This window comes from Lethenteron reissneri, chromosome 25 (genome assembly GCF_015708825.2).
Source record: "Lethenteron reissneri isolate LAM-NWPU_2019-01 chromosome 25, ASM1570882v1, whole genome shotgun sequence".
NCBI classification, from domain to species: Eukaryota; Metazoa; Chordata; class Hyperoartia; order Petromyzontiformes; family Petromyzontidae; genus Lethenteron; species Lethenteron reissneri.
The window spans coordinates 18,419,310-18,489,304 of record NC_083803.1 but is presented as its reverse complement, the minus strand read 5'-3'; the positions used below and the strand labels follow the sequence as shown (position 1 = coordinate 18,489,304).

The 69,995-nt window shown below is 47.4% G+C and overlaps 1 protein-coding gene across 3 annotated transcripts; it reads left to right on the top strand.

The window, feature by feature from the left end:
* Positions 1-33,230: 33,230 nt before the first annotated feature.
* Positions 33,231-56,439, top strand: DYNC2LI1 (dynein cytoplasmic 2 light intermediate chain 1). Of its 3 annotated transcripts, none has more exons than XM_061559616.1 (14): positions 33,231-33,439; positions 34,200-34,340; positions 34,530-34,653; positions 40,259-40,293; positions 41,196-41,262; positions 42,649-42,737; positions 43,228-43,414; positions 43,525-43,593; positions 44,185-44,262; positions 45,901-45,980; positions 48,251-48,321; positions 49,430-49,527; positions 50,021-50,113; positions 50,587-56,439. In XM_061559616.1, the coding sequence occupies exons 3-14, from the start codon at positions 34,636-34,638 to the stop codon at positions 50,656-50,658; spliced, it is 957 nt and encodes a 318-aa protein (XP_061415600.1). In that variant the 5' UTR covers positions 33,231-33,439; positions 34,200-34,340; positions 34,530-34,635; the 3' UTR covers positions 50,659-56,439. The 3 variants fall into 3 exon arrangements, with proteins under 3 accessions (XP_061415600.1, XP_061415599.1, XP_061415598.1); XM_061559615.1 differs by having other exon boundaries at positions 34,200-34,356; XM_061559614.1 differs by lacking the exon at positions 34,200-34,340 and having other exon boundaries at positions 50,587-56,436.
* Positions 56,440-69,995: the final 13,556 nt, after the last annotated feature.

Below are 69,995 nucleotides of genomic sequence, written 5' to 3'. Positions count from 1 at the left end.
TGCAGCGCCCCGTGTGGCCACTCGTGATACAACTCCAGCGCCCCATTGTGCCACACGTGATACAACTGCAGCGCCCCCGTGTGGCCACCACGTGATACAACTGCAGCGACCCCGTGTGGCCACCACGTGATACAACTCCAGCGCCCCCATGTGGCCACCACGTGATACAACTCCAGCGCCCCCATGTGGTCACCAGGTGATACAACTGCAGCGCCCCCGTGTGGCCACCACGTGACACAACTGCAGTGCCACCGTGTGGCCACCACGTGTTACAACAGCAGCGCCCCGTGTGGCCACACGTGACAACTGTAGCGCCACCGTGTGGCCACCACGTGATACAACTGCAGCGCCCCGTGTGGCCACCACGTGATACAACTGCAGCGCCCCCGTGTCCACCACGTGATACAACTGCAGCGCCACCGTGTGGCCACCACGTGATACAACTGCAGCGCCACGTGTGGCCACACGTGATACAACTGCAGCGCCAGTGTGGCCACCACGTGATACAGCAGCGCCCCCGTGTGGCCACCACGTGATACAACTGCAGCGCCCCGTGTGGCCACTACGTGATACAACTGCAGCGCCACGTGTGGCCACCACGTGATACAACTGCAGCGCCACCGTGTGGCCACCACGTGATACAACTCAGCGCCCCCGTGTGGCCACCACGTGATACAACTGCAGCGCCCCGTGTGGCCACCACGTGATACAACTGCAGCGCCCCGTGTGGCCACCACGTGATACAACTGCAGCGCCACCGTGTGGCCACCACGTGATACAACTGCAGCGCCCCCGTGTGGCCACCACGTGATAACTCAGCGCCCGTGTGGCCACCACGTGATACAACTGCAGCGCCCCCGTGTGGCCACCACGTGATACAACTCAGCGCCACCGTGTGGCCACCACGTGATACAACTGCAGCGCCCCCGTGTGGCCACCACGTGATACAACCAGCGCCCGTGTGGCCAACGTGATACAACTGCAGCGCCGTGTGGCCACCACGTGATACAACTGCAGCGCCCGTGTGGCCACCACGTGATACAACTGCAGCGCCCCGTGTGGCCACCACGTGATACAACTGCAGCGCCACCGTGTGGCCACCACGTGACACAACTGCAGCGCCACCGTGTGGCCACCACGTGATACAACTGCAGCGCCACCGTGTGGCCACCACGTGATACAACTGCAGCGCCCCGTGTGGCCACCACGTGATACAACTCCAGCGCCCCGTGTGGCCACCACGTGATACAACTGCAGCGCCCCGTGTGGCCACCACGTGATACAACCAGCGCCCCGTGTGGCCACCACGTGATACAACTGCAGCGCCACCGTGTGGCCACCACGTGATACAACTGCAGCGCCCCGTGTGGCCACTACATGATACAACTCCAGCGCCCCCGTGTGGCCACCACGTGATACAATTGCAGCGCCCCCGTGTGGCCACCACGTGACACAACTGCGCCACCGTGTGGCCACCACGTGATACAACCAGCGCCCCCGTGTGGCCACCACATGATACAACTGCAGCGCCCCGTGTGGCCACCACGTGATACAACTGCAGCGCCCCCGTGTGGCCACACGTGATACAACTGCAGCGCCACCGTGTGGCCACCACGTGATACAACTGCAGCGCCCCGTGTGGCCACCATGATACAACTGCAGCGCCCCCGTGTGGCCACCACGTGATACAACTGCAGCGCCCCCGTGTGGCCACCACGTGATACAACTGCAGCGCCCCCGTGTGGCGCTCACGTGATACAACTCCAGCGCCACCGTGTGGCCACCACGTGATACAACTGCAGCGCCCGTGTGGCCACCACGTGATACAACTGCAGCGCCCCGTGTGGCCACCACGTGATACAACTCAGCGCCCCGTGTGGCCACCACGTGATACAACTGCAGCGCCCCGTGTGGCCACCACGTGATACAACTGCAGCGCCACGTGTGGCCACCACGTGATACAACTGCAGCCCACCGTGTGGCCACCACGTGATACAACTGCAGCGCCCCCGTGTGGCCACCACGTGATACAACTGCAGCGCCACCGTGTGGCCACACGTGATACAACTCAGCGCCCGTGTGGCCACCACGTGATACAACTAGCGCCCCGTGTGGCCACCACGTGATACAACTGCAGCGCCCCGTGTGGCCACCACGTGATACAACTGCAGCCCCCGTGTGGCCACCACGTGATACAACTGCAGCGCCCGTGTGGCCACCACGTGATACAACTGCAGCGCCCCGTGTGGCCACCACGTGATACAACTGCAGCGCCACCGTGTGGCCACACGTGATACAACTCAGCGCCCCGTGTGCCACCACGTGATACAACTGCAGCGCCCGTGTGGCCACCACGTGATACAACTGCAGCGCCACCGTGTGGCCACCACGTGATACAACTGCAGCCCCCGTGTGGCCACCACGTGATACAACTGCAGCGCCCCCGTGTGGCCACCACGTGATACAACTGCAGCGCCCCGTGTGGCCACCACGTGATACAACTGCAGCGCCCCGTGTGGCACCACGTGATACAACTGCAGCGCCCCGTGTGGCCACCACGTGATACAACTGCAGCGCCCCGTGTGGCCACCACGTGATACAACTCAGCGCCCCGTGTGGCCACCACGTGATACAACTGCAGCGCCCCGTGTGGCCACCACGTGATACAACTGCAGCGCCCCGTGTGGCCAACGTGATACAACTGCAGCGCCCCGTGTGGCCACCACGTGATACAACTGCAGCGCCCCCGTGTGGCCACCACGTGATACAACTGCAGCGCCCCGTGTGGCCACCACGTGATACAACTGCAGCGCCCCGTGTGGCCACCACGTGATACAACTGCAGCGCCCCGTGTGGCCACCACGTGATACAACTGCAGCGCCACCGTGTGGCCACCACGTGATACAACTGCAGCCCCCGTGTGGCCACACGTGATACAACTGCAGCGCCACCGTGTGGCCACACGTGATACAACTGCAGCGCCACGTGTGGCCACCACGTGATACAACTGCAGCGCCCGTGTGGCCACCACGTGATACAACTGCAGCGCCCCGTGTGGCCACCACGTGATACAACTGCAGCGCCACGTGTGGCCCACCACGTGATACAACTGCAGCGCCACCGTGTGGCCACCACGTGATACAACTGCAGCCCCCGTGTGGCCACCACGTGATACAACTGCAGCGCCCCCGTGTGGCCACCACGTGATACAACTGCAGCGCCCCGTGTGGCCACCACGTGATACAACTGCAGCGCCCCGTGTGGCCACCACGTGATACAACTCAGCGCCACCGTGTGGCCACCACGTGATACAACTGCAGCGCCCCGTGTGGCCACCACGTGATACAACTTCAGCGCCACCGTGTGGCCACCACATACAACTGCAGCGCCCCGTGTGGCCACCACGTGATACAACTGCAGCGCCCGTGTGGCCACACGTGATACAACTGCAGCGCCCCGTGTGGCACACGTGATACAACTGCAGCGCCCGTGTGGCCACCACGTGATACAACTGCAGCGCCCCGTGTGGCCACCACGTGATACAACTGCAGCGCCACCGTGTGGCCACCACGTGATACAACTGCAGCGCCCCGTGTGGCCACCACGTGATACTCAGCGCCCCGTGTGGCCACCACGTGATACAACTGCAGCGCCCCCGTGTGGCCACCACGTGATACAACTGCGCCCCCGTGTGGCCACCACGTGATACAACTGCAGCGCCCGTGTGGCCACCACGTGATACAACTGCAGCGCCCGTGTGGCCACACGTGATACAACTGCAGCGCCCCCGTGTGGCCACCACGTGATACAACTGCAGCCCCCGTGTGGCCACCACGTGATACAACTGCAGCGCCCCGTGTGGCCACCACGTGATACAACTGCAGCGCCCCGTGTGGCCCACGTGATACAACTGCAGCGCCACCGTGTGGCCACCACGTGATACAACTGCAGCGCCCCGTGTGGCCACCACGTGATACAACTGCAGCGCCCCGTGTGGCCACCACGTGATACAACTGCAGCGCCCCGTGTGGCCACCACGTGATACAACTGCAGCGCCCGTGTGGCCACCACGTGATACAACTGCAGCGCCACGTGTGGCCACCACGTGATACAACTGCAGCGCCCCCGTGTGGCCACCACGTGATACAACTGCAGCGCCCCGTGTGGCCACCACGTGATACAACTGCAGCGCCCGTGTGGCCACCACGTGATACAACTGCAGCGCCACCGTGTGGCCACCACGTGATACAACTGCAGCGCCCCCGTGTGGCCACCACGTGATACAACTGCAGCGCCACCGTGTGGCCACCACGTGATACAACTGCAGCGCCACCGTGTGGCCACCACGTGATACAACTGCAGCGCCCCGTGTGGCCACCACGTGATACAACTGCAGCGCCCCGTGTGGCCACCACGTGATACAACTGCAGCGCCCCCGTGTGTCCACCACGTGACACAACTGCAGCGCCCCGTGTGGCCACCACGTGATACAACTGCAGCGCCCCGTGTGGCCACCACGTGATACAACTGCAGCGCCCCGTGTGGCCACCACGTGATACAACTGCAGCGCCCCGTGTGGCCACCACGTGATACAACTGCAGCGCCACCGTGTGGCCACCAGGTGATACAACTGCAGCGCCCGTGTGGCCACCACGTGATACAACTGCAGCGCCCCCGTGTGGCCACCACGTGATACAACTGCAGCGCCACCGTGTGGCCACCACGTGATACAACTGCAGCGCCCCGTGTGGCCACCACGTGATACAACCAGCGCCCGTGTGGCCACCACGTGATACAACTGCAGCGCCCCGTGTGGCCACCACGTGATACAACTGCAGCGCCCGTGTGGCCACCACGTGATACAACTGCAGCGCCACGTGTGGCCACCACGTGATACAACTGCAGCCCCGTGTGGCCACCACGTGATACAACTGCAGCGCCACCGTGTGGCCACACGTGATACAACTGCAGCGCCACGTGTGGCCACCACGTGATACAACTGCAGCGCCCGTGTGGCCACCACGTGATACAACTGCAGCGCCCCGTGTGGCCACCACGTGATACAACTGCAGCGCCGTGTGGCCACCACGTGATACAACTGCAGCGCCCCGTGTGGCCACCACGTGATACAACTGCAGCCCCCGTGTGGCCACCACGTGATACAACTCAGCGCCCCCGTGTGGCCACCACGTGATACAACTGCAGCGCCACCGTGTGGCCACCACGTGATACAACTGCAGCGCCCCCGTGTGGCCACCACGTGATACTGCAGCGCCACCGTGTGGCCACACGTGATACAACTGCAGCGCCCCGTGTGGCCACCACGTGATACAACTGCAGCGCCCGTGTGGCCACCACGTGATACAACTGCAGCGCCCGTGTGGCCACCACGTGATACAACCAGCGCCCCGTGTGGCCACACGTGATACAACTGCAGCGCCCCGTGTGGCCACCACGTGATACAACTGCAGCGCCCCGTGTGGCCACCACGTGATACAACTGCAGCGCCCCGTGTGGCCACCACGTGATACAACTGCAGCGCCCCGTGTGGCCACCACGTGATACAACTGCAGCGCCCCGTGTGGCCACCACGTGATACAACTGCAGCGCCCGTGTGGCCACCACGTGATACAACTGCAGCGCCCCGTGTGGCCAACGTGATACAACTGCAGCGCCCCGTGTGGCCACCACGTGATACAACTCAGCGCCCCGTGTGGCCACCACGTGATACAACTGCAGCGCCCCGTGTGGCCACCACGTGATACAACTGCAGCGCCCCGTGTGGCCACCACGTGATACAACTGCAGCGCCCCGTGTGGCCACCACGTGATACAACTGCAGCGCCCCGTGTGGCCACCACGTGATACAACTGCAGCGCCCCGTGTGGCCACCACGTGATACAACTGCAGCGCCCCGTGTGGCCACCACGTGATACAACTGCAGCGCCCCGTGTGGCCACCACGTGATACAACTGCAGCGCCCGTGTGGCCACCACGTGATACAACTGCAGCGCCCCGTGTGGCCACCACGTGATACAACTGCAGCGACCGTGTGGCCACCACGTGATACAACTGCAGCGCCCCGTGTGGCCACCACGTGATACAACTGCAGCGCCCGTGTGGCCACCACGTGATACAACTTCAGCGCCCCGTGTGGCCACCACGTGATACAACTGCAGCGCCCCGTGTGGCCACCACGTGATACAACTGCAGCGCCCCCGTGTGGCCACCACGTGATACAACTGCAGCGCCACCGTGTGGCCACCACGTGATACAACTGCAGCGCCACCGTGTGGCCACCACGTGATACAACTGCAGCGCCACCGTGTGGCCACCACGTGATACAACTGCAGCGCCCCGTGTGGCCACCACGTGATACAACTCCAGCGCCCCGTGTGGCCACCACGTGATACAACTGCAGCGCCCCGTGTGGCCACCACGTGATACAACTGCAGCGCCCCGTGTGGCCACCACGTGATACAACTGCAGCGCCACCGTGTGGCCACCACGTGATACAACTGCAGCGCCCCGTGTGGCCACCACGTGATACAACTGCAGCGCCCCGTGTGGCCACCACGTGATACAACTGCAGCGCCCCGTGTGGCCACACGTGATACAACTGCAGCGCCCCCGTGTGGCCACCACGTGATACAACTGCAGCGCCCCGTGTGGCCACCACGTGATACAACTGCAGCGCCACCGTGTGGCCACCACGTGATACAACTGCAGCGCCCCCGTGTGGCCACCACGTGATACAACTGCAGCGCCACCGTGTGGCCACACGTGATACAACTGCAGCGCCCCGTGTGGCCACCACGTGATACAACTGCAGCGCCGTGTGGCCACCACGTGATACAACTGCAGCGCCCCGTGTGGCCACCACGTGATACAACTGCAGCCCCCGTGTGGCCACCAAGTGATACAACTGCAGCGCCCCGTTGTGGCCACCACGTGATACACTGCCAGCGCCCCTCGTGTGGCCACCACGTGGATACAACTGCAGCGCCACGTGTGGCCACCACGTGATACAACTGCAGCGCCCCCGTGTGGCCACCACGTGATACAACTGCAGCGCCCCCGTGTGGCCACCACGTGATACAACTGCAGCGCCCCCGTGTGGCCACCACGTGATACAACTGCAGCGCCACCGTGTGGCCACCACGTGATACAACTGCAGCGCCCCCGTGTGGCCACCACGTGATACTTCAGCGCCACCGTGGGCCCACACGTGATACAACTGCAGCGCCCCCCCCGATTCCGTGGACCACCACGTGATACAACTTCAGCGCCACCGTGTGGCCACCCACATACTAACTGCAGCGCCCCCGTGTGGCCACCACGTGATACAACTGCCAGCGCTCCTCGTGTGGCCACGAAGTGATACAACTGCAGCGCCACCGTGTGGCCACCACGTGATACAACTGCAGCGCCCCGTGTGGCCACCACGTGATACAAACTGCAGCGCCCCGTGTGGCCACCACGTGATACAACTGCAGCGCCACCGTGTGGCCACCACGTGATACAACTTCAGCGCCCCCGTGTGGCCATCACGTGATACAACTTCAGCGCCCCCGTGTGGCCACCACGTGATACAACTGCCGCGCCACTGTGTGGCCACCACGTGAATACCAACGCAGCGCCCCCGTGTGGCCACCACGTGATACAACTGTCAGCGCCCCGTGTGCCACCACGTGATACAACTGCAGAGCCCCCGTGTGGCCACCACGTGATACAACGCAGCGCCCCGTGTGGCCACCACGTGATACAACCTGCAGCGCCCACCGTGTGGCCACCACGTGATACAACTGCAGCGCCCCCGTGTGGCCACCACGTGATACAACTGCAGCGCCACCGTGTGGCCACCACGTGATACAACGCAGCGCCCCCGTGTGGCACCACGTGATACAACTGCAGGCCCCGTGTGGCCACTACGTGATACAACTGCAGCGCCCCCGTGTGGCCACCACGTGATACAACTGCCAGCGCCCCCGTGTGGCCACCACTGTGATACAACTCAGCGCCCCGTGTGGCCACCACGTGATACAACTGCCAGCGCCCCCGTGTGGCCACTCGTGATACAACTGCAGCGCCCCCGTGTGGCCACCACGTGATACAACTGCAGCGCCCCCGTGTGGCCACCACGGATACAACTGCAGCGCCCCCGTGTGGCCAACCAGGTGATACAACTGCAGCGCCACCGTGTGGCCACTACGTGATACAACTGCAGCGCCACCGTGTGGCCACCACGTGATACAACTGCAGCGCCACGTGTGGCCACCACGTGATCACAACTGCAGCGCCCCCGTGTGGCCACCAAGTGATACAACTGCAGCGCCCCCGTGTGGCCACCACGTGATACAACTGCAGCGCCACCGTGTGGCCACCACGTGATACAACTGCAGCGCCCCGTGTGGCCACCACGTGATACAACTGCAGCGCCCCCGTGTGGCCACCACGTGATACAACTGCAGCGCCACCGTGTGGCCACCACGGATACAACTGCAGCGCCACCGTGTGCCACCACGTGATACAACTGCAGCGCCCCCGTGTGGCCACCACAGTGATACAACTGCAGCGCACCCGTGTGGCCACCACGTGATACAACTTCAGCGCCCCCGTGTGGCCACCACATGTACAACTGCCAGCGCCCCCGTGTGGCCACCACGTGATACAACTGCAGCGCCCCCGTGTGGCCACCACGTGATACAACTTCAGCGCCCCCGTGTGGCCACCACGTGATACAACTTCCAGCGCTCCCGTGTGGCCACAACGTGATGACAACCGCACGCCCGTGTGGCCACCACGTGATACAACTGCAGCGCCCCCGTGTGGCCACCACGTGATACACTTCAGCGCCACTGTGTGGCCACCACGTGATACAACTGCAGCGCCACCGTGTGGCCACCACGTGATACAACTGCAGCGCCCCCGTGTGGCCACCACGTGATACAACCTCAGCGCCCCGTGTGGCCAACACGTGGATAACAACTGCTAGCGCCCACGTGTGGCCACCACGTTGATACAACTGCAGCGCCCACCGTGTGGCCACCACGTGACTACAACTGCCAGCGCCCCCGTGTGGCCACCACGTGATACAACTGCAGCGCCACCGTGTGGCCACCACGTGCATACAACTCCAGCGCCCCCCGTGTGGCCACCACGTGATACAACTGCAGCGCCACCGTGTGGCCACCACGTGATACAAACTGCAGCGCCCCCCGTGTGGCCACCACGTGATACAACTGCAGCGCCCCCGTGTGGCCACCACGTGATACAACTTCAGCGCCCCCGTGTGGCACCCACGTGATACAACTGCAGCGCCACCGTGTGGCCACCACGTGATACAACTGCAGCGCCACCGTGTGGCCACCACGTGATACAACTGCAGCGCCCACCGTGTGGCCACCACGTGATACAACTGCAGCGCCCCCGTGTGGCCACAACGTGATACAACTGCAGCGCCCACTGTGTGGCCACCACGTGATACAACTGCCAGCGCCCCCGTGTGGCCACCACGTGATACAACTGCAGCGCCCCGTGTGGCCACTACGTGATACAACTGCAGCGCCCCCGTGTGGCCACCACGTGATACAACTGCAGCGCCACCGTGTGGCCACCACGTGATACAACTGCAGCGCCCCCGTGTGGCCACCACGTGATACAACTGCAGCGCCCCCGTGTGGCCACCACGTGATACAACTGCAGCGCCACCGTGTGGCCACCACGTGATACAACTGCAGCGCCCCCGTGTGGCCACCACGTGATACAACTTCAGCGCCCCCGTGTGGCCACCACGTGATACAACTGCAGCGCCACCGTGTGGCCACCACGTGATACAACTGCAGCGGCCACGTGTGGCCACCACGTATACAACTGCAGCGCCCCCGTGTGGCCACCACGTGATACAACTGCAGCGCCACCGTGTGGCCACCACGTGATACAACTGCAGCGCCCCCGTGTGGCCACCACGTGATACAACTGCAGCGCCCCCGTGTGGCCACCACGTGATACAACTGCAGCGCCCCCGTGTGGCCACCACGTGATACAACTGCAGCGCCACCGTGTGGCCACCACGTGATACAACTGCAGCGCCACCGTGTGGCCACCACGTGATACAACTGCAGCGCCCCGTGTGGCCACCACGTGATACAACTGCAGCGCCACCGTGTGGCCACCACGTGATACAACTGCCAGCGCCACCGTGTGGCCACCACGTGATACAACTGCAGCGCCACCGTGTGGCCACCACGTGATACAACTGCAGCGCCACCGTGTGGCCACACGTGATACAACTCCAGCGCCCCCGTGTTGCCACCACGTGATACAACTGCAGCGCCCCGTGTGGCCACCACGTGATACAACTCAGCGCCCCCGTGTGGCCACCACGTGATACAACTGCAGCGCCACCGTGTGGCCACCACGTGATACACCTGCAGCGCCCCCGTGTGGCCACCACGTGATACAACTGCAGCGCCACCGTGTGGCCACCACGTGATACAACTGCAGCGCCCCGTGTGGCCACCACGTGATACAACTTCAGCGGCCACCGTGTCGGCCACTACGTGATACAACGCAGCGCCACCGTGTGGCCACACGTGATTACAACTGCCAGCGCCCCGTGTGGCCACCACGTGATACAACTGCCAGCGCCAACACGTGTTGTGGCCACCACGTGATTACAACTTGCAGCGCCCCCGTTGTGTCCACCACGTGACTACAACTGCTAGCGCCACCGTGTGGCCACCACGTGACTACAACTGCCAGCGCCCCCGTGTGGCCAACCCACGTGACTACAACGCTAGCGCCCACCCGTGTTGGCCACCACGTGATACAACTTCAGCGCCCCCGTGGTGGCCACCAACGTGATACAAACTCCGCAGCGCCCCCTGTGTTGCCACCACGTGATGATACAACTTGCTCAGCGCCAACCGTGTGGCACCACGTGATACAACTGCTATGCGCCACGTGTGTGGCCACACACGTGATAAACTGCCAGCAGCCCACCCGTGTGGCCACCACGTGATACAACTGCAGCGCCACCGTTGGCCACCAACGTGATACAACTGCCAGCGCCCCGTGTGGCCACCACGTGATACAACTGCAGCGCCACCGTGTGGCCACCACGTGATACAACTGCAGCGCCCCCGTGTGGCCACCACGTGATACAACTGCAGCGCCCCCGTGTGGCCACCTACGTGATACAACTGACAGCGCCCCCCGTGTGGCCACCACGTGATACAACTGCAGCGCCACCGTGTGGCCACCACGTGATACAACTGCAGCGCCCCCGTGTGGCCACCACGTGATACAACTCCAGCGCCCCGTGTGGCCACCCCGTGATACAACTTGCAGCGCCACCGTGGTGGCCACCACGTGATACAACTGCAGCGCCACGTGTGGCCACCACGTGATACAACTGCCAGCGCCCCCGTGTGGCCACCACGTGATACAACCTGCCAAGCGCCCCCGTGTGGCCACCACGTGATACAACTGCAGCGCCCCCGTGTGGCCACCACGTGATACAACTGCAGCGCCCACCGTGTGGCCACCACGTGATACAACTGCAGCGCCCCCGTGTGGCACCACGTTGATACAACTGCAGCGCCACCGTGTGGCCACCACAGTGATACAACTGCAGCGCCCCCTGTGTGGCCCATCCACGTGATACAACTGCAGCACCACCGTGTGGCCACCAACGTGGGATACAACTGCCAGCGCCACCTTGTGGCACTACTGAACAACTCAGCACCACCGTGTGGCTACTACGTGATCCAACTCCAGCGCCACCGTTTGTCCACCACGTGATACAACTGTAGCGCCCCGTGTGTGCAACCACGTGATACAACTGCAGCGCCAAAGTGTGGCCACAACGGATACAAACTCCAGCGCCCCCGTGTGGCCACCACGTGATACAATGCAGCGCCCACCGTTGGCACCAAGTGATACAACTGCAGCGCCACCGTGTGGGACAACTACATGATACAATGCAGCGCCCCCGTGTTGGCTCACCACGTGATACACTGCAGCGCCCCGCGTGTGTCCAGACCACGTGACACATACTGTCAGCGCTGCCCCCGTGTGGCCACCACGTGACTACAAACTGCAGACGCCCGCCCCCGCGTGCTGGCCACCACATGATACCAACTGCAGCGTCTCCCCGTGTGGGCCACCACGTGATACAACTGCAGCGACCCTGCCCAGGTGGCGACCTACGTGATACAACTCCAGCGCCCCCGTTGTGGCCACCTACGTGATACAAACTGCCCAGCGCCCACCGTGTGGCCACCACAGTGATACAAATCCAGCGCCCCCGTGTGGCCACTCGTGATACAACCTCCAGCGCCCCCGTGTGGCCACTACGTGATACAAACTGCAGCGACCCCATGTGGCCACTACCTGATACAACTGCAGCGCCCCCTGTGTGGCCACTCACGTGATACAACTCCAGCGCCTCCGTGTGGCCCACACGTGATACAACTGCAGCGCCCCCCGTGTGGCCACCACGTGATACAACTGCAGCGCCACCGTGTGACCACCACGTGATACAACTCCAGCGCCCCCGTATGGCCACTACGTGATACAACTGCAGCGCCACCGTGTGGCCACCACGTGATACAACTCCAGCGCCACTGTGTGGCCACCACGTGATACAACTGCAGCACCACTGTGTGGCCACCACGTGATACAACTGTAGCGCCCCTGTGTGGCAACCACGTGATACAATTGCAGCGCCCCCGTGTGGCCACCACGTGATACAACTGCAGCGCCCCATGTGGCCACCACGTGATACAACTGCAGCGCCCCATGTGGCCACCACGTGATACAACTGCAGCGCCACCGTGTGGCCACCACGTGATACAACTTCAGCGCCACCGTGTGGCCACCACGTGATACAACTGCAGCGCCCCCGTGTGGCCACTACGTGATACAACTCCAGCGCCCCCGTGTGGCCACCACGTGATACAACTGCAGCGCCCCCGTGTGGCCACCACGTGATACAACTGCAGCGCCACCGTGTGGCCACCACGTGATACAACTCCAGCGCCCCCGTATGGCCACTACGTGATACAACTGCAGCGCCACCGTGTGGCCACCACGTGATACAACTCCAGCGCCACCGTGTGGCCACCACGTGATACAACTCCAGCGCCACCGTGTGGCCACCACGTGATACAACTCCAGCGCCCCCGTGTGGCCACCACGTGATACAACTGCAGCGCCCCCGTGTGGCCACTACGTGATACAACTCCAGCGCCACCGTGTGGCCACCACGTGATACAACTGTAGCGCCCCTGTGTGGCAACCACGTGATACAACTGCAGCGCCCCCGTGTGGCCACCACGTGATACTTCAGCGCCACCGTGGCCACTACGTGATACAACTTCAGCGCCACCGTGTGGCCACCACGTGATACAACTTCAGCGCCCCCGTGTGGCCACCACGTGATACAATTTCAGCGCCCCTGTGTGGCCACCACGTGATACAACTGCAGCGCCCCCGTGTGGCTACTACGTGATACAACAGCAGTGCCACCACACAGGGGCAGTGCCACCTCGTGGTGGCCACCATGTGTGTGGGTGTGTTGGAGAGTACCCACAACATTGACAGCAACACACCGGTGTGCTGCACTCGTAACGAAATGCCATGTTTTGTTTAAGTGAGAAACCTTTATAATTGGCTGTCGGGTGGTGGCGGGTTCAACATTTATCTTTACGCGATATAATCCAAACATTTCTCTATTTACTGTAGTTGTGCATTTGTCCACAAGAGGGCAACACGTGACTTGTATAGCCCTGACCCTAATCTGTATTGCTCATATAACCACCTCAGCCCTATAGCTTTGATTTAATTGAATATCTGGCTTGCATGCCACAATGATTGTTATAATTCAGTTGCTATACTTTATTGAAGGGATTTTGGAATATAAATAAATCCCCCCTCGTGCTATCCTATGCTTACCTATGTTATTAGTAAAATTCTTGGATGTAGAAATTGAAAATGCTTTTGGCCACTAACTTCACGGTGGAAATATTTTTTTATCAAACCTTCCGGACAATTTGTAGCCTACAAATGGTGCAGTCAGGAAATGTAAAAACTGACGCTGTCTCTTGGTTGCAGTGTGATTGACAAGCAAAATAAAGGCTTTTTAGTAATATTTTGCTTCAGGTTTGACTTTTCCTAAGGGAAATTGTATTGACAAATTGTCAACAATGAACCTTAACAACATTTATTCTGAAATACATTTCGGGATTTTTTTTTTGGTGGGGGGGGTTAAGATTGACAATCACTGTCAGATTACACAAAATGAACAAAACGATCGTAGGGAAGTATATTTTTTTAAACCCTCGCAAAAAAATCAATATTCAACGAGCATGGACTCGCCTAAATTACGCATAGGCTGCGGATAATCACCACGCAGGCTGCAATCTAAACACGTGTTGATGCACGATGTTAAACTTCATCCCTGTTGAGGATGTGTTACAGCCTCCTCCTCGCCTCATTACAATGAAAAACAATCTGAGGATTTTGCGCTTAAAATTGCTTAAATGTTTCGCTTAAAAAAGCGACGGTCTACGAGTCTAGTTATTACTAACTATAAAAACAAGACAGGCCTCGTAACTTTGTGTTGACAAAACATTCCACCGAATGAGCTCGTAACTCACCTTGACGAGCTGGTAATCCACATGGTCGAGCTGGTAATCCACATGGTCGAGCTGGTAATCCACAACACGAGCTGGTAATCCACAACACGAGCTGGTAATCCACATGAACGAGCTGGTAATCCACGTGAACGAGCTGGTAATCCACATGGTCGAGCTGGTAATCCACATGAACGAGCTGGTAATCCACAACACGAGCTGGTAATCCACATGAACGAGCTGGTAATCCACATGAACGAGCTGGTAATCCACAACACGAGCTGGTAATTCACATGAACGAGCTGGTAATCCACGTGAACGAGCTGGTAATCCACATGGTCGAGCTGGTAATCCACATGAACGAGCTGGTAATCCACATGGTCGAGCTGGTAATCCACATGGTCGAGCTGGTAATCCACATGGTCGAGCTGGTAATCGACAACACAAGCGGGTAATCCACAACACGAGCTGGTAATCCACAACACGAGCTGGTAATCCACATGGTCGAGCTGGTAATCCTCATGAACGAGCTTGTAAATCCACATGAACGAGATGGTAATCCACATGGTCAAGCTGGTAATCCACAACACGAGCTGGTAATCCACAACACGAGCTGGCAATCCACATGAACGAGCTGGTAATCCACAACACGAGCTGGTAATCCACAACACGAGCTGGTAATCCACATGGTCGAGCTGGTAATCCACATGGTCGAGCTGGTAATCCACAACACGAGCTGGTAATCTTCATGAACGAGCTGGTAATCCACGTGAACGAGCTGGTAATCCACAACACGAGCTGGTAATCCTCATGAACGAGCTGGTAATCCACATGAACGAGCTGGTAATGGAGCGTCTATTTAAGCTGGGATGGAGGGGGGAAGAGCGCCTTTACAAAATAATTTGCATATCAAAAGGAATTTTGCATATTTATGGAAAATGCAGATATGCGATTAGTACTACTTTTGAAAAGCGTAGGGGGTTTGGCGGGGGGTTTAAAGTCATATTATGTCCGTGCATTATGCAGGATTAGCAGCATCAAAGGGAGGGAATAGGGGAATGTTAATAGTATGTAGCTGCAGTATAGTAATACAGTATGTAATTTAATGTTGGGTTTGTCTATGGCAGTATATAGTATGGGGTAGACCCGTGTGATGTAAGAGAAAAAAAGTTTGGCTGGAAGCATATTATATTTTTTGCGACATAGAATTGTAATGTATTACTTACTGTTAGTTACTGTTAGTAGCTCAGCTTATTAGAGAGTATATTTAGTATACTGATGATAGTATGTAGTTTATACTTTAGTTGTTTACGTGGTTGTTTAGTTACTGCAGCTACATACTATTAACATTCCTTCCCTTTATTAATGCTACCCCTATCCCCTCCCGTTGATGCTAATCCTGCATAATGCACGGGCATAATGACTTTAAACCCCCCGCCAAACCTCATACGCATTTCACAAGTAGTACTAAACGCATATCTGCATTTCCCATAAATATGCTAATTTCCTCTTGATATGCAAATTATTTTGTCAAGGCGCTCTTCCCCCCTCCATCCCAGCTTAAATAGACGCTCCAAGCCTGGGGTGTGTCATTCAGACTCTGTCTTCTCGACGGACCTGTTCTCCACCTGAGGACGGCTGCTTGCGTTGTGGCCGAAACGTCGTGAGAATTATTTTATTATGTTATATATTTTTTTTTACATTCTACATGACTGCAGTTACGAAAGCTTTAAATCGAAATCTTAACACCAGTTTTGTTGCCAGAAAAAAGGGGAAAACCCTATTATCATATTTTGGTACTGGCAAAGGAGATCCCATGATGATTTGTGTTATGTTTTGAATTAGATAATTGTATTTCTTCATTAAAAGCTTATATCTTTTACATCTGGAAGACTTCATTGAAAAGGACATTTCACGTGAATTTTCTCTCGTCGTTAAGTAGAAGGCCTTGCTGGGGGTTCGGTTCGATGTGATCGAGATAAGGCGACATGGAGCTGGCCGTGCGAGAAGACCGCCATCTGCATTTCATTCATCTCCATATATATAAAAGGCAAAGTTGTGATTATGTGTCTGTTCAAAATGTTTAGCGTACTTCCGGACATGCAACAAACTTGAAATTTGCCATGTGGGTACTTTCCAGACTGTACACCGTGTAAATTTATTTTAAAAATACACGTGGAAGCGTCACGCAGGGTGCCTGCTCATGTCACGCACCCTCCCTCCTACCCTCCGCGGGCACAGTGCCATACAAATGTGTTGCAGGTCTCAGGTGTTCTTCGCGCAGCATTGCTGCTTTATTATTTCAGTCGTTTACTGCCGCACGCACCCTGAACGTTGTGTGTGTCTGCAGCAAGCGCGTGTTTGTGTACCTACGGACGTGTGCTTTTGGGGGGGAGCGGTAGTGTAGTGGATAGTGCGCTGCGCTATGAACCCGGCGAACCGAGTTCGATTCCCGCTCACGGCCACCACCGATGACGATTATTTGAACCGGTCCTGGGCCTCCCCTAGGTAGACTCAGCCTCAAACGATGAACTGGTGTGGTGTGTAGTAAACATCGCCACTGGGGAGACAAAGGCGGTCGGGCGTGGTGAATCCAAGTCCCGGGTAGTAAAGCTAGTTATCTATATAACATTGTTTTCTTAGCAAACGTGTTACACGTGAATGCAGCTGCGATTATACAATATACCACTAGAAATAACAAAAATGCCGATACATGCAAATCGTGTAACGAATAACATGACTCGGTTTCTGAAACGTATTTTTCCCCGTTTGTTAAAAAAATAAATGTTAAACTACATTAAATACAAAGATGTCAGATATTGTCATCATCATAGCAATCGCACGGATAATTAATGCAGCATATTAAGGTGCAGCAATGTATTATGTCAATTAATATTTCTTTTTTGGTCTCGTCACTTATTTTCATTAAAGTACGCATCTTTGTTTTTCTCAAAAGGCAAGGCACATGATGTGGGTGCCTTTCGTTCTTTCCTTTAAATTCATTTCCCGACTACTTCGTGCAAAAAAAAAATAGCTTTTGTTAATCCATCATATAATAGTGCCATTCGCAACTAGAGCCCCAACATCTCTATATCGTACATATACTGTATATAAAATAAACTCCTTAAAAATGTTTTTTTAAACAACGCTTTTATTCACAACTTAGTTCAACTCACAGTCGAGAAGTACGCCAATGATGCGGCGCCTGCTCCCACATCAACGCTGACTTGAATTGTTTGATGACTTTATAACTGCGTCTTGAATGTCCATCTTCTGTGCTTGTGTGCAGCGATGGCGGCCCTAACTCGACCACGCGGCGCGTGTGCGGCCTGAGGCACGCGGCGCCGGCTTCTTGTGCGAGTCGATTCCACAGTTTAGGGACCGCGGCGTTTTTTGAACTACACAAATATATAATTAATAAGCCGTCCACACAAACATTGCTTGAAAGCAGGCATGCATTGTCTCCAGATCGGAGTACTTGTACAACATTTGGAATTGATTGGAGAACAGGAAGTAGACTTACTTTTGATTACAAGATTTGGCCACGACAAACACAAGTGAAGTTAAATAAACTCCTTAAAAAAAGTATAAAAAATACGGTTTTATTCACAACTTCGTTTAACTCACGCTCGAGAAGTATGTCAACGATGCGGCGCCTGCTCCCACATCAACGCTTACTTTAATAAATTGATCTTCTTGGTTCTTTCGGTAAAGCAATGTAGAAGGGAAATAATAAAATAACAAAAATAAAACATAATAAAATTAAAATTCTCACGACGAAATGTTATAAATGAATCTTCAATGTTAAACTTTTGTTTGCGTGGAGCGAGGGTGCCCGTAACTCGTTGACACGGAGCGTGCGCGCCTGAGGCACGTGGCGCCTGCTTTTTGGGCGACGCGATTCGAGAGTTTAGGGACCGCGGAGTTTTTGACCTACACAAATATATATAAATAATAAGGCGTCCATACAAAATGTAAATTGCTTTAAAGTAGCGAATTAATGTATTAATTGATGCCGATTTTGAAAGAGGCATGCATTGTCACCGGATCTGAGTCCGTGTGCAACATTTGGAATTGATTGGACAACAGGAAGTAGACTAAATGTTGAGTACAAGATGTGACCACGACACAGCAATCAAGTTAAGTGAAACCGCTGAAGACCCTCGACTGTGTACTGTAGTTGTGCATTTGTCCACACGAGGGGAAAATGTGACTTGTGTAGAACCTATAGCCCTGACCATAATCTGTAATGCTCATATAGCCACCTCAAACCCTATGGCCTTGATTGAATTGAATATCTGGCTTGCATGCCACAATGATTGTGATAATTTCAGTTGCTATACTTCAGTTATTTGAGGAAAGGGATTTTGAAAAAAAAAAAAGCCCCCCCCCCATGCTATCTGATGTTTGCCTCTGTTTTTAGTACAATTCGGGGATGTATAAATTGCAAATGCTTTTTGGGGGCTCATTTCACGATGGAAGTGTTTTTTAAATCCCTCGGGACAATTTGTAGCCGACATATTTTGAAATCAGGAAATGTTAAAACTGACTCTGTGGACCTTTAGATTGTTCAGTAGTCAATGCCCAACAATCTTTGATCTGTCAATGAAAGCCTGTGAAAGAGAATGTAATTTTGAGCACAGAGCCCCCCTTTTTGGAAAACCATTCAACTCAGTGGCTCAAATGCAACTGTTTTTGAATCGGGGGGCTTTATTGAGACAAGCGGTGACTCGGTTAACATCAGTTGCAGTATATATAGATCTTCCAGACCATGTGTAAGTATGTTTTTCGTACAATTCTGGGACGCAGAAATTGCAAATGCTTTCGAAATGTTTTTCGTCAAACCCCTGGACAATTTGTAGCCTCCATATTCTGCAAGCAGGAAATGCAACAACTGGCTCTCCATGTCTATTGGTTGCAGTGTTATTGACAAGCAAAAATAAGGGCTTTTTAGCAATGTTTTGCAACAATTAGACTTTTTCCAGTGGAAAATTGCATTGAAAAATGGTCAACCTTGCACCTTCATAACCCCTAAAGCTAAACCTACCCTAATTAAATTGGGTTCATGTGTGTCTATTTTTTTCGCTAGAAGAAATATATTTGTAAAATCACCCAAATTTAATTTTATATATAGCATAGTATGACTAATTGAAAAATTACACGTTAAAAATGTGGCTATTTTTTTGCAAAAAAACACGTAGTACTTCTAGATTTGAAGCTTTCGTGACTGCAAGGATTCATACTCTTAGAACCTAAGAACACGTAGTACGTTTAATTTTACAAGTTTTGTTTCATACATCACGTCGTAAGACTAACGTAAACAGAGGGATTCACAGTGGCAAGAATGTAACGACCTTGCCCGGTATACAGGAGGTCGTAGGTTCAGCCCCGTCCCTCACACCTGCTGTATGTTTGTAGTTCGATTGTTCTCCCCATGGTCGTGTGGCTTTTCCCCTCCACATGCGTTTAGTGCATTTGACTGCTATGTCGATTTTTCACGCGGAAAAAATATACATGTTAAATTCCCCATTTTTTATTTTATATACAGCATTGTAAGACTAAATTCAATGGAGGAATTCGCTTCTCATTGAACCCTAACCGTTAACCATAACCCTAACTAGGCTAACAGGGTATATGGATTATTTTGTAAGTCCCTATTTCATTCCCGGGAGCCCCACAACCACTTCCCTGGTATTCACATTCCCGCATGAGGAATCGGAACTCCAAGATTTGGAATTGAGACTCCTGCTTTGGACTTAGGACTTCTTAGGGTTGCAAGTGAGATGCCTCAAATATGTCTTTACACGCGTCTCAGCGAGATTAGTTGAATCGTATATGGCGTGACTCTGTCGAGTAGAGTCGACGGGCATACATCACTCGATTGTGTGACTTGTGGAACCGGGGCGGCATTTTGCATTGAAGTCGATGATGGGTGTGATTGTTGACGATTTGAAGGACACTGTTTGGGAATGCAGTGCGTTTCACTATTTCAGCACCGATGTTCACCAAATATTCAACGGTGTAAACGTATGGGATAGCTTGGGATGTCAGTGCAGTAGTTTTTAACTTGAAAATCCGTGAAGAAATAAAGAATTGCGGTGCAAATCGGCCGTAGAATTTCGTTTTTTACCGGCGCTTGACGTGTTACGTGTGCCCTCTGGTGGACAAGTGCAGTACCACAAGTGTTCAATTCGTGGTTACGTCTGCGATGTGGTGGACATGTGCAGTACAGGCCAACACAGCACTCCAGCAGTTGCCGCTGTCAGGCGTCACCCCGCGCGTTCCCGCAGTTGTGAGTCGCTGCTGCTGCTGCTGCGGCGTCCTGGCGTGAGTCCCAAGCGGATTGGCTGCGATGAAGCCGTGAAGACGCCGCACAGCGCCACTGCTGCTGTCACCGCGCCAGGCACTGCAGTGGTACCATGTGACCACACGGTGGCGATACAGCACCATGCGGGTTAAGTTGTTTAGCGAGTGTCCATGATGGTGTGTATGTTGAACTTCTTTCACACCGTACATAGCCAACCATGCTCACCGGAGGTGCGGGGGAAGGACACCAAACTAAGCACACAAAGCAGTGATAAAGAACATTTATTTTAAATCTAGGTTTTCAAAATGCGTAGCTCCAGTGACTTCCCAATATCGGAAGGAAAAACATTACAGACGGCTGCAGAAGTGTACCTGAAAGGGTGCGATGCAGCGACCGTCTTTATTCGATGACTTGCCAAAAGCTGCTGCGAGGATGACCAGAGTTTGCGTGATGGTTTATGCTCTTTGATGATACCAGCAAGGTATCGTGATTCATTTGTGGCAAGCGCTTTGTATGTGTAGTGACTGTGATTGTCACTTTGTGGTGACGGGCTTACGAAGCCACGGCGGATAATGTAATGACATTATGTGTAGCCCGCTTACTGGGCGTAGCACCAGCCCTAGCAGGGCTTGGGTGAGCGCTGATCAGCGCAGAGGTACCACGTACGGTGTGCGGTGCGGGCTCCGGCTGAGAGAGCGAGAAGGAGCATCAGCCAGCCAGGGTTACCTTGAGGCATGATACGCTGGTTGACCTGCTGTCACGTGACCGGATGATATTGGAGGGGGGGCACCGGTGGACGGGGGCCGCTGGCCAGTCACGTGGTATAGAGGAGCTCTCGGGGTCCTTCGAGAAGGAGCTCGAGAGATCTGGAAGGTGGGCGGGGCGAGGGGCGGAGCCAGCCCCATCCCAGGGGGATATAACAGGGGCCCGTGAGCAGCTCGGGGTTCTTCGTGTGCTGGTGTGAAGAATATCCACGTCGGGGAGAAGAAGCCTCTAGCCACGTGGTCCGGGACCCAGCTTGTGGTCAGAGCCAGGATAGCGAACCGTGTCTAGTTCTGACGTAGCGTGGTTAGATGGGCATTCGAGACCCGAGTGTAGATTGTGTAATATTGTGTTAAAGTTGTGTAATAAATAGTGTGGCTCCCAAGATAACGTCTGCGACTCAGTTAGACTCACTACATATGTAATGAGTACAACCATATATTGTATGAGTTCGGAAACAGGAAGCCAATGCAGTTCGGTGAGCACTGGACAGACATGGTCGGATGTTGCAGTACCTGTCATGACGCCTGCCAAATAATTTTGTACTCGCTGCAGCTTGGTAATGCTTTTGCCAGATGTGCCAGAGAGTAGTGAGTCGGAATAATCGAACCCTAACCCTAAACCCTAACCCCTAACCCCCACTCCAGCCGTGGAGCAAAACACCTGCCGTGAGGCAGAACATCTAATACATAGCATACTGAGGCTAAATACAATGGAGGAATCAACTTTTGTCGAGAAATAAAGCTGTGAAAGTTTGGCATATTTTGGCCAAAAACGGCGCAGTATTCCGATTCACTTTTTTATACTCGAAAATTTCATGGATGAAATGCCCCCATTTTTTACGTAATATATAGAATACTAAGACTAAACACAACCAAGGAATTCACTTTTTGTTGAAAAATAAAGCAAGGAAAATTGGGCCAATTTTGCCATAACACGGCATACTGTAGGTTAGTATGCCAATTTGTATAAAGGTGTCAGTTTTGGTGCCAGATAAAAGGGTAAAAACCTATTACTATATGCCAATTTGCTTTTTTTTACTTCAAAATTTCATGGTGAAATTTCCCACTTTTAATGATACTGAGGCTAAATACAATGGAGGAATCAACTTTTGTCGAGACTAACTACCCTAACCCCTTCCCCCTAACCCGTAACCCTAAACCCTAACCCATAACCCCTAAACATAACCCCTAACCGCTAATCCTAACCCTAAACCCTAACCCCTAACCTAACCACTAACCCCAAAACCCCAACCCGTAACTCTAACATCTAGCCACTAACCCTAACCCAAACCCCTAACCCCTAATTCTAACCCTAAACCCTAAATCATAATCCAAACCCTTACCCTAAACCCTAATCGTTCTGACCCTAATCATTCGAACCCTAACTCCTAACCCTAACTCCTAACCCCAACCCCTAAACCCTAACCCCTAAACTTAACCCTAATCCCTAATCCATAATCCTAACCCTAACCCAAACCATAACCCTAACCACTAAACCCTAACCCTAATCGTTCTAACCGTAATCGTTCTAACCCCTAACTCTAACCCTAAACCCTAACCCTAAATCCTAACCCAAACCCTAAACCCTAACCCTAAGCGTTCTAACCCTAATCATTCTAACCCTAACTCCTAACCCTAACTCCTAACCCCAACCCCTAAACCCTAACTCCTAAACTTAACCCTAATCCCTAACCCCTAATCCTAACCCCTAACCCTAACCCTAACCCAAACCCTAACCCCTAAACCCTAACCCTAATCGTTCTAACCCTAACTTCTAACCCTAACCCCAACCCCTACACCCTAAACCATAACCCCTAACCAATAATCCTAACCCTAACCCCTAATCCTAACCCCTAACCCCTAACCCTCACCTCTAACACTATCCCTAACCCCTAACCCTAACACCCCTAACCCTAACCCCAACCCCTACACCCTAAACCATAACCCCTAACCCCTAATCCTAACCCTAACCCCTAACCCTCACCCCTAACACTAACCCCTAACCTTAAACCCTAACCATAAACTCCTAACCGTAACCTCTCAACCCTAATCGTTTTAACCCTAACCCTAATCGCTCTAACAGTAACCAACCCCTAAACCTCAACCCTAACCCCTAACCCTCTAACCCTAACCCTAACGTGCTCATTATAACCCTAACCCCTAACCTAAACCCTAACCCAACCCTTACCCCTAACCATACCCCCTAACCATAACCCCTTAGCCCAGGGGTGTCCAAACTTTTTGCAAAGAGGACCAAATTTGATAAAGTGAAGATGCCCGGGGGCCAATAGTTCCTTCCGACATTTTTTTTACCGCAAAAGTTACGTGAAAACACACACTGTTATAAAACAATTATCATTGTCACAATTACCTTTATTTTTCAAATGACAATGTAACCAAATATAAGCCACTCAGGCAGACGTGAACAACTCTAAAAACACAATTCTGCCTTTCATTCAGTCAGATAACATTGAACAAACTGTATGGAATACCTTAAATTTCCATGAGTTAAATATATTTGCCTCATGAACATTTTAAACAGGAGTTATACGTAATGCAAAGTGGTCTGTTATCATTAAACTTTAAAACAAGTGAATTTTGCTCTTGTCTTTTACAAGATCTTTCAGAAAGCAATAGTTTGTGTCACATCTGCAGGTACATACTATCAACAGTTATAACCAAATCTTATTCAAGAGTTTAATAAAACAAGTGCCATAAGTCCAAGTGCATTAGTGTGCTTTAGGCTTTTCACTGTTAATAGTGACAGATGTTACCGTTCAAAACACTCAATTTCAGATTGATCAAGGAACAGATAACTTGCTGACACTAATGAGAAGGGTAATACTGAGATCTAGATTTCAGTAAAGAGACCAGGTCTGGCTTGAGGGCAGTGGTTGAGATGCGTAAAATGCCACGCAAGTGGGAGTCACTCATCCTTGACCTCAATCGGTTCTTGTTTAAGTTCATGACTGAGAATGTTTGCTCACACAAATATGTGGAGCCGAATAAGCTCAGTATTTTCTTAGCGAATGACCGCATTTCTGGAAACCTGCTTTTGTCCAGCTGCCATTAAAGCGGCGGCCCTCACTGTCAACTTTTTTTTGCAGTCGCCATGGCAGAAATTATTCGAGGGTTCGCGGCACAGATGCAGAGCCAGAAAGCACTAGAATGGTGCTGCCACCGTGTGGCGAAAAGAGGAATTATTTATTTATTCTGACAGAGCTAGCGAGCCATAAATAACACATAAGACCGAAGCTGCGGGCCGTATGAAATCTGACTGCGGGCCGTGATTGGCCCGCGGGCCGGATTTTCGACATGCCTGCCCTACCCCTATCTCTAACCCCTCACCCAACCCCTAACCCTCTCCATACCCCCTAACCCTAACTCAGAAACCTAACCCCTAACCCTAAACCCCGAACCGTAACCCTTAACCCTAAACTAACATAACCCTAACGGTAAAAGCTATGCTCTGCCAAGCCGTGGATACAATGCAAACCGACTGGAATCTCCATGTTCCGGGTGCCTTGGCAGCATATAGGCTGGCCACACATGCCTCCACGGGATTTTTTTCCCTTCTACCTTATGTACGGCAAGTGAACCTGAACTTCTTATATAGATTCTGCTGGGTAAGCCCCCTAGAGGGGTGTCCGTTCGGCCTGGGTCCTTGCAGGTCACGCTCGACCGATTCTACGAAGGAACCGTGCAAAATTTGCAGTTGCGCTAGCACTGTTCCTGGATGTTCCCGCAGTCTTGGGTTGTTGGGTTGGCTAACTTTGGGCATGTGCATTATTCACACGCCGGGAATACACTCCATAATAGAGAATGCACTCACACCGCACGATCACTTATTTTCACATACACAGACAAGAGGTCAGGGTTATTCATGTTATTGTTTATTGCCTAAGTCGAAGACATAAGTACATTGTTGCAGGGGCCATACCACAAGGAAAACATGAGTCGCAAACACATTATGCAATTGTGAGGTCATCACTTTTATGTGGTAGGTTTCTCCTTTGGCTTCCTTTGGTCTGTTGTGCTTGGTCATTCCATTCCCTGGTGCTAGCTGGGATGGCTTTTTAAGGGGGGGAGGGGGTGATGTAAAGACCAAAACACAACAGATGACATAGTGCATACTGTATGCCTGCAAACACGGGCAGTCAGGAAGCGAAACAAGGCCTCTGATTGGTGCCCCTAATCTGGGAGAGACCACATGGGGTAGATTACGGAGAAAGGGGAGGTACAGAGAGGCCTGGAAGGGGATTTGCTAGAGAAGGGATTGGAGGAAAGATACAAACACAAAGGGCGGGAAACGAAGGTTGACTGACAGTTTCAGTTCATTTTTTTGGTATAGCCCTGTGAGCCATTTGGCTCTTGAATCGGGTGCAACCGCAACAAACAAAAAACAAAAACATGAAACAAAAACATCTGAAAGTGACTATGTGACTAAGTGCAATCAGAAAGTCCAGGAAAAAAACGGCAACAATTCCAGAAAAAATGCACCGTACACCAACGCTGTGTGCAAAAATCCCAGCGGGATGCAAGTCAAACAACAACAACCACAAGACAACTTAGAGTAAGGCCTTCAATCTAATTCCGTACTACAACAAACAAACATGGCCAAACCAAAAAAAAATTTGAATCACCAAAATAAAGCCATAAAAGCAATGTAACAGTGTTCATAGGAACTGTGACCGAATTTTCACAATAAACAACATATACCACCAAAACCTGTAGCCATAACTGGCTGCATGAGTCACTCCACAACAGCAGAAGAATCAGTCGGAGTATCAAAAAATTTCAATGCACCTTTAAAATCAGCACACTAAATCAAAACACAGATCATACTTTGCAGCGGTCATCCGGAGCGAAACATTTTATTTTAGGCCACTGAATAGCAGTGGCAGCTAGGGGTGTACAACTCCTCTAGAACAGTTTTGAGTGAAGATTTCATAGGTAGTGATTCAGTTTGCAGTTTATTGGCAATAGCATTCCAGACCCTGGGGGCATCAATATCAAAAGCCCATCCTCCAGTATTTGTATGGCAATAGGGAATGTGAAGCTGGTAAATGAGAGAAGACCTTAGGTCAATTTTGTTAATTGAAACAGAGAGGAGATCCAGCAAGTAGTCTGCGGATTTTTTTGGTAAGTACATCGTGAATAAATAAGATCTGGTGCACAAGCCGTCGAACATTAAGATATGTTAAATTTGACCCAATGTAGAGATCACAGTGGTGAGTCCTATATGGGCAGTTCAATGCAAATATTAAGGCCGAGTGATAAATTGAGGCAAGCTTCTTCAGTACAGTACTTGGGGCTGATGTATACATGATGTCACAGTAATCAAGTAGAGGCAGTACTGGTAGCTTTTATCAATTCCAAACGGAACATTGGGGGAAAGCAGTACTTGTGTCGATACATAAAACCAATTTTTTTTGTATTTTACCAATATAATCAATGCGATCTTCAAAATTCAGTTTTCAATCCAGGATGACCCCAAGATACTTATAGATCTTGACTTGCTCTGTTTGATAATTATTTAAGGAATGTAATTGGGGAAAAATAACTTCCTGCTTTAGTCCTGGTGAGAAGCATAGCACCTTGGTTTTGGAGGTATTCAAGACTAGTTTAAGAGCAACTAGCTGATGTTGTAGTTTGTTGAAATCACCCTGGGGCTTAGCAATCACGTCATCTGGAGAGCGGCCAGCAGTAATCAGTATTGTGTCATCTGCAAAAATATTTACCCTGGAAAGTGGTTGAGTGCGTTAAAGAAGGAGGACGAGGATTGGCTTCGAGAAAGGGGGAGGGGCTGCTTGGAGAGAAAGCTGAGCTATGTTTGACGACAGTGTTCGTGTCAACAATAAAGGGTCTTATTGAATAACGTGTCGGTCGTCATTACATATGTGGTGGTGGTATTGATGCACACACACACCCCAAACCGGCCGACTTACAATACTTACCGGTGCGGGTCATTGTGTCATTCCTGGCCAGGCTTCCTGAGGGGAGGTGGCTGTGGGATGTGTGTGATCCCACAGAGCCCCGACCCTCTGGGAGAAGCGGTACAAACCTGTTCTGGGTGGTTGTGTGATGTTCGCCCAGGGCCTCCTGAGGGGAGGGGGCTGGGGGGCCCGTGGGATCCCACAGAAACCCGCCCCTCGGGGGGAAATCGTATAAAAGGCGGGATCCGGAAAGCAGAGAGGCAGTTCGACCCAGCCAAAACGAGGAACCAGTGAAGACTGAAGGCTGCTAGCTAGACCCTGGAACTCCTCGGACCCGCTGCCCTTTTGAGGGCCGGGCAGAGGAAGCCAGTGGTGCGAACCCAGAGCAACGAGGTCCGATGTCCTTCCGAGGGCCGGACTCGTGTGGCTGGTGGTCGGGACCTGTGCCGAAGCTGGGCCAGGTTAGCTAGCCTCCTCGGGAGGAAGGTCTTGAATAGGGGGAAGTAGGGAGTTAACGTGGGGCGTTAGCTGCGGAACACTTCCCCCGATAGAGTGGGTGAAGAGTCTGTTACCTCTTCGAGTATTAGGGTCACTACTCTGCTGTAATTGTGTTTATCTGTAATAAATACGTGTTGCCTCCATCAACCTTTTCCGTCGTCACATAAGCCCACTACACATATGTAGCACAATATCACCAAAGGCAAAGGAGAAATAAACTTCTCATTGAAAAAGTAAAACTGAAAATTTGTCCAAGTTTGGCGACGAACAACTTAGGTTATGTATGCAGATTTTTTCAGCGCAAAAACTACATACAGTATTTGTTAAATTCCGCAATATTGATTCTATATACATAGTGTAGTGTGATTAAAGGCAATAGAGGATGTACTTTTCATTGAAAAATCATACTATGAAAATTTGGCAACAGAATATATTTGTAATAAACCCATCCGGACAATATCGTATCTCTTTTCTTGTCTTTATTCGTTCTTCTTTTTTAAATCCTTTATATTAAGTTCACTTGCTTGCTTGCTTGCGCGCTTACGACCGTGCAAATCTTTCGGTCGTTTTTTAACCCACTTCCCGTGATCCAATCGAGCTGACATTTTGCACACAGACTCGTTGTGCGTGACAATTTATTTTCGTAAAAAATTTTTTTCCAAAATTTTACACTTTTTAGGAAAAAATACATTATATTTAATTACCAATTGCTTAATGGTGGCAGGCAATCATCTGACCCATAGGTGGCAGCCATCTCAAGCCAGAGGACGAGAGGACTCTAGCTGCTACGCATATAAAGGATTTATAGTGAAAAACTTTGTTTTTACGGGTTCATTTTAAATCCTTAATATTAAGTTAACTTGCTTGCGCGCTTACGACCGTGCAAATCTTTCGGTCGTTTTTTAACCCACTTCCCGTGATCCAATCGAGCTGACATTTTGCACACAGACTCGTTGTGCGTGAAAATTTCTTTTCGTGAAAAAAGAATTTCCAAAATTTTACACTTTTTAGGTAATTTTTTTTATATTTAATTACCAATTGCTTAATGGTGGCAGGCAATCGTCTGACCCATAGGTGGCAGCCATCTCAAGCCAGAGGACGAGATGACTTTAGCCGCCCGTTTCAAAGACCAATGTGGGCTGGGTTGTGGCCCATTGAACACGCATATAAAGGATTTATAGTGAAAAACTTTTTTTTACGGGTTAATTTTTTCACAGCTCTCTCACACCGCTGGGTTCATTTTCCCGTTACTCCCGTTATTCGAGCGTGGCGTTCGCTCGCTTTCCTCACTCCCTCACACCGCTGGCTAACAGCGTTCTGGAGACAGCCTCCGGACTGCTACGTGGCCGCTGGCGTGCTAGAGGCGCATACATGGTCTCTCCTCGAACTTCTCCACACTGACCACGAGCTGTCTCTCTCCACCCCTTATATCACCTGGCTCACGTGATGCCACGCAGCCAATCATACGCCTTACCCCTAGAAACCTTCTAGATGTTGCTATACAGCCCCAGGGCTTCGCCCCTGGCTCGACGTCCCATTGGCTGTGGGCTGAGGCCGGCAGAGCCTATCACCATCGCCCAGTTACCCCCGGGTGCATCCTCAAGTTATATTTATCATTTATGTCGATTATTTTCACGCAAGAAAGAACATATTTCTTATATTCCCCAATTTGTATTTTATATTTATCATCGTATGACTAAAACAATGGAGAAATTAACTTCTCATTGAAAAACCACACGATGGAAATTTGGCCAATTTTGGTTAAAAACGAGATTAGTTTGTCGATATTTAGCGAGTGTCCATGTTGCTTAAGTTGTTGAGCGGGCGAGGTCTCCTCCCTGGGTCCAAGTCCCATTCCTACCGCCACCACCAGATGTCGCGGGACGAGGCCACGCACCGACTCTGCCACTTGGTGCGGAAGGTCGTCCCCGAAACGTTGCCTGTGTGCGTTTTTTTTTAAAAGAGTTATGGTTAATGAAGAATGTGTGGAGTTTGTTTGATGTTGACGGTAACTGCGTTCGTGTACCGCTGCCAAAGGCAGCTTCACCCAATAATCTGCAGCCATAGATTCGTCCACGAGAGGGCGCCGCGTGTCCGTGCATTGCAGTGATATTGCAGGGCCAGGATCGAGCCAATGCGTGGAGTCCAGTGCTGAACGAGGTTCCATATCTAACAGAGTGGGTCCATGCCAATAACCAATAGCATCTGGCACTTCACCAGTGTTGATTCAAGCGAGCCTGTACAGTGCTGTGCACTGGTAACAATACTCGATTGTAGTTATAGCAAGCGAGCGTGACTGCTGACGAGACACTGAGTGTCCGAAGCCTGTCAGGGGATGTCTTGTGTTGATTCAATGCCGCTGATGAGATGCACTCTCAGAAGGTCGTGCGGCTGACGAGATGAGTCGAGACACTCACAGTGTTTATGTGGAGACTTGTTCTGCTCGGTTACGGTATTTTGTTCCTTGCAAGGCAGCCGCTTGGATCACTACCTGTGAGATCTTCGCTCAAAACTGCTCTAGAGGAGTTGTACACCCCAAGCTGCCACTGCTATTAACTGGCCTGAAATCAAATGTTTCGTTCCGGATGACCGCTGCAAAGTATGATCTTGTGTTTTGATTATAGTGTGCTGATCTTAAAGGTGCATTGAAAAATGTTGATACTCCTACTGATACTTCTGCTATTATGGAGTGACTTATGCAGCCAGCTATGGCTGCAAAGTTTGGTAGTACAAGTTGTGTATATCGTTTATTGTAAATTTATAATCACAGTTCCTATGATCACTGTTACATTGTTTTTATAGCTTTATTTTGGTGATTTCGAAAACGTTTTGGTTTAGCCATATTTGTTTGTTGTAGTACAGAGTTAGACTGATAACTTTAATCTAAATTGTCTTATGGTTGTTATTGTTTGACTTGCATCCCACTGGGATTTTTGCACAGCATTGATATACGGTGCTTTTTCTGAAAGACTTTTCTGTTTTTTCCTGGATTTTTCTGTTTGCGCGTAGTCACTTTACGATGTTTCTTGTTCATGTTTTTGTTTGTTGCGGTTGCATCCGATTCAATAGCCGAATGGCTCACAGGGCTACGCCAAATACATGAAACCGACACTGTAGCTGTATTCATAATCAACGATTTTTGGGTTTAGATCGCGTTAATTTATAAATGTGTCGTAACCCTCCACCACCCGACACGGCCAATCAGTAAAAATGTGTCACGTTGACAAAGACAAATAGTTCACCATTCTGGCGAATTGCCCGATGATGCTGGTTGCAATTACCAGCGAAACGTCGTACTCAAATTGTAAATGTTGTTGCTTCAACACACCGGTGGGCTAAAGCAGTGAACTATTTGTCTTTGTCAACGTGACACATTTTTACTGATTGGCCGTGTCGGGTGGTGGAGGGTTACGACACATTTATAAATAAACGCGATCTAAACCCAAAAATCGTTGATTATGAATAACATTGGTCGCGAAAGCCTACGTGTTAAACTGACTGTAGCTGTAGTTGTGCGTTTGTCCACAAGAGGGCATCACGTGACTTGTGTCGATCAAGAATGCGCCGATAGCGACCTCGACACGATTACAGCCCCCACCAGCTGCGTGCAACCACCAATTCCAACGGGGCTGTCGCGAGCTACGACTGTGGGCCCCCCTCCTGTCTCCGGCCTCACTTTTACAAAAATAGATTAGGATTTCTTAACCCATAAACAAAAATATGTAGGCGATAACTACATATTATTTTAGTTAAACCGTATATTGGGATTAGGGGCCGTCCATAAATGACGTCACGCACCTGGGGGGGGGGGGGTCAGACATTTGTGACGATGTGTGACGATGGGGGGGGGGGGGGGGGTTGAGAAATGTGACGTCACATGAAAATGCGCAACTTTAAATAAATATAGACAACACGTTCGACTTAATTAAATAGACTTTTTAGTACATTTTTCTCCTACAACATCAGAGAGCAGCGCCACATTAAATACACACTACAATGACAATAGTTTAAAGATATTTTAAGCATGTTTTATGTTGGGGAGGGGGGGCAGAATTTTGTGACGTCATATTTGAGGGGGGTGTGACTCTTTGTGACGCCGTGTGACGAAGGGGGAATCTAAAATCGTCCAAAATCGCGTGACGTCATTTATGGACGGCCCCTTAGAGGAAGACAGTCTCACAGTGACAGTATGAAAACGAGTTAAAGGTACAATACTCACAATTAAGTTATTATGCGTCTTCCTTTTATGCCGGCCCATCGATCTAGGATTTCCTCAAAGGGGGTGGATGGCCCAACTTGATGCTCGTTCGACACGATTGGCAGATGTTTCGAGGACGATCCTAGGAACGTCCTGGAGCTAAATTGGGTCTTGGATAAAAGTTGTAGCTACAGTACATGATTGGGTGATCGGCGCCTTTTATCCTCTTTCAAAGTTCAATAAATCATACTCTTTGGGTATTTTGGTAAAGTCACGTAGAATGAAAAATAATAAGATAATATATCAGCAGTGATTTGTTATTATTTTATTATTTTTCTATCTATGTGACTTTACCGAAAGACCCAAAGAGTATGATTTCCTGCAGTCACGAAAGCTTTAAGTCAAGATGAATACATCAGTGCACTGCACATCAAGAACATTGGAGGTAAAGAGCTCTACTCAATTATGTATTTAAGCGGAGAGATTCGACTCTAAGATGTAGAGATGCCTTATTCTTAGGGTTTTTCGGTAGTCACGTAGGTAAAGAAATTTTAATTAATAAAAGTAAAACAAAAAAATAATAATATACTTTTAATAATTTACATTTTCTACCTACGTGACTTTACCGAAAAGACCTAAGAATATGAATCCTTGCAGTCACGAAAGCTTCAGATCTAGAATGCCAGGCACCGTCTACTCCTTGGCAATGCCAAAGTGCGTGATGGCGTCACATCGTGCGTGATGGCGTCACATCGTGCGTGATGACGTAGCCACGTATTTCCCAGACTTGCACGATGACGTCCATCGCACGGGACACCCCATCGCAGAGTCCGTGCTTATCGAGACGTGCGCAGCGTGATGACGTCACGACGGTTGGCGTCATGACGTCACCGGCATGCCTGGCCGTACGTCACGAGTCCAGTTTGCGAGCGCGGGCAAGGCTTTTGGCTCGGCGCGTTTCAGAGTCATCTGTGAACACTGAAGCATTGCAGAGTCATCTGTGAACACTGAAGCATTGCAGAGTCATCTGTGGACACTGAAGCATTGCAGTCGATTCGAAGTGTCAAGTGACGCGTCCTGAACAATGTCGCGGCAACCGTGAGTGCTCGTTCGCCTTCCTTTGCTTATTAACGCAAATTAACTCGCTGCTCGACAAAGGCCGGCGTACCCATAGCAACGGCGCCTCTTGCCGACGCCAATTTTAAGTTATCGATTGTTCGATTACGGCATTGACGGGGCAGTCGTCGTTTGCTCATTGCAGGAATGATTCAGCTGATACTGGATTGGCAGTGGTGAAACAGGCACACATCACAAAAACTCATCACATTCGTAAATAACTACGCGTAAAGGAAGAAATATATTCGACGTTTCGGGCAATGACTCTTCATAATTCGCAGGGCCGAGACTGGATGGCGACAGCCGTGTACAAACAGGCGTGACAGGCGTTCAAGGCTTCTACGGAGCTAATACAGTGCAGTACAATGCTCCTGTGCTACACGCCTTCACCGGCGTGGTGAAGTATGGTCAAACGCCTTGACCGGCGTGATGAGGCCCTCAGTGAACAGTGAATAGACAAATCGGTCTGTGACGTCGATATTTGGGGTAGATAAAAGCGATGACCACGACCAGGCGAGTAAGTTAACATCTCGCCACCGTGGCGAGATTAATTGCCCCCCACCAGCTCAAGGCCGGCAACAGAGATGAGAACCAGTCACGACTACGATTATTAGGACATGTAAAGACATGCAGACCTCCGTGTGTCAGACCTGATGCTTGGTTGTGCAGAGCTAGAAAGATATGGACTGATGTGGTTCAGAAGGATGTGAAGCTGATTGGACTTGTTGATGACTGGTGCCAGGCAGGGAGTGTCAAGATCAGCGTCTGTGGAGCAGGATGGTCAAGGACGCTGATGGGGAGTTGGAGGCAGTCGCCCTCCAGTAACAGCGAAGGGCAGAGGAGCACCGCTCACAACAATGAGCAGAACGCCGGGCAGCTAAACGTACACAGTTGGCATAGTAGGGAACACAGTTGGCACATGTGCCAATCAACCCATGACCTGCCAGCGGGCCTTCAACACTCAACACTTCACGTGGCCTCAAAATGCACCGAGCATAGCAGAAACACCGTGGTGACGTCACCGCCACATAATAGTGAACGGTGGTTGTTGTTGGTTGTGCTGTCTCGCTAGGGATACAATCTGGGACATTGCCTTGGCGGAGGTGAAAACTCGAGCCGGTGGACAGGAGGGGACAGGGGCTGGGAGCGCCCAGCCCACAGAGTCCACCGTGTTCTTCATGGGCAGTCGCTCCGCCGTGAGTGCAACTGATCATTCATGCCACCTGCCAAATGGATGTGTGGAAGTTGATGATGATGCCCAATCGACCATGCTAAAGTTGAGATGTAAAGGCTCGTTTTACATGAGTTATACATAGCACACATGTACAGCCATTCATCCATTGCAAGTTGAGAGGGTTATTTGACAATACGGTAGACTCTAGATTATCCACGCTATAAATGACGGGGAGGACGGCCGTGGATAATTTAAAATTGCGGATTATCCAAAAATATATATTTTCTGCAGATCTCTATTCGAAAAATCACAAATAAGTATAAATTATAACTCACAATTTAAATGATCGGATAAATCACTCACAATTAAGCGCAACTGACGATTTAAATTGTTACTATTTCCATTTAGAACGAACACTAATGATACAACCGATCGATGCGCCTGCTCAGTGATGACATTTCCCTGCTCCCGCGCAGAGCCACGCCAATGGACATCGAACTCCGCCCACTACCATTCTGTGGAGGCGATCACGTGGATTTCGGATTAACCGGAGCACATTCATTCGGTTTAAGCACGTGACTTGTAATACACATTTCCAAGAATAACAATGTATAACAGTTTTTAGATGATTAATTTGGGCTTAAGGGAAAATCCATGTGGGATTATTTTATGTCAAATTTTCAGATGCGCTGTTAATCCGCAAATCAGATAAACCGCACGCGGATAATCGAGTATACTGTACTTCATAATGCTGGTTATTGCCGGTTTTTGAATGTGAGTAGCACTAATTGTGGAGCATAGTACTGTAAAACAATGGATTCTGCTGCACTGCCCATTAATAATATATCTCCACAGCAGCTACACACTTGTTTTGTATTTATAGTCATCCAACCAAGAGCTATCCAGTGCCGCAATGGCAAATAAATACAGTAAAACCTCAGCTAGCCAGACTAAGGGTTAGTCTCAATGAGGGCCCAAAGGCTTTTACATTACCTCGAAATGAGAATTCGAACGTCATCAGGATATATGCCTCATTTATTAATTAATTTGCCGGTTTAAATAACAGAGCCTAACAGTTCTATATTTGAAGCTTTCGTGACTGCAAGGATCCATACTCTTTGTTTTTTTCGGTAAAGTCACGTGGGTTAAAAAAGAAAACAAATAAACCCACCGGCGTGCATAACAAAAGGCGGCGTAACCCTTGCTCTCTTATCTACTTACGCCATCTACATCACAAGGCCTCGGCTGCAGCTACAGGCGCAGCCGCAGTTGCAGCACTGGTCGTCACCTCACCAGCTTACACCCCCCCCCCCCACGGCCCACCCTGGCTCCTCCCCCTCACCAGCTTACACCCCCCCCCCACGGCCCACCCTGGCTCCTCCCCCCTCCCCTTACCCAGTATATAAGGTCGTGTCTCTGAGAACGCTCTTCACTTGAGACAGTAAATTTGCTGTGACGGTTCCACCTGAAGACGGAGGCTTGCCTCCGAAACGTCGTGATTTAATTTATTTGTTTTCTTTTTTAACCTACGTGACTTTACCGAAAAAACCAAAGAGTAAAGAGCCTAACAGCTTTGGCATTCAAAATCTGCATCAGTGAGCCCCTATAGGCTGGCTGTCAGCAGTGCCTGCTCTGCCTTCCGCTCTTGCAATTGGCTAAACGCAGGCACTCACCGGATTGGTGGGGCGTAGAGCGATTCAACCTGATTGGCTGAGGGAGTTTTAAGAATGAGAGCCTCGGACATTAGGTAAATGAGGGGACTGTTTGAGGTCCGTTAGGGGCATTGAAGGCGATTAAATGAAGGATTATGAACTGTGGGAAAGTACGATCATTTTCTAGATTGGACAAAAGTGATATAAGGGTGAGGGAACCTCAGGGCGTTCGTGTACAGCTCCCTGCCAGTGCATATACATGTTCTTGGGTCTTTCTGTAAAGTCACGTAGATAGGCTCAAAGAAAATAATAAAAAATAACAGAAAACTCCGTTTCGATCGCAATGCAAGCGGTCGTCTTCAGGAAAAGGGGGGTTAGCTTCCAAGGGAAACTGTTTTATAAGGGTTTGAAATGGGCGTAGCCCAAATGTCAGCGGCCAATGATAATGTAAGTGTTTGGCAGAGAGCCCGGCGGTGGTTCATTTTCCACCAATCAAAGGGTTGCCAGGTGAAAATTAGCATGTTAAAGAGAGATTAGCAGGTTAATGGCAGATCGCAGAGCCGCAACCAAGGGTTCGGCGCGCGATGTGACTGTGAAAGCGCAAGTTTGAAATGGGCGTAAAGCACAACTAACATCGGAAGGTGGTAGGATGGGAACATCATAGCCAATTATGACTTAAACTGGTTGATAACGTCCTTCCAATGATTGCTCAGTTTGTACCCATCTTCTCGGTGGAAATTGTGTCTGCGTCTATCAGAGGTGTGGACTCGAGTCATGTGACTTGGACTCGAGTCAGACTCGAGTCATGAATTTGATGACTTCAGACTCGACTTGGACTTGCATAACAATGACTTTGTCCCACCTCTGGCATCTATATATATGGATGGCTTCATGAACAAATCTTTGTTGATAGCCAGTGGGCTTGCAAAGTAACTTCGTCTTGGCGAAATCAATTTCGTGTGAGCCCACCGCATTAAAACAGTGATCAGCCACGGCCGAGGTATTGGTCCTACCATGTTTCAGATCTGCCTTATGTTTACGAACACGGTCCGAGACATGTCGCTTAGTTTTCCAAATATAACTACTGCCGCAGACACAGCTTAGTTTATAGACGCCGAGGTATTGCATGTCAGGGATCGCATCCTTCACAGATGGGATCAGATGACGAATTTTATGTACTGTGTTAAATCGAACCTGGATCTTGTGTTTGCTCATGATTTTGGAAATCTTTTTAGTAACCCCTGCTATGTATGGCAAGGTGATGGTTTTGATTGGGTCCTCAGATGGTTCTTTCCCAACGGCTGGGGTAATAGCTTTACGGATTGTGTGGTCTGAATATCCATCTTGAGAGCTTGGTGTACGTGTTCCAGTTCACTGGCTAGTTGATGATGGTCGGAAGTACATCGAGCTCTATGGTGTAGAGTATATACATAGTTTAAGATGAAAATGAGCCCAGATTACCACAATCCCTCCCAGTCACACTCATGAAGGATTCCCAGATACACATTTTACAAAATAATGTAATGTTAACAAAAAATGTAATCAAGTAGTTTAAAATCACCAAGTAAATATTTTAATATTGAGAAACGGTCCCATTACAGACTCCCGTTCCATCTATACCTCAACGGGATTAACCACACTCTTTGGTTCTTTAGGTAAAGTCACGTAGGTATAAAATAAATCATGACGTTTCGATCGCAACACAAGCAACCGTCATCAGGTGGAACAGATATAACAGGAGAACTGCTGACATAGACGAGCTGCTGCAACAAGAGTTTATATAGGATTTTAGTGGGCTCAACCCAAGGGTAAGTGGGCGGAGCTAGAGAAGGAACTTGCACGTAAAAGTGAGAGATTAGCATATCAATGTGAGACGGTCACAGCCACCGGAGGTGGCGGGGATCCCTCCTGTGGCTGGGCCGCCTCACAGATATTTAACCTGGTGATGTACTCAGAGTCATAAATAGCAGCTGACATAGGCAGGTAGGATGGAAACATTAGGATTAACCACAGTTTTACCAGGACTAGAATTTTGGTGGTAACTTATCGACTCCACAACAGTCGTCACAGAACTTACTCGGTGCCTTACTGGAAGTCAGCTCCGCAGCATTCACTGTGGAGGGTGATACACTGCCTGCAGTCTCGACCCAGGCGATTCTGTCTTGTTCACTCTGTGGTCCCCCCAAATTAATCAGCTGGTTAGGCAGGCCGTACTATCTCCTGGGTCAGGGTCAACCACCACATGTCTCTCCGGACTGACTTTGGGCTCCTGATAGTCTTGGTCCCTTTGATATCACCCAGCCCTTAGGTCGTCCCAGGCAGACTCCAGAGTAACATTAAAGAGAGCTATTGATGCCCCCAGGGTCTGGAATGCTATTGCCAATAAACTGCAACTTGAATCACTACCTATGAGATCTTCACTCAAAACTGCTCTAGAGGAGTTGTACACCCCTAGCTGCCACTGCAATTTAGTGGCCTAAAATACAATGTTTCGCTCCGGATGATCGCTGCAAAGTATGATCTGTGTTTTGATTTAGTGTGCTGATCTTAAAGGTGCATTGAAAAATGTTGATACTCCGACTGATGCTCCTACTGTTGTGGAGTGACTCATGCAGCCATCTATGGCTGCAGAGTTTGGTAGTACATGTTGTTTACGTCGTTTATTGTGAAAATTCGGTCACAGTTCCTATGACCACTGTTTCATTGCTTTTATGGCTTTATTTTTGGTGATTTTCGATACGTTTTTTGGTTTGGCCATGTTATTTGTTGTAGTACAGAGTTAGACTGATGGCCTTAATCTAAGTTGTCTTGTGGTTGTTGTTATTTGACTTGCATCCCACTGGGATTTTTGCACATTTTTGTGTGCGGTGCTTTTTCTGCAATATTTTACTGTCTTTTCTTGGATTTTCTGTTTGCACTCAGTCACATTCACTTTAAGATGTTTTTGTTCATGTTTTTGTTTTTTGTTTGTTGCGGTTGCACCCGATTCAAGAGCCGAATGGCTCACATGGCTATACCTAATAAATGAACTTGAACTTGAACATGCCCCCAGCAACCCAGCCACTCCTGGAGTCAAAGTGGGGTCCTCCTGCCGCATCTTCCCTTGGGTGTGGTCCATGCACCCGATTCAAGAGCCGAATGGCTCACATGGCTATACCTAATAAATGAACTTGAACTTGAACATGCCCCCAGCAACCCAGCCACTCCTGGAGTCAAAGTGGGGTCCTCCTGCCGCATCTTCCCTTGGGTGTGGTCCATGCTCTTTTATAGGTGAATCATTTGGTGATGCTGCATTGGCAGTGCTATGAAGAATGGCCATTGCCCAAAACATCGCCTGTTATCTATTTTTCATTTAAAAGAGTGTTATTGAGGAATATGTTGAGTCTGTAATCGATGAATCCACTTGCAGAAGATCAGATTTAGTGTTTTCAACTATTGTCTTCTGAAAGATGATTACTGAGTGAAATATTACATGCCATCAACATTCCCACTCAGTGCTTGTTACAAGGAATATTCCCAGCCTAGGTTTCATCAATGGTGGCCCCATGCACAGGAACCTTTGTTTGAAGGGAGGGCGGTGGGGTGGTGATGTACAGGTAAATTGCCACTGAGACCACTACGAGCTAGCCCTAGTCAAGATAGTTGAGAAGTCAAGCTAGCAGATAATGCTTTGAAAATTAATGTAGCAAAAACACCTGTGTATATGTGTAAATGTGGTACATGCATAAGTGTGTGCAGTGTTTGTGTTTGGAAAAAATCAAAACATACGGTACGTATTGTGGATTGTGCACTATACTGTCATGCCTATCATCCCCCAGTCTACCACCACACCTCCCCTTCACAGATTTGTCATAAACCTGCTGGTTCTGCCATCTCACTACCCATGTGTCTCTTGATGTTGCTTTGTAGAATAATTTTATTCCATATCCGTGTATTTCATAAATGTGATCATAAATGTATGCATGTTTTTTTTAGGGAAAGACAACATTGATTCATCGGTTTCAGGATCGGTAAGGTACCTTCAAACATTCGTAATACATATATATCTGCTTTTTCCATAAATATGCTAAATTCATCTGTTGATATGGAAATTCCTTTGTCAAGGCGCTCTTCCTCCCCTAACCCAGCTTAAATATACGCTGCCAAGCTGGGTGGTGTTCATTCAGACGCTGTCTTTCCGACAGACCTGTTCTTCACCTGAGGACGGCTGCTTGCGTTGTGGCGAAACGTCGTGAGACTTGTATTATTTTATTATGTTTTATTTTTATTATTTTATTATCTCCCTTCTACGTGACTTTACCGAAAGAACCAAGGAGATTCGTAATACAGTCAGTGTCCTTTATAGTTGAGGCAAACTCGAAATGTTTGCAATGAAAATTTTCTATAAATAATAAGGGAACAAGTACTTTATATAGTACACTTTTGAATAGAGCATACAAAATACCAACATAAAAGAATATACTCTAGATGTTTTTTTTGTATTACAGTATCGTTATGAAACCGGACTTTAGCCCAATGAATATCTTTATTTGAATCTTGATTTGAAGCTTTCGTGACTCTTGAATAACTTTAACAGTTTTACAAGTGAGCTTCCAGAGTTTGTAGTGTCTTTCAATCAGACACAACCCAGAAATTAAATTCCACTCATATAATAGCTATGTACCTTGGCTGTAGCATGAGTTTGATGCATCGTTCACGAAAAATAGTTTTTCGTTTCGTCAAAGCACTGTCACTTCTGATGTAATGAACTGCGTGGGCATACAACTCATGTCATGTCTGAAGCCTGCAGCCTAGGTATGTAGCTACAATATGTGCTATTTGCTTTTTTGGTTGTGTAATAGATTATTATTATACTTTTTATAGTAATTTTGGTGGGCATAATGTCAGCTTGTGGTTTGGCTGTGTGTGGCAGGGATGATGAGCCTCCAAAGGCCACCACGGCACTGGAGTACGCCTATAGTCGCCACTCACGAGGACAGGTGAGTTATAAGGCCTTCAAATTTTACGTATGCATATGGGGGATGCGTACATATTTAAACACGTGTGTTCAGCATCTGGCTAGTTCTCGACAATTACATCTCAAATCCATTGTTTCCAAAGACTCCTATCCATTTTAGAAGCGTTTGAAAAAGACGAGTGCTCGATTCATAATTGTTAATGCCCATTATTTTGTCAATTTTTTTTTCAAAAAGGGCTGTCTCCATAATATTCGGCCAAATCGCCATAGCAATGTTTTTCAGCATTTTCATCACCATTTTTGGCCCTATAAGTCTATCAAAGTGTCAGATGCTCATTGTTCATTGTCAGCCATGAACCACTGCTTAATGAAGGCTTCCCCAAGTCGTCACCATACCTCAATGTTTTGCAATGCAACAAACCACATTGCTGTTTGATGAGAAGCAATATGCCAATGTGTCTTGAGAGAGCGTTTAAACAGTTATTATTGCCTGCTTTGACATGTATTAGAAACATGTACACTGACAAAAAAGATGGAGAAAAATCTCAGTAGTTCGCAAAGATGTGTTGGGAGATACTTTGGATTATACTGAGAGAAGGAAAACATTTATTTGACTGTTAAGAAGAGTAAGTCAGTTGGGAAGATATGTCACTTTAGGGGATGATGTTGGTACTCAGCTGTTTACAACACTGAGCCAGTGGTGTAAATTCCATTTCTGTGGTGGGGGTGAGTCTATCCATATGACAACCACTGTTCTCACTTTATTGACCCCAGAAGGATGATGAGTTGTCTGATATTTACTCATTTATCCAAGAGAGCCACACTTAGTCGTAGGACTCTTTTTTTAGGAGGGCCCTGTGTTAGGTTTCAATTTTTAGACGTTTTCAGCCAATTAACGAATGTTTACATTTGAGAGGAAACAGCAACACCCGGAGAAGACGCATGGGCACAAGGGGGCAACACCATCCCTGTACAGATGGAAATGAAGGGTGATTAATCCACTTGATGTATTGCTTCCCCTGGTGAGCCAGGGTATGGTACCTCGACACCCATGGGAAGGGAGTTTCACAACACTTATGTGATCCACCAACTTACGCTGCCTTCACAGCGCTACAGGCGTGCGTAGCCACTACTGCCCGGCTGAACTCCAACAAGGATTTGAACTTGGAGCTATCCAATTGCAAGCTTCTCACTCTATGGTTGAGCTATCAATTCACTCAAGAAACGAATTAAATATTAATTGTTATTTAAAAGTTTGAGTTTACACGCACTGCCCTGGACAGTATGGCTATTTATAAGTGTAGGTTTATATGTGAATATTACACGTAAAAAAAGTACAGTTCCTTGTTAGTCTACGACTGAATGAAGGCATCTTAATGCAGCTTTGATTATAATTTAATTGTTCCAGGTAAAGGATGTGGCTCATGTATGGGAGCTGGGAGGTGGAACGTTCCTCACTGACCTCATCAAGATCTTCATAGTCCCATCAAACCTGAGGTGCTGTGCACACCCACAACCGTCATTTGTAACACATTGCTTTACATAAACAATCCAAATTTATTGCATCGATATTAATAATCATGATTATACTAATTAACATATAACATTTGTATATACATTTAAAAAGCATTTCTACTTGCCTTATTGACTAATGGCATTACCTAAATGAGGTTTATAAACATAAGGCAGAAACTCTTTCTCCTTATGTAACTACATCTGGCCAGGACTTTCTAACAACAGAGATCCTCAAAATTAAGTACAGAACCAGATTTTACCATCAGACTCTCCACACTTGGGAACATGGTTTAATCACAACTCAGTCTATGTGAATCTATGGAAGTCATTGTTGACTGGTCTGAGACTAACTCTCTACATTTGAGAACACTGTTTAATCACATGCAGGTTGTCTGGATTCGAACCCAGGACCTCAGCGCTGCCGCCTCTGAACTACGGGGCCACCTCACTGGTGCTTCTTTATGAAATGCAGCTCGCTGTCCGTGGTGCTGGTGCTGGACCTATCGGAGCCCGGCCAGCTCTGGAGGACACTCGACGATCTGCTCAGAGCCGCCCGTACACACGCCGTGTCCGCAATCGCCGAGCTCGCGAAGACGCAGAAGCATGCGGCCGATGCCCTCCGACAACAGGCTGCTGAGCGTCTGGGCAGCGAACACTCGGTACTGGCGCACGTGCGTGCCACAGCACGTGTTTTTATTCGCATTTTATATGTTGACCCATATGCTGACATTTTAATAATACCAATCTAATTGTGTGGTTCTGTTTTTAGGATAAGGCAATGGTTGACCCATTTCCCTTACCCCTGGTAATCATTGGCATGAAATATGACATCTTCCAGGTATGACTCACTTGGTTTTTACATCTCGCCTTCCTGCTCATATTTGCCTGTAGAGACGACTTAACTTACAAATTACATACCATATTGGAACTGAAAAGTCAATACTTTACTGTCAGGCTAGTTAATGCATTTGTATAATTAAAATGATGACTAAGCATCATGCCTTGTACACGTGTGCAGAGATGTAGAGTATTCATTGAGTAAACAGACAGATGGCCAGACAAATATAATGTATTAACATATTCAACCTTTGCCAGAAAGCGTTAAAATATGAAACAAAGGGACTGCATTGTATATATGTTTAATATATTTCACACCGTACGTAGCCAACCGTGGTCATCGGAGGTGTAGGAAATCAGGTCATTCTATACATGCACACTTTTAACACAACGTTATCTTTATTTTTGTCTTATAACAGAATAAATATGCTGTTTTGAGAAATGGACATTTAATAAAGCATCTTCTCTTTAAAGGAGCCACTGACCAAAATGTTATCCCATATTATTTCGAATAAAGGCAGTTTTAATGGTGATGGTGATGAGGTGTCTTCTGTGTGTAATTTTGAACAAAATGTCAATTTATGCACAACAGAACTTTGACTCGGAAAAGCGAAAGGTGATCAGCAAGACCATGCGCTTTATAGCTCACTACAATGTGGCTACGCTGCTGGTAAGTCAGCACAGAAAACACGATCATGTAATCCTTGCTCTGAGACAAGGTAATGACAGTAATGACTGTGGATGCTGTCGAGGCCTACAACATTTTATATTTACAAGAGCTACGATGATTTGTTGATTCATTCTATTAAAAATTATAATTAGCTACTTTTTGTGGTCGATTACTTGGGCCCATTTAACTCAGCTCGTCACCCCTCTACTTCCCCCCCCCCCCCACCCGCCCATGTTTGCGTTCCCAATCCCTGGCGTCCACGAGGCGCCCTCCCCCTCGCCCCCCCCTCCGTTTCCCCCCCAACCCCCCCCCTCTTTGACTTATATAGCCTCCTGGCATCTCTCTGTGGTGTTCACACCTGATGATGATTGCTTGTGTTGCAATCGAAACGTCGTGATTTAATGTTATTTACTTTTTAAATTTTCTTTACCTACGTGACTTTACCGAAAGAACCAAGAGTATGGAGCCTTCAACACTTCACGTGGCCTCAAAATGCACCTAGCACTATCACTGTGTTGATGTCACCGCCACTTCGTGGCGAACGGCGGTTGTTGTTGTGTGTGTATGGTATGGTAGTGCAGTGGTTCGCATGCTGCGCTACGAACCTGGCGACCCGAGTTCGATGTTGAGGTTTTGTGCAAAACTAGTTACTACTGGCCAAGACTAATCAGATAATCTATTGAAATTCAGATAAATAAATAAAAATAACCGTTATAATAGCTACAGGCTTTATGCTGCTTTGAAGCATATTATCAAGTAATAAACTATTTAACTATATGCCCTATAGTGGTCACCATACGTCGATGGTGATTAACTGTGAGCAGCCAATAACAGGTATTGTGGTTTTTGCACCCAAAAACTGAAACATTTACATAAGTAATGTATATTCAAAATGTACATGCATAATATTCATGCGTGATGTACATACATTATCTATGTATATTAACTATGAATAACCAAACCAATAATATATATCTATTGTAATTTATATGAACACCCCCCCCTCCCCCCCAGTCTTCGCACCCGATTGGCTCACAAGGGACAACATCACATTTATCCCTCCTCTCTATTTAAGACCGAAACAGAAGGGGGATTTCTCCACAACTCTGGCTGTCTCCTGATAAGGCTGGTTGTAATTACTGGCGAAACGTTGTACTTGAATTGCAAATGTTATGGGTTTACTCTCCAACACACCGGTGTATTGAACGAGTAATGAATAGCATGTTTTGTTTACATAACATACCTTACTAATTGGTTGTTTCAGGTGGTAGCGGGTTTAACGTCAACGTGATGAAGCGGCCCTTCGCTGATTATGCGAGATTAATTAATTTTTGCTCATTTATTTGTAAGGCGCCTTTCAATAATGTCTCAAGGCGCCTTTATGCAATCTCGTAAGTGCTGGGTTTTTAATCTTGATTTGAAGCTTTCGTGACTGCAGGAATCCATACTCTTTGGTTCTTGGTGAGAAAGCATGGTCTGCTGCTGAGGCAATCTGCAATTTGCCTCAGCAGCACACCATGCTTTCCCACTTGATGATGGACGCTTGTGTTGCGCCCGAAACGTCGTGATGTATTTAATTTTATACCTACATGACTTTACCGAAAGAACCAAAGAGTATGCTGGGTTTTTGTATTTCAGTTTTGCAGCAACAAAATGGATGCATTAATGAATCGGGCACGGAATGTGATCAACCATCTGGCTTACCACACCTTGCTTGGGTGAGTGGTTTGACAAACAGCTGAATTTTTGTCGGTGATTCAATGATTGTCATTCACAATGTTATAATATAAAGCACACATTATCTTTTTGCCAGGGTGGTGCATGTGGCTTAAGTGGCTTAGGAGTTTCCATAAACCAGTCCCATGCCTCGTATATGATTCAGCAGTAATTGATTATTACGCGATTCCGTTTATCACGAGCATAACAATTGAAAAATCATTATACTCGGATTGTTTTTTTCTGCAAACTTTATTTTAGGATGGTTGTGAATTGCAGTGATGTCTGAATTTATGTACTTATGCAAATTGTACTTATATATTTTATTTATTTTTAGTGACTTATTCTTTGGTTCTTTCGGTAAAGTCACTTAGAAAAAAATAATAATAAAGTGAATAAAAATATCACGACGTTTCGATCGCAACACAAGCGGTCGTCATCAGGAAAAGGGGTTAGCCTCTAAAGGCAAACTGTTTATAAAGGTTTGGAGATGGGCGTAGCCCAAGTGTATCAGCAGCACCAGCAGCATGCGTGGGGTAGCAATGCCAATGCAGCAGCAATGCCAATGCAGCAAAGGGCCGCCAGGAAATCACTGCACCCGCTCCACACACCACACTGCTGACGGTGAAGGTTCATTGACAAGAAAACACAAGTCAAGTCATGACCCAAAGTGGTTGATGACATCCTTTCCAATGATTGCTGAGTCTACAACCTTCCTCTCGGTTGAAATTGTGTCTGTATATATGGATGGCTTCATGAACGAATCTTTGTTGATAGCCAGTAGGCTTGCAAAGTACCATCGTCTTAGAGAAATACATTTCGTGTGAGCCAGCCGCATTAAAATAATGATCAGCCACGGCAGAAGTATTGGTCCTTACGTATTTCAAATCTCCCTTATGTTCACGAACACGGTTATTTTAGTGCGGCTGGCTCACACGAAATTGATTTCTCAAAGACGATGGTACTTTGCAAGCCTACTGGCCATCAACAAAGATTCGTTCATGAAGCCATCCATAGACACAGACATGATTTCAACCGAGAGGAAGGTTGTAGACTCAGCAATCATTGGAAAGGATGTCATCAACCACTTTGGGTCATGACTTGACTTGTGTTGTCTTGTCAATCAACCTTCACCGTCAGCAGTGTGGTGTGTGGAGCGGGTGCAGTGATTTCCTGGCGGCCCTTTGCCGCATTGGCATTGCTGCTGCATTGGCATTGCTGCTGCATTGGCATTGCTGCTGCATTGGCATTGCTGCTGCATTGGCATTGCTACCCCACGCATGCTGCTGGTGCTGCTGATACACTTGGGCTACGCCCATCTCCAAACCTTTATAAACAGTTTTCCTTTAGAGGCTAACCCCTTTTCCTGATGACGACTGCTTGTGTTGCAATCGAAACGTCGTGATATTTTTATTCACTTTATTTTTTATTATTTTTTCTATCTCCGTGACTTTACCGAAAGAACCAAAGAATATGAATTCCTGCAGTCACGAAAGTTTGAAGTCAAAATTTTAGTGACTTCCTTACCTTTTCTTTACTTTGCACTCCGATAATTTGTTGTAGTTTGTTGTAATTTGCTGACCCACAAACACTGACATTTTTGAAAAAGAGCTTCATAGCTCATCGGATTCATCCAAGATAATTAAGATTCTTATTTGGATAAGTACACTTACTTAAAGTCAAGGTGACTAATGTTTAAATGAACATTGAGTGGTCATTAGCTTCATTGGCTAAACTAAGCCAATGGTGGGAATTATCCATTACTAGCGACCTAGTGTTTGCAAGGCTACAGAAGTGCAGCTTTGCCAGGTTAATCTCATTTTGCAGACTGTGAAGTGGCAATAATAATTGCATAGCCAAACTTTTGAACTCACCACAAGTGACCTGCCAGTTGATTCACAAATGTGATGTGCTGCTCAAATGAGCATTGAGGTGGTGCTCATCTCTCACATCCCTAAGCAGGGGGCAAGTCATAGGACAACCACTGTTCACTTGTTCACAAAGTGGTAGTATTTAATTGATCCCAGAGGGATGATAGTTTGAGATAGCCCTCCATCAAGTTTTGAACTTTCAAACTTCTGATTGTGAGCCACTCACTCTACCGCTGAGCCACCTGGCTGGATGTTGATTTCTGCAGTGTGTGTGTATATATCATCCAGTGTGCTTGGCACTACAATGCAGTGTGTGTATATATCATCCAGTGTGCTTGGCACTACAATGCAGTGTGGAGAGAGTGAGTGGCTGAGCAGGACACGTGCTCTGTTCTCTTCAGGAGAGTCAGCGTCACCGACTATGGGAAGCCACTCATGATTCAAGCAGGATCAGACTCTCTGCAGAATATCGGTACACAGACATTGTGTGTGACATACACAACATACGACGTCGATGCCTGTATCAGCCTTGGTGACATTTTGGGCAGGCGCTGAGTGAGCAAATATTAAGGTTAGCATGGCACCATGGGAACCTCATTTGCCAGTAAAAATATGATAATAGTTTTTTTACCCTTCTATCTGGCAACAAAACTGACACCTTTTTACAAGGAGTCATGTTTGCATAGATCGCAATACGCAGGGATTGCGCCTTTTGGCGTCATCTGGTCCAACCCATGTGAGACTAGGCTCTAAGGAAAGCTGTCTCGGGTGTGGACCAATCAACTTCAAGGACAGTGCACATTATCAGAGTTATGTCTTTTGTTTGTATTATGACTGCAGGTATTGCGGTCTATGCAAACATGACTCCTTGTAAAAAGGTGTCAGTTTTGTTGCCAGATAGAAGGGTAAAAAAACAATTATCACGTTATCATGGCACTTAAGAATGTAGGATTAGTACAGTGCCCATCCTAACCTACTTGCCTCCCCATTGCTGATGTTTATACAATGAAACAAGTAGTATTTTTAAGGCTGAGTTGACCTGTGTGCAGACTAATATGTACATGAGTACAGTAAGTCTTTGTTTAACGCTGTAGATGCGTGTTGAATGAAAACAATGTCGCTATAAATAATGTAATGATAAAGTTTGGCGAGATACAATATACGCACACACAGTAAGATACTGGTACAAATAACTGAGGGTATGCTGCCCTGTTACTGTATTATTCCATGTACTGTATCCTACCAGTCAGCCTCACATCTCAAGAAAATAGTTCTACATTGACTGGTCAGAAAACGGTGTGCGTTCCACGTTATAACGGGCACGTTACATGTTGCACAAAAAGTGTTTCCTCATAGAACAACCGCGTTATATGGAAAACACGTTAAGAGAGGTCTTACCGTAATGCTGGAGTGAGTAAATGGGCAAGCGACCAAATCAATTTACTGTATAGTTAATTGAGCAAGTGACTGTCAGCGTTTTAACACACCGCTAAATAAAACAAATCTTAAGTAGTAGTGATCGGGTATTGCATAACTTGGTATAGGCACACATTCAAGACACAATCTGTGCCCCCTCTTAGGTGGCCCACCCGTCTCTCAGAAGGAAATGGGTCGCATTCACGCACGCAGCCCTATGGAGCTCTGGGAGAAATCTTACAAGGCCATATTTCCACAAGAGGTGAGCTGCAATTGTTCGTGATATTTTAAACTTATCTCCTCAAAAAAAGTAGTCAAAGTGATTTTCTGTTGAAATGAGCATTGCGGCGATGCTCATCTCCAGCAAGTGGTGAAAACTCTGCATTCCTATTTAGTCTACAAGCTTATCCATAGGAGAACCAAGTGTTAATTTTCCAACAAAGTGGAACTTATTTATCGATCCCATTATATTATGCCTGAGCCAAGCCCCACCCAGAATTTGAACTTGCAACATTTTGATTGCAAGCCGCTGACCCTACTGACAAGCCACTTAGCCAGTAACACAACAATAATGTGAATGGGAAAACATTATTATGGCTTTGGAGCCACAGAAATATGTTTCAGTAATGCTACATACAGCACTTTATTATACAAATGGAAATAAAACTGGAATGCATTTTAATGTTCTGTGATTTGGTTAGATAAGGATAATGATGCTCGCTGAGCGCCGCTTGAATTCATCCTTATCCATACAGGAGGTGGATGGACGGGACAAAGACGGAGACCCAGCCAAGGACAAGCAGTACGCAGAGCTGGCCGTGGATGCCATGCGAGCCCAGAAGGACCAGGTGAACACCTCATGCTGGACTTCCTTTCTTATTGGATGTTTGATGTCCTCCATCCACCAGAGGCTCCTTGAGTCTCAAGACTCATTTTTATGGAGGTTGTGCAATGAAATGTTCTGCCAATTCCTTGTTCATGTTTTACATGCAGAAAGAAACCAGAGTACCAAGAAAAAAACCTCTGCATATGAAAGAATAATAACACTCCAGTATAAAAACCCTAGCGACCTCGACCCTGTGTTCCTAGAATTGAGACTCAGCTGGACCAGGACTCCCCACAATCAGACTACTAGCCGGGGCTTTACTGATTTTTCTGTTTTTTGTGGACTAATTGAAGGGAGACGCAGGGGTTGCTTGCAAAATAGATTAATTGACTCGTCAAAATCTGATTAAAGTAAGGCAACGTTTGAACAGATTATATGAAAGTAATAGTGCAGGAAATGATGACGATGACAACTGACATATTGTACTTTACACAGGAGCTGGAGGAGTACCGGAGGAGCGCTGGACAGCAGTGGAGAGACATCAAGCTGGGGTCCAAATCCCGGTGACACAAACACGCATGCATGTGCGTTCAGACGAATGCATGTCTCATGGAGTAGGGACCTTAAATTTTAGATTTGAAGCTTTCGTGATTGCAAGGATTCATACTCTTAGGTTTTTTCGGTAAAGTCACGTAGGTAAAAAATAACATTAAAATTAATAAAGGTAAAATAAAAATCACGACGTTTTGGAGGCAACACAAGCTTCCGTCTTCAGGTGGAACCGTCACAGCACGATTGCTGTATCAAGACGGAAGCTTGTGTTGCCTCCGAAACGTCGTGATTTTTATCTTACTTTTATTAATTTGATTTTTTAACCTACGTGACTTTACCGAAAAAACCTAAGAGTATGAATACCTTAAATGTTGTTCGTTTGGACCTGAGAGGCAGATGTAACCCAGCAAACACTTGAATATTATTTTATTATCAAAAGTATTTACCTCTAGCAATGCAGCAGTTAAAATATGCTATCAGCCTTAGTCTGACACTCTTTAAAAAAGTATCTGACAAATTTCATTCTTGAAAATGTAATTTGGATCAGCACCCTTGAAAACCCGCACATGCTCATTTTTGTAGGCCTAGGTTCAAAAACAAATACATTCAAAATATGTGCCCTTAGCTATACATACTAGAACTACATATTTACAACCCTGTATATCAAGTAATATCAAATAGTATATTAAATATCCTTGAATAACAATTAAGAGAACCCTGATCACTGCAAGGTCCTGTTCTCATCTTTGACCAGTCTATTATTCTACCTGTCCCCAATTCTCAACTGCCCATTTGTGTGGCTGGGAAGCACCCAGTCATTACTGACAAATATATCTGCAAAAGTCAAACAATTTCTGCAGCCGTGTTAACTTTGGTCTTAAGAAAACATGTCCGATGTTGCGTGGTTGCAATGTAACCAATCAAGAGTCTCAGTCTTACCATTGCATGATCTCCATGTCAGCTTGTGACTTCTCTTCAAACTGTGGTACAGATAATGAATCTATTGCTGCTGCAAATCTCACAGAACCTGATTCCAATATAAGTATGTCCTATTCCATGCTCACCATACTTAGCTCCTACCTCAGCAATGAAGTCCCCTAGTAGTAGCAGTGTGGTGGTACGTGGCCGGAACAATACATCAGGCTACTTCCACTCTTTTCTCAATGTTTGTACATGCTATTGGACTGTTTGAGGCTCATCTGCCTTTAGTAATCAACAGATTGCCCAGAGTCCGAACTAACCTATTGTGAGTGCCATTGGCCTGAGAGTCCAATGAGTGCCTCATCTTGTGTTATAACCAGATAGAAGTACATGGAGACAATAAGTATTTTTTTCATGGGAATACTTCACATCGCCATACATTGTACGATAAATGATGAATTGAGCTAAAGCAGAAAAATGAGAAAAGTATAGGCTGCATAAACACACGTGCATATATTTAATTATGCACAGGCAAATTGCGTTTTTCCGTTGGAGTATAATGAGCAGTCATTTCAGCTGTAGTTTTGTGTTTTGAGATTACTTGCTACAGTAATGTCTCTCTGGGTGGTCTGCTGTTCTGCCACTATGAATGGATAGTATTCAGGTCTGACAAAAAAATCCAGAAAACAAAAAACGACAAAAAATGGTCTCATAAAGCTTTAAATAAATGTAACTTTATCAAGCAAGCAATAACGCAACCCGAAGCGGAATATCGTGTGACGTGTCATTAGAGTAAACGCGAGCATTGTCTCCCCATGCCTGTGTGTGTGTGTGCGTGCACATGCGGAATTACCCCTCGGTGGACAACTATTTACCCTGTCCGTAATGACACTGCGGACATTAACATCATACCATTTAATTGAGAAAAAAGCAACAATTTTAAATAGGTTCGTGCATAATGTGAACGTTTTTGTTTTGCTACAATTAGACCCAAGAGAGAGAATATAACATCTTTATCTTGAGAGGAATTGTAGCTGGTGTTGTTTTGATGTTTTGTAGAAGGGGTGGCTGGCCGAGTGATTGCAGTTGGAAGCCCCTGTGGTTATTAATACTAGAGTAGCTCTGAAGTAAACTCCGGCGTATGTTCGCACATAGGTTTTTTTCAAGAGAAAGTTTTATTAGAAAAATGGTATCTATGGGATCATTTTTTGTTAGTATCAAAATGATGACTTGATGCCTTGCAATCGGTGTCTATTTGGTGTTTGAACATCTGAACACCTCCTTTGGTACCACAACTCAGGAGTGGATGTCAGTGAGGAAATTGGCAAGCCATTTTTTTAGTGCATAGTCCTAAGTTCTTCATGCATTTAGGATATATCCTACTAAGGCCTGCGATTTTACCGGATTTTATCTGGGCAATACTAGCGTCGAATTCCCAGGTTGAGAAAGGACCAGAGAATGCGGAGGTTAGAGTGGTCAAGAGTGCGGTAGAGTATTTAGTAAACTTGCTGTCTTTTGTTTTTGTCGATCAGTGCTCGTGAATTGCTGATTAGTGGTCTGGCAATGTCGTCAGGGTCGACTACGGGAGCTTGAGGGCCGACTACGGGAGTTTGTAGGCCTACGTCGCTGCTGCTGCTGCGTCTTGCAGTCTTAGGAGAGTGCCAGGCTTTTTGACTCGTTTTTGCAAACTCAAGCACCTCCACTGTTTTAAGAAAAAGATCCCATCCTGTAGCCTTAGCATACTGTTGGGGCGAGTGCTGTTAGCGACCACCTATGAAAGTCAGCACAGCACGTGAGGGAGTGGGTGGCCAGCATCACTAGTTGTGATGTTTACACATCGCATCAGGTCCTCATATGATGCTGAGTTGACCTAGGGGAGGCCAAGCATCGGTTCAGATAATAGCAGGAATCAAACTCGGGCCGTGGGATTTGAAGCATAATGCGCTAACTGCTACACTAAAGCTCCCCACATCTACATTGTTTTGTGTGCGGAGGCCCTTTGTGGTAGTTTGTGGTAGTTTTTGGTACTCTGGGGTAAAGTTTTTTTTTGGGTTAGATCGCATAAATATATACATGTGTCATTAAAACCCACCACCACCCGACACAGCCAACTAGTAAGGGTCATCACGTAAACAGAACATTCCAGTTCGTCACTAGTACAGCACTACGTGTTAAACTGACTTTGGGGTAAATTTACATTACTTTATCATTGAAGCTTTCGTGACTGCAGGAATCCATACTCTTTGGTTCTTTCGGTAAAGTCACGTAGGTAGAAAAATAAAATAAATCACGACGTTTCGATCGCAACACAAGCAATCGTCATCAGGTGGGTCAACCACAGCAAAAAAAACTGCTGAAGTAGGCGAGAGATCTGCCGTGGCACGAGGTTATATAGTAGGCCTCGGCAGTGGGGGGAAGAGAGAAGTGGGGGGGGAGGCGGGGCAGGAAGTGGACCACCGCAGCAGCACTGGAGAGATCGGCTGGAGGGGGGGAGAGAGAAGTTGTTTAGTTGGAATTCTGTTAAACAAGGTATTGCAATAGTCCAGGTGGCTCAGCGATAGAGTTTTTGTACGAATGGAAACTTAAAACTCTCCAGTGACCATACAACATATAACGATGCAATACCCGAATCACAAATACCAAGGAGACATCACAGCTATACACTCTGCTACTCCTGATGCGGTTATTGGGCTTGACCATCTGAATGTGAAATCATAGTTGCTCTGCATCTACATCAGCCAAACAAAAGAAGAAGAAGCAGTTGAACGAGTGGCTCGAAATCCTAAAGTTGCGAGTTCAAAACCTAGTTGGGGGTTGAATCAGTACATTGTCCCTCGAGGTTGATAAAATGAACACCACTGAATGGGGAAGTCAACCGTGTTTGTCCTATGGTTATATACGCCCCCACCAGAGAAATGTGTAATTTCCACGATTGGCTCAGGGCTGTAAACAGGGGATAAGCACCACCTCAATTCTAATTTGAGTTTGAAAAGGAAGAAAAAATCAAATGGTTTTGATGATTTGTCCCACTATTAGTGAGAGACCTGAAAAAACAGAAAATATCGAAATCATTAAATGCTCAAACTTGATATTCTGACTTCATCACAATCACATTATTTACTGCTGTAAATGAATTTTCAATATTGCACACGAAACTGTCATCATCAGTCATGATCAATCCAATTCTGGATAAAAGCTTCCCCAAGCCGCCGCCGCCACCTTACAATCTTGCAATGCAGTACATTTTGCTAAATCCCCAGATTGCACACTGTCTCCTCCACGCAGAGGCTTAGTAGCAAGAGCACTGACCACTAGGACACACATCTGCCTTAATTTCCTGGCAAATGATGATTTCATGTGCTCTCGCTTGTGTGTTTGCTAGATAAACACTGAGGCTAAGGCTTATGAAAGTCACTCGGGCTGCAGGTTGCAACATGTGGGCTGTTTATTATTTTCCTAAAAGCCGCTCCCAGCGTCCTCCCTGTATGCCCCCCCCCCCCCCCCCACTTTGCCCTCGTATGTCTTTCTCTGTGTGTCTGTTGTGCTGGTCACCCACCCCTTTGTGTGCTGTGCCGGCCTTCATAGGTACTTGCTAACAGCACTTGCCTCAACAGTCAGTTAAGGCTATATGGGGGATCTTTGTATGGCTTTGCCGATTTCATTCATGCTGCAGTTTGGTTTGGCAAAGTTCCAACAGCAGCCTGTCTGTTGAACACCCCACCCTACATAACCATCATGCCTCTTCCATACATATTCACACGCAAAGGTTCACCATTTACATTGAGCCTTATCGTCTCTTTATTTACATTGTTAATTTTATTCTCCACAACGACATTACCTGTTAATGATGTGTAGTGTATTATATAGCTTTGCATCACACTAGGACCCACATCTAACGTATATTTTGCCTATAAAGATCTGGCAGTTCACCAACATTGGTTCATACAAGTCTGGTTGCCAATGAGACAATAAATGTTGAAACTACTCTCGAGTTATGTTGAAGCAACAGTAGTATACAGAGAGTCCCCGACTTACGATGGGGTCATCGTAACGCATCTCCATCGTAATTCGGGGACTACCTGGAGTCTGTTGGAGCAAATGCTGTTAACGAGCACCTATTACGGGTGATAAGATCATGACATGCACGTTTTGGTTGCTTGTTCACATTTTCAGGTAGGTACCTATTTTTGTCCGAATAAACCTTGAAGATACCCAATCTGTATTCAGTTATACCACACACAACACCTCTGGCCAGTGGTGTGTGTGGTCGTGAACTAAACTAGTGTGCTAACAAAGAAAAGTGCTACCAGACAGCACCTATCAAGACCGACACCTAGGGGAGCGCCTGGAACCAGTTTTAATATCTCAACTGATGATAGTCGTGGCTGTGAATCTGTGATTGAATATCAGGTTGCTGGATTTGCAGCACGGTACACGAACCACTGCACCACAGCTCCCCACAGTGTCAGAACACAATCACAAATACACCATATACACATACACAGTGGCAGACAGCATACTATTCCCACTCGACATACACAATAAACAACATTTACATATGCAGAAACCCACATAGCCACAAAGCGAACATGCACATTGTACACATTTACAAGCATGCACACTATACACACAACTATTATCCATATAGCAAAATGTCTTGATCATATTTCTGTCTTTTCACATAAAAATAAAAGTATTTCTTCCACAACCCACGGCCTTCTGGGAGTGCATTATTTCTGCAGCATTGATTCAAGACGAGCAAACTCTGGGCCACTTTCAATATACATTGTCTCCTCAGCATTCAGGCTTGCTTGGATCAATGCTGGTGAACTAGCAATCTAAAGGTAAGAACCCTGTACGATATATGAGTGCTAATTCGATGCAAAATTATAGTGTATATACTTCAATAATCATTCGCGTGGTGGTGGAGAATTTAAACAAAATCAATAGTTTATAGTACCCCATCGTCGCTGTTAGTGTCAAGACAAGTACTTCTAGTGAACATCTGTTAAGGCTGAAACAGAACACGAGTTGGTGGTATGGCTCACACTAGTTGCAACACTGCAGAAGGTACGCATTTAAGGTTGAGTCGACCTAAGGGAAGCCTAGGATGGGCTCTGATATAATTCACCACCTATGTTAGCCATGGCCATAAATTGAGCTGAGGTCCATCGGGTTTGGAGCTCAATGCGCATCCCTCCAAAATAAAAGCAAATATCTCCCATATAACCTTGACAGACTGTTGGGGCGAGTGCTGTTAGCGAGCACCTATGAAAGTCAGCGCAGCACATGAGGGGGTGGTTGGCCAGCATCACACCTGGCTTCCTTTCTCTCTCGTTGCAAAGTTTACACATCGCACCAGGTACTCATTTGAGGCCGAGTCGACCTAGGGGAGGCCCAGGACCGGTTCAGATAATTGTCACTGGTGTTGGCCATGAGCGGGAATCGAACTCGGGTGACCAGGTTCATAGTGCAGTGTGCTAACCACTGCACTACTGCGCCCCTACACAACCACAACTGCCATTTACCATGAAGTGGTGGTGTGATGCAGAGGTCGCAAACGAGATTTGATTCCTTACCCGTACCCGACCGCACCAGGGTCGCAAACGGGTACGGGTAGCCGACTACCCGTACGCGGCCGGTTACGAGTAGCCGGGTATCGGGTAGGGTACGGGTATCGGGTACCCGATTGCGACCTCTGTGGTGATGTCACCATGGCACTTGTGCCACGCTAGGTGCCCTTTGAGGCCATGTGAAGTGACGAAAGGCTGCTGGTAGGAGGTCACGGAACAGACCCAGGTGCCATGGGTTGACTGAGGTGACTGGCAGATTCACCAACTGTCAACTCTCTGCGGTTTTACCGCCCAGCGCTCCGCTAGTACAGACATATATGTATGTTGAACTTCTTTCACACCGTGCATAGCCAACCATGCTAAATCGGAGGTGTGGGGGAAGGACATCAAACTAAACACAAAAAGCAGTTCATCCTTCTGTACCACTGCATGGGCTAGAGAAGAGAGCCTCTCTTCTCTAGCCCATGCAGTGCCCGTTTATACCCGTCCAGCCAAATAGAAATTGCTACACAAAGACAAAGACACCAACACTCAACACAGAACACACATCATATATATACACACACACACACAAAACATACATCACAATTCTCACGCACAGACGGAGCCACCTGTACAGAGACCGGATGTGTGAAAGTGGGATGCAGCAGCACAGGGGATTGTCGGGATTTAGGTAAAATGCCTGAGGCTTATCGAGCCAAACTGCGACTAGTGACAACGACCGACAGCACATTGCTGTACAATGCGTGAAGGAGACAACACTGAAATGCGTAGACACATCCTGCATAATTGTGCTGGAGGGGATGCAGGAGGGGAGGGGGGTTAGGAATCCACTGGAGTTTTAGGAAGCCGCTGAAGCTCTGTACTTTTAAATTGAAAACGAATTTCTTTAGAATTGATTTTGTGTTTAGTTTGTTGTCCTTCCCACGCACCTTCGATTAGCACAGTTGGCTTCGTACGGTGCAACAGAAGTTCACAAGCTGTGTGCCTACTACAATCTCGGAATAGCTGGGTTTATTTCCTGGCTGTAATGCACAGAATTCAGTGGCAAGTTTGTAAACGAACCTGCCCCGGGCCTCCTCTAGGTCCGCTCAACCTTAAGTCGTCCCATGTGTGAACATCAGTACTGGGGAGACAAAGGCTACTAAATGTAATGGATGGTGCTGAACATACTACCTTGTGCTCGCTAATGTGCTCACTAACATCACTAGCTCGTATGGCTGAATGAGGGGTCTTTGTATGTGTATGAAATAGCAAACACAATCAAATACAGTTCTCCATTATTGATGAATGTAGCACGAGCAGAATAAGAATATCTATAGATATACTCGTAGGTGGCATGAATAATTAAATATACAACTATTACAGAGTTCAGGATTTAATTACCCCAACCTTCGGGTAACTTATGCTGGGAATAATCAGAAAAGTGAATGAGCTATTTGCTGCAAAGTGGACATCAAAGTATGTAGGGAATAGGCAATCACGTGGGATGGAAAACTCACACATTTAAGACAACCCTGCTTCACATTGTAAAAAGTCAAGAGGTGATCTTGTCCAATTTCAGTGATGCCACCACACCTCGCTATTGCTTACTTCTGCTGGATCCCATAGCTGATGTAAATCCTACAATCTGGTCTCAACTATCGATTTCTTTTCATATTGTCGTAAATGTAGTGGAAACAGGAGCGATGTTAATCCATTTACATTGAACATTAAAATTGAAAACCATCGTTGCTTAAACATGCGATTCGACGCATGTCTCACAAGTAACATACAGCCATTTTCTCAATCCACTGTATGAAGAGGGCTTCCCTACGCCGTGAAGGTTTTGGGGGTTATTGGACCATACTTCACTAAGTTAGTCGGTGTGGGTTGGTGAGCGTGCACTGACCTGTGTGGTACAGTATGTGAAAAAAACACGGCACATGATCTTAGCACACGTGAATATGTTTTTGATTAAACCAAGGCACACACTTTAAATACAATATGGAGGGATGTGGTCAGAACCTCACCTACCCACCTATGTCTCCCCACTGCACAAGACACTTATTTAAGGCAGATCAGACATCACGGAGGCCAAGGATAGGTTCCACTCACCAATGATGTACAACACGGCACAAATCAAACCTGCATCACTGGCACCATAGTGCAGTGCACTAACCACTCTGCCACCGTTCACCCCACAAATACATGTTTTAGCTGCAGCATATAATGCTTTAACCAAAGAGTGCAGGGTGTTTTCATCAAAATACATGAGTGCTGGGATGATATGGTCTGGAGGTCCTGAATAAGAGGTCTTGAATTGAAGAGCAATTTAACACAAGTTCAGAGTGACCTCTTGCCAGTCTGTTCGCATGTGCTCTTTGGTTTAAATCCATCAGGTCACAATAACCCGTGACAATGGCTATAAACTACCTGAGCAGTTCCACATAAAACGTGACTTTTATGTTATTTTGCTCACGATATTTATTGAGTTTTAAACCGGTAGCAGCCTCAGGGGAAATCGCAGGCATCGCGTAATTATTTGGTGATGATATGCCTTGCCAGTAATGCACAAATAACACAAACTATCGCTTTTATGTTCAGTTTGTTGTCCTTTCCCCGCACCTCCGATTAGCATGGTTGGCTATGTACGGTGCGAAAGAAGTTCAACAACATGCACACATTGTCAAAAACACTATGGCCTAAAATAAGGAATATATATTCGGTGATATTTCAGCAATAGCCCTTCTTTGTAGCAGATGATAATAAACTGAATCTGTGTAATGCCAAAACATCACCAATTATATATTTTTTTCATTTTATTAATGCATTTGTAACGTTTGTGTTACTTCTGCCCTCGTTAAGTGTCACACTGTGGCTCTTTAACTCTTCCTGAACACTGGATATTGTTTCCCTGCTGTGCGGCTGTAATATGGTGAAGCCATGTGGTCACAGTGGATCACGTGGTGGATCACATAGGAGTGGAAGGCTAATGATTCAGACTAACTCACCAAAACCTTAGCGGCGAGTCCATAAACGTGAGGAATGTTGTCATGTTGTCAATCATTCGGTAACTCTAATTAAAGTGTTCCTTCTGTCATGTGAGTGCATCATGGTGATAATCCTTGTTGGTGGTCCAGAGGTAGTGCTGGACAATAGTCATACAAATTGACACTTCTAAAGTGCCTCTCACCTGGATACCAAAAGGCGCTGTACAGAACTGCATTTCAACATCCTGCACTATAATTACAGAATTACATCAAAGAAGGGGATAATTGCTAAAGAAGGAACTCATAAATTTCGATTTAAAGCTTTCGTGACTGCAGGGATTCATCTTCTTAGTTCTTTCGGTAAAGTCACGTAGAAGGGAAGTAATAAAATAATAAAAATAAAACATAATAAAATAAAATATTTAAATAATAAAAATAAAACATAATAAAATAAAATATTTTATTTTATTATGTTTTATTTTTATTATTTTATTACTTCCCTTCTACGTGACTTTACCGAAAGAACTAAGAAAAGGAACTCATAAACAAGGTTACGAAATGCAGTCAACAAAATTGCAAAAAGTAAGTAAATAAAAGACCCAAAGAATATCAATTCCTGCAGTCACGAAAGCTTTAAGTCAAGATTTAAGTAAATAAACACATGACAAAGAGTAACATTCCACATCCCTATGGCAGGATCTAGACTTTCTGTCAAAGGACAACTGTTTGAAAAAATAAGAATAGGTTTTACCCTTTCTGGCAATAAAACAGGTATTAAGATGTTCAAACACCAAATAGAAACATTTGTGCAAGGAATCAAGTTACTGCATTAACCACACGTACTTGTGGCGAACATGCAAACAAACACGCTCTGACAATAGATGGCATTGTCCTTGAAACTGATTGGCCTACGCCAGAGACAGCAGCCTTCTTGAGCGCCTCGTCTCACCAGTGTCAGACCAGAGATCGCCGAGAAGGGTCCAGTTGTGAATGTTGCCTCACCCAGACAATATGTTGGGTTTCCAAGTCATCCTTTTGAAAATTAAGAGGCTGTTCAAATCGGAATTCTGGATTTAAAACAAAAGGTATGTTATCAAGGTAAACTGATTCTTGGGCAAGGTATAATCGTAATGTACTTGTTTGATAATAAAAAAAAATGACACAAAATAATCAGCGTTGTGCAAAATAAGTAAAAACAAACAGGCAGACAATTAACCTCTTTCACATGTCTGTCCCTCCATACGGTAAGCAACGTATGATAGGATGTGTGGAGACGAATTTTCTAATTGTTCAGTTTATTTAGAAATACTAAAAGAGCAGCACAGTGTACAGCGGGGACCTTGCTTCTAGATGGAAACCCCACATGCATCCTAAGGTTCTCATACATAACCTTTACATTTTATTTGTATTCATATCTAACAGAGGGGACCATTGCCTATAAACATCTGGAAGCTCAGCGTTCGTTCCATGAAACCTGACTGCTGATGAGACACTGCATTTAATCACGTGTTCAAACTTTGTTTCGTATTGAACCAGTGACATACACTCCTGAGAATGCTGTGTCGTTGATGAGATGTGTAAACAAAACAAAACTTTTCAAAATAATGTTTTATGAAGAGGGACATGAGCAGGGTTGGCTACGTACGGTGCGAAAGAAGTTCAACGTACATACATTGCTCGCGTTATTTAACATTTTAGACTGACTAATGTCACGTCCCGTGCAAATGACCTCACTGCCTCTGTGAAACATCGAGTGGATTTCACCGTAAACAGGATGCAGTCTGCTCATCTTAACATCCTTACCCCATGTTGGGTATAATGACCCTCCAATAAATAATTATGCAAGCTAATACATATAAAAAAAATTACAGCCACAATAACATTAAGTGCTCTTCCAAGCTACGCAATATAGCCAGGCGACCGTGGAAACTGTGACACCGCTACCAGCGAGTAACTAAATCACCAGGTAGGAGGACACTGTGACACGGCTACCAGCGAGTAACTAAATCACCAGGTAGGAGGACACTGTGACACTGCTACCAGCGAGTAACTAAATCACCAGGTAGGAGGACACTGTGACACGGCTACCAGCGAGTAACTAAATCACCAGGTAGGAGGACACTGTGACACTGCTACCAGCGAGTAACTAAATCACCAGGTAGGAGGACACTGTGACACTGCTACCAGCGAGTAACTAAATCACCAGGTAGGAGGACACTGTGACACTGCTACCAGCGAGTAACTAAATCACCAGGTAGGAGGACACTGTGACACTGCTACCAGCGAGTAACTAAATCACCAGGTAGGAGGACACTGTGACACTGCTACCAGCGAGTAACTAAATCGCCAGGTAGGAGGACACTGTGACACTGCTACCAGCGAGTAACTAAATCACCAGGTAGGAGGACACTGTGACACCGCTACCAGCGAGTAACCAAATCACCAGGTAGGAGGACACTGTGACACTGCTACCAGCGAGTAACTAAATCACCAGGTAGGTGGAAACTGTGACACCGCTACCAGCGAGTAACTAAATCACCAGGTAGGAGGACACTGTGACACCGCTACCAGCGAGTAACCAAATCACCAGGTAGGAGGACACTGTGACACTGCTACCAGCGAGTAACTAAATCACCAGGTAGGAGGACACTGTGACACCGCTACCAGCGAGTAACCAAATCACCAGGTAGGAGGACACTGTGCCTGCTTCCCATATCTGTCCGTCAACATAAATAAAAGCATCTTTGACACATTCCATCAGCCACCCTGCCTTCTGGGAGTGCATAGCCGCATAGGTTCAACACAAGCAAACTCTGGATATGTTTTGACATTCAATATCTCATCAGCAGTCAGGATTGCTTCAGCCAATACTGGTGAATTTTTTTTTCCCTTCTTATATTCTCCACAATGACATGAATAATAATAATTTTATTGAGTGCTGGATCATAATTCAACCTCACTGCTTTACATTGATTAATAATGGTGGTGGTGATGTGGCTTAAAGCTGTTCTAGAACACTCGAGGCAAACTCAAGCCCTTGCCATCACAAAACAGGGTTTTAGAAACTTACGTTTTAGCCGGTTTTCATAGTTGGTCACTTGACTAGATACCCCTAAATTATCGTCCTGTGCTGGCTACCCAGAAACTGGTATACAGTAAGTCTTCGAAGAGCCGCGTTATCATGAAAACGCATTGCGTGAACATGCACTAAGCGGGGGCTGAGCATACAGATCATTGGGCTTCCCTCTGGAGTAAAACTTCCGAACCGCTGTGCCACTGACCTTGCTTTGATCCCACCCCAACGTAAGCACACAAACACACACAAACTACGTAATTCTAGACGCACTATTACTACTATAATGAGCCAAACTGTTTGTGTGTAATGCGTGTGACGTCACTGCACTCATTAAAATTCATGAGCGGGTGCATTTTTACACTCACGCAGAAGAAGGTCGAGCGGAAAGAAATGTATTTTTTCGCAAATTCGCTTTAAGTTTTAAGTTTTTTATTGAAATTGAATCTAATAAATAATTATACGCAGCAACAAAGTGGATTTGGTGTCTTTATTTATTTATTTCTTCAGCACTTCAGACAAAAGGTAAGTCTAATTTATGCTTCTACATTATGGTAAAATAGACATTTCTCGATGATTTTCCAGATATTGTATCGAATTCCAATTTATTCAAACCCCAGCGACCGAAAGCAGAAGAGAATCGAGTATCAGAGCAGTGAATTGAACATAGTTTAACAAGACAACACTTGCCACCATCCTTCAAACCCATTGGTGAAAAAGAGCAAAGTTTTTGTTTACATTTACTACTATAATGAGCCAAGAATGTCTGTGTGTCCCGCACGTGACGTCACTCCACGTCGGCCAGCCACCCTCAATAATCATGAACAGGTGACGTCCTCCACATGGACCCCTCCCCTCATTAATAAGCATGAGCAGGTGACGTCACTCCACTTGGGGGGGGCCGAGGCGCCTCCTCCCCCCTCCTCGGCGTCAACACACAACCCTCACTACAAAGGCAGAACCCTCAGGTCACGCGATCTCCATAACGCTGTTGAGACATAGAAGTAAAAAGGACGTCACGATGAACAAGGGATTATAACCTTAAAATTAAACAGGTCTGTGTCGCCGCGCCCTTACAAATTGCACACACATTGATGCAATGAATATCACGTCGCCGTCTGCTTTTCGCTTGCAAGTTTCAGATTTACTGCAATACACCCGTCCTTGGACGGGCAAAAGTCGAGTTTTAATATTGCTTTCCCACCTGATGACGGACGCTTGTGTGGCGCCCGAAACGTCGTGATTTATTTTATTTTATACCGACGTGACTTTACCAAAAGAACCAAAGGGTATAGTTATAATATGTTTATGCGAGAACCGGGGGCTCATGGGACCCCAGGGTCTCGCCATAAGGTTCAATTGCAGGACTCAAACTAACACATTACTAAGGACTCAAATAAACACAAGTGAAATAAATAAAGCAGTAGGTACATGGGGGTACATTTTTATACTCAATCCTGCAAAGAGGACCTGCTCTGCCATTATATTACACCCACATTTATTTACATTTTACATGCGTAAAAGGACGTTGAAGATGATCCATTAATGATTAAATAGCTCGGTCATTACCACCGATAAACATAGCAAGATAGCCACTTGAATTGGCCGCTGTAAGTTATTTAAGTTACTTACAGCGGCCATCTGATCGTCAGTGGCGGAACAGCCACTGACGATCAGATGGTCTGCTTGAACAGCGAGCATTGGATTTGGCTGGGGAATTCAAACGGGAATAGGCGGGAGTTTTGTTAAGAATGGATGAGAGAAGGTCCTAGAAGGAGGGGTCGTGAGATAATATAAGAGGCAGGCGAGGAGAGCTTGAAGTCCATTGAAAATCTCCCTACTACAGGTAGCCTGCTGACGGTGTCAGCTGTGAAGCGGTGTGAATAATAAAATCTACTTACGTGCAATGGACTCTTCTACACACGCACAACTACCGTTTTGTCACCCTCCTAAAGCAGATCCCGAGCTCAAGCGCCCTCTCCATTGCATCCATCCGCTCTACCAGCCTATACCTGCTCCCAAGAGACTCGAGTGTTGCGTAAGAATTTTACCACCATCATGGAACCTCTCAGCTCCTCTCTGGAGAGCACTCAGATCCAACTGTGGAGCGTGTGACTGTGAGCAACTTCAGCAGCTACTAAGATGAGACAGCGAGTAGAGGAGACTCCCATCAGGGTCAGCAGAACCACGGGTGATCTGGCGATACCAGGACCTCCTCCGTGCAGGTGTTGGCTTCTGCAAAGCGAACCTCAGCAAGTCGGTCTATCTCGACTGGGCCCAGAACGTGAATTGGCTCTGTTGTGAAGTACAGATCATACCTCGCCCATCTGCTGCAGTGTTTTCTGCTAGGAGCCGTGTACAGCCGATGACTAAAGCACCAATACTGGCCGTGCAAGGTCTTGTACCCACAAATGGTAGTGGTTGATTTACGTTGGTCTGATGGACACGACATGATGACCCTAAGCTCACTTACTTTTCTTGACAGTCAATGTGATGTTTGTAACCTCTGTATGCTTCCTATTCATGTGTTCCTATTCCTGTATCTCAGTGGAATTCAGAGCATGCACTTCTTCACATATCTGTGCTCACAGCTTTTGTTTAATTTTAGTTGTCAATGTTCATAATTCTGATTGATTGTCATAGCAATAAAAACTCAATAAAATATCTTTCTCTGAACACATTATTGGCATTTTGCTGACAAACATTTACGGAAGAGACTTTAAATAAACCTCCACTGTTGGCACAACTAATTATGATATAGAGTAAGTCCACGCTTAACGCGTGGTGTTAACACAATGCGTTTTTCTATAACGCGGTTGTTCCATGAGGGAACACTTTCACGCAACTTGGAACGCCCCCGTTAAAAACAACATGCCCCGTTACATTTAACACGCCGGTTATAATACGGAACGCGCCCATTATTACGCGGGACGTGCCCGTTATAACACGGTTTCTGAGCGGTCAACGACGAACTACTTTGAGCTGCGCGGCTGAGCGGTACGATGCAGTAAACGGAATGATACAGCGACGCAGCGGCGTATCCTCAGCTATTTGTCCGGCCATCTCACTGTGTGTGCGTCGTACATCGTATCTTGCCAAAAAATTTCAATACATTATTTATGGGGACATTGTTTTTGCTTAATGCGTTTTTCGCTTTGCGTGCCACTTTTCAGGAACACATCTACTGCATGAAACGAGAACTTACTGTACAACATAAATAACCCACAACACACACACACATACACCCCTAGAGCAAAAGAAAAATGATTAAAGAGATAAAAGGAACTCCGTGAACATACTGGGGCATTAATAGTACAGCCGAAGCATGCATTTATCAGATTAGGTACACGCCCAATCCCTGAAGACTTACTGCACTTCACTACTTAACCCCACTCCTGCCCTCCAATGCCTTCAGGTGACAGCACCTGGTGAATTTGGCAAAATCCCCCACTCGCCACCATTGAGACACAAGGATGCATTGTCGTTTGCGGAAGAGATGATGACCGGTAGTCGAGGCTAACGACTGAGTGGCAGCCACAAACGGGAACACGTCCAAGAAGACGTCCACCATGGAGATGAAATGGTGAAATCAGCTCGTGTGAAAAAAGCAACACGGATTGTTGCTCAGTGAATCCGCGAGATGGTCACGGTTTGTGGAAGCTTTCATCCTAGAGTGGCTGAAGATGATTACAATGATTCAAATTCACTGTGTATCCACTTTCAAATGAGCATGTGGCAGTGCTCATTTATTTGCCCATCGTGGAAATTTCAGATTCACATGATGGTCTTTCCAAAACACATTCATCATCAGCGATGATAAATCCAATGCTCAATCCATGAAGGCCTCCCCCAAGCCTTCATGATCATCTGTGTGAGTCTATGGGTCTCTGTGTGAGTCTATGGGTCTCTGTGTGAGTCTATGGGTCTCTGTGAGGCTATGGGTCTCTGTGCAAGTTTATGGGTCTCCCTGCGGTGAGTCAAAAAAAAACCCCTCTTATGGATGATATGTATTGGTCGCGAAAGCCTACATGTTGAACTTGATTTAATCGATTAAACTCCTCGGTCGATATTCTCTCAGACGCATTCCATCCCTTTGCAGCCACTCCCATCATTATAATTAACTATTGACCAGAATTCCCTACAGTGGCCCACTTAAAAGAATGTCTAACCTGTGTATATTCTCGTTTCCACGTGTTCATATTTGTCTCTCAATGTAATTCTAAGCATGCATCTCTCCACGCTCTTTCTGCACTCTTGTTTCGTTTTCTTCATTAATGTCCACGTTCGTGACCCATACGTGTAGAGAGAATTACGCAGTGCGCGCAGTTAAGCGGGTGCAACGGAGGGCAAACCGGTGTGCGCGTTACAACGTGAGGTTTGCACCGACAAGCCGCAAGTAATTAAGGGGAGAAGCGGATGCAACCGAGGTCGAGCAGGTGCTACGCTGTGACCGGAGGCTGGCGCCTAGAAGACGGGAGATGGGGGTGATGATAAGAGAGTGGTCTCAAACGTCTGTTAAGGCGATACGGGGGATCTTTGTATTTTTAATTCATGTCCATTGCTTTCATGTGTGTTTAAGAATCTTTATTTATTAATCAGAATATTTGTCCTGGAGAAATCCGATGAGCTATGAATATCTTTTTCACACATGTCCAGTAGTTACTGTGCAATGCACGCAGGTTGCAGTCAGGTGCCTGGGCAACAGGTGGGTGGGTGAGCATTCAGAGAGTGCTCGTGAGTATCCGACAGGTGAATGAGCAACATGTCTTTGAGTCTGTTTTCGATTGTCACGGTTGGTTACGTAAGGTGCAAAAGAAGTTCAACATACATACACATACAACAGGTAAGTGAATGGTAGATGGATAAGTGAGAGAACTCGCAGCACGTGATTTGGCAAACAGGTGAGTGAGGAGTTGGCAAGGCGATTCGATCGCGAGCAGGCGACGGACTGGCAGGTGAGTGAACAAGTGGCAGGTGAGCAATCAGATGGCAGGTGACTCGGGGCGGCAAAGGTGGGAGGGCGAGTCGTGATTACAAGGCGGTTGTGATTACACGCATTCCAGGAATTCCCCACTCAGAGAGGATATTGCCCCCAGGGGGTTTGAGGTAAGGGGAGGGGAGTCTAGGAGGAGGATTGGTAGGGGGCAGGGGGGGATGCAGACAGAGGGATGGAGGAGCGTGGTGCCTTCTCTACACCGCACCTTTATGTCACTACAAATGGGTGTTACGAGCAGAGTTAATTCTGTCAATTGAGTCTGTAAATCTTGATGCAAATGACAATAATCATCACCATAGGCTAATCTCTGTGGCTCCAATTCTGCATCAAATTCCACTCTTGTTGACCATAAAAAGCCATCTACGATGGTTCCTTCTAAGAGATGAAACTAAGATATACATTCAGTACATTATGTACTAAAGTTATTATTCTGTGGCATATAAATATACGATACCAGGTTTCGTGTTTAAATGTGGGCTCCAGAACGTGTAGCAGTTTTATATAGACTATTAACTCTCATTCAGTACCGACACTGGACCAACAACTTGAACATCAGAATCAGAATATTTAGACTACAGGAGGAATCCGATGAGCTATAAAGCTCTTGTTCACAGATGTTCAGTAGAGGCGGGGGTCAGCTTGTTACAACTGCACCTCCGATTAGCATGGTTGGCTATGTATGGCGCGAAAGAAGTTCAACTTACAACAACAAACGATATAAAAACAAAGGGAGTGTAAGATAGAGAAAAGGGAAGCAAGTCACGAAAATATATATAATTATAAATTGCATAATTACAAATCTGTGCTATACTTAATTTATTAACCCCACTGTCAACCCCAAGAAACCTAAGACGTCCATGAGAATTGCAGCAACGTATTGGCGTAACGTAACGTTGTTTTCTTGCTGAACTTCGTTTTAAATATTCCTCCAAAATATATCCTGAATTAGAAGATTAGTGCTGCATATAACCACATTGGCCAATGTGATTTGTAACTTTGACCCTGCCCCGTGTGTCGACAGTTCAATTTGAATGTGAAGGACTGTGTGTTATTTTGCTGTGGTCTGGGATTGTTATTTTGCTGATTCTGATCTCGCTCTCCGACTGATGGGTCACTGTGTGCGATAAGTTGGCGCGCTTCTGGATGGGGAATTAAACGGAGCTCTGCTGAATCGTGAGGGATTGAGGGGAAATGTGCCAAAAGGGGCGATGCCAACTGGGTCCAGGAGTTCCTGCCTCGAGGTGGAGTTAGGGTTGTCACCTTTCCAGATTTGACCTTGTATTTGTGTGGTGGGAACTTATTTGCACCAAGATCTGCAAGGGATTACATCCTGTGGCATTCCTCTAAGACACTTATTGCAGATATAAATTGAAACCACAACCTAGTTGTTGCAGAATAGTGATGCAGAAGAGCGAAGCCTTGACACAGTATAGCCAAAGACCCGGGAGGTGTGACAGCGATCTCAGGTATGCAATAGAGGCAGGTTTGCAGTCATTGTGAAACTGCCAGAAGCAGAAGGAGAGTCGGAGCCAGGAGCAAAGACACTCTGGGAAGGTTTTAAGGCAGTTTAAGTTGAGGTAGCAGTAACAGTTGCTGGCCCTAAAGTAAGGGAAATTATACGTTGATAGGTGCTCAACATGCCATATTAACCGAAAACCTAAAGTTAATTATGGTTGTCCTACAGTCACTGGTGACTGAGATGAGACTTTAAACTCGGCTCACTTGAGCACTCGGTTCAATTACAGCCGATACCCATAGTTGCACCTTGATGTTCAGCAGAACTGGCTCAGACTGACAGCAGCTCCTCTGAGCTACCG

Bases quoted from the DNA above. Each gene is read 5' to 3' on its own strand.
- DYNC2LI1 (XM_061559614.1), top strand. The intron at 43,415-43,524 runs GTACTGGCGCAC...TTCTGTTTTTAG, and splicing joins GTCTGGGCAGCGAACACTCG to GATAAGGCAATGGTTGACCC. The intron at 44,263-45,900 runs GTAAGTCAGCAC...TTTGTATTTCAG, and splicing joins ACAATGTGGCTACGCTGCTG to TTTTGCAGCAACAAAATGGA.